Genomic DNA, 72,089 nt, shown 5'->3' on the forward strand with positions numbered 1-72,089 from the left:
GAGGTGTTCATCAGGAAAAGAATATAAAATGGGCTCAGAATCACCATCACTATCATCAGTTAACCTAGACAGGTGGTCAGCCACTACATTTTGAACTCCTTTTTTATCTTTTATCTCCAAGGTGAATTCTTGTAGGAGGAGAATCCATCGGATCAACTTCTGCTTAGCATCCTTCTTCACGAGAAGGTACCTAAGTGTTGCATGATTAGTGTAGATAATGGTTTTTAAACCTATTAAATATGGACGAAATTTGTCTAAAGCATAGACAATGGTTGAGAATTCCTTTTCAGTGGTCGTATAATTTTGTTGAGCCTCATTAGAGTTTTACTTGCATAGTAAATAAATATAGGTCCCTTATCATGTTTTTGACCTAGAATAGCGCCAACAGCGTAGTCGCTGGCGTCACACATGAGCGCAAATGGTTTTGACCAATCAGGAGGTTGGATTATAGGTGTAGTTATTAAGGCGGCTTTCAACTTTTCGAAAGCCTGCATGCATTCCGAGTTAAACTCAAAGGGTACATCTTTTATAAGAAGATTAGTTAAAGGTTTAGCAATTTTTGAGAAATCTTAGATGAATCTTCTATAAAATCCAGCATGGCCTAGAAAGGCTCGTATGTCAAGGATGTTTCGTGGAATAGGTAGAGTAGAAATTTTGTCTATTTTAGCTTTATCTACTTATATACCATTTTTAGACACAATATGACCTAACACTATTCCCTTTTTAACCATGAAGTGACACTTCTCCCAATTAAGGACCAAATTCTTTTTCTAACAACGCACCAATACTTTGGATAGGTTGGATAAGCAATCGTCGAAATAATCTCCATAGAGGAAAAAATCATCCATAAACACTTCTATGAATCTCTCCACTATATCACTGAAAATGTGTAGCATGCAACGTTGAAATATGGCAGGTGCATTGCAGAGACCGAAGGGCATACGTGCATAGGCATATGTTCCAAAAAGGCAAGTGAAGGTAGTCTTTTCTTGATCTGATTCATCAATTAAAATATGAAAGTACCCTGAATACCCATCCAAGAAATAATAATAAGCATGCCCTGCTAAACATTCAAGCATTTGATCTACAAATAGCAGGGGAAAATGATCTTTCCTGGTGACGGCATTTAGCTTCCGATAATAATTACAAATCCTCCACATTATAGGAACACGTGCTGGTATTAACTCTCCTTCCTTGTTACGGACCATAGTAATCCCAAATTTCTTTGGCACCACATGAATAGGGATAACCCATTCACTTTCAGATATGGGGTAAATGATTCCAGCATCCAGTAGTCTCAGGATCTCTACCCTTACTACCTCTTTCATAGCTGGATTTAACCAACGTTGTGACTCTCTAGAGGTCTTGGCATTCTCTTCCAGGTGAATCCGGTGGGTGCAAATCTTTGGATCAATTCCCTTTATATCATCAAGAGACCAACCAATGGCAAAACAGTGTTTTCGAATCACTCTAATCAAGCTCTCCTCTTTCTCTTTTGACAACTGGGATGAAATGATGATGGGATGTGTACCATATGTATTAAGATAGATATATTTTAGGTCAGGAGGGGGAGGCTTAAGAGCAGGAGTAGGTGTTGTGGGTAACAATGTCTCTACAGGATCCTATTTTTCTATTGAAAACACATGGGCTGGTGATGTCTCTTTCTATTCAAATAACTCATCATCTGAAGTGCATAAGGGAACTGATTCCAAAGCTACCGAGGTATCTTCTTTATATTGATCCATGTCGAACTCTGAATCTCTTAAGGATAAAAACTTATGCACCTCATTTTCTGGGAAAGTCTGGTCACAGTACTCTTGCACTACATTGTCTATCACACTAACTTCATGTCTTCATCATCTAACTCTTCTTCCATCTGCTGTTGCATCATCTTGAAAACATTGACTTCTACTAAGAGGTTTCCGAAAGACATGGTCATAAATCCATTATAGCAGTTTATGAGGGCATTGGTAGTTGCCAAGAATGGGCACCCTAGAATGATGGGTATGACATCATGAGCAATTTCGGTGTCAAGGATGACAAAATCAATAAGGTAGAAATTTGGCAGTTGCCAGGATCTTTGTATTTTACGATTTCGTTGGTCTCTGTGAGGGATGGAAATTATTCTGTAAGGAATGCATCTTTTAGAATGTTAGTTTTTCTTTTGTTGGTGCACATATCCTTAAGAAATTTGGCATGCTTGGGTAAATGTTTGATGGTATCGAGAAATAGCAGATTTATGGTTAGGCTTTTGAATGTTTCTCTAATTTCATCAAAATTTTCATCCTCCTTGGGTGTCATTAGGCGAGCTGGAAAAAGTACCTTAGGTTTGTATTGTCTAACTGGGTTAAGTGGAGGCATTGATGGTTTAAGGACTGGAACATTACTAGGGATATGTGGAGGTATTTGGTTTGCAATTTCCGGTTCTGGTGCTGGAATGGTTACCTCTACAGGTGTAGGATCTTCTAGTAAGACTACTTTGTTATCAACAATTTTGCCAAATCGTAACGTTGTGACTGCCTTAATCTCTTGGGTTTGAAGGTTTTGAACTTTTTGGCCTGGTAATGAACTTTTATGGGTTTTATCTTGGGCTAACAAGTTCAGAGATTGCTGCATGGATGCTAGGATTTGGGTTTGTTGTTGCATGACATATAGCATTATTTTGGTGGACTTATCTGTTTGGACACTAGTTGATGGTGCAACGGGGACTAGGTCTATTTGGTTGTTAATAGGTGGGTTTTGATAGTTCTGGTTAAACTGGAATGGAACCAATGCTTTATTCTGATTGTTATAGGTACCTTGTCCTTGTCCTTGTCTTAAGGTATTTGTTGGTTTGTTGAAACCTGGTGGTGTTTGGTTTTGTGGAATGTTAGTCCATGTGAAGTTTGGATGTTGTATCCATGGTGCATTGGGTACATTGAAAGCACATACTTTTTCTCGCTGTGATGATAGGTTTGTGATCAAGGGACAGGTGGTATCTATATGATTAAAGCCTAGACAGAAATTACATGGTAAGGTATTTACGTTCATGACAGAATGAAGGGTTTGGTCTTTTTGTTTGGTTGTGAGGGCATCTATCTTTCTTGTGAGGGTTTCAATTAGGGTTTTGATTTCTAGATCTGATTCCACCTAAAAAATACCACTAGCCTTGGTTGTACTGGGTTGGGATGTTTTGGAATTGTTTATGTCGCCCCAATGGGTATTCTTTTCATCTTGGTTTTCAAGAAAGGTTAAAGCTTCGGTTGCACCTCTATCCAAGAAATTACCATTACTCATGATGTCAAGGGCTACTTTGTGTTATGGGAGAAGGCCTTTGAAGAAACATTAGACAGGAGTGGATTTTTCTAGTTTATGGTGAAGACATGAATATAGTAGTCAGAGAATCTATCTCATGCTTCGGAAAATGTCTCACTTGGACTCTGTCTGAAGAACTGTATTTTGCTTCTTATCTTTTCTGTTTTCTTCGGCGGAAAGTACTTCTTCATGAAGGAGAACACAACATTTTCTCATGTATCGAAAGAGTCGGCCTTCTGTGAGAGAAGCCAAGCGTGACTCTTGCCAGCTATAGTGAAAGGAAACACTCGTAGCTTAACCTGATTGTCGGTTACGCCTGGATAATGAAAGGTATTACATACTTCATGTATCTGACATAGATGCTCGTACGGTAACTCGTGTTCTAACCCATGGAAGATGGGTAGAAGATTGAACATGTTCGGTGGAATCCCAAAATTACTTGTAAGCGGTGTGAGTCGTATACAAGATGGAGGTCCATCTTGCAACGGTGTGTAAAAGTTAGAGAGAGGCTCTTCAGCTTGCATTACTTCGTCAGCTATCTTAAGAGATGGAGGACTAGAAACAAGAGCTTGTCTAGATCGACGAACTCTTCTACGTGAGTAGGTTTTATTCTTACTAATACTAGAAGTGCCTGAACGCAGTATCATACACTTTTAGCAAGACCCCAAAACTATCCTAACATGCACAAATGGTGCAATGTATGCTTAAGCAATCAAAATTCGTTTTTGCAGGTATGGAGTTTTGAAAACTTTGCTTTTGGTATATAGTTTACTATGCCCTATTCAGAGGAATAGTTAGGCGAGTAACTAGGATGGCTCTACTACATGTCTTAGAAGAGTAGGCAATCACATCACCAAGTGGTGTGCTACCAAGAATCTCACTCACGATGAATCTGGGGGAGGGGAGTGAGGAAGGTAGTTGGTCCACCGGAATTTGGTAACTGATTACTCTAAATCCTTGTGGCTATATTTTTGTCCTTTTCTGGAGGAACGTGACTACTTGGGCTCTAGTTGATTGATTTTAATTAAATTTTTTGGTCTAGGGATTTCAAGAATCAAGCAATGTCCAATTTACCTACATTGGGTAATATGGCTCGGGTTCAGCCTTATGTGCGAATATAAATTCCAGTGCGAAAAGTCAATTTCAAACAATCACGCAAGCATGCTTGAACACACAAATATCCTCTTACTTGGGCTTCGAGGAGGTTTAGAAGTTAACTCTCAAGCCGTGCTAGATCTGAGAATCAGGCCCAACCTTTCAAGCTTTACCCTGTTTTAAGGTACAAATAAAGACCTACTTAAAAAACCAACAAGTTGGGTTTTTGACAATTTATACAACTTTGCCTTCAAGGGCTCAAACTTAAAACTAAACTAAGATTATACTAATCTAATTAACTAGTTTTAGATTAATCTCCTAGATTAACTAAAGTCAATTAGACTTAGAGTGTTGATTACCAAGTTGATTCAAAGTGTGTGAGTTATGATCCACAACTTGTCTAACACACTTGAACTTCTCAAGACAATTAAAACTCTAATCCCTTGGTAAGTATTAAACTTAAACCAAGTTTAACTCAAGTTCATCATAAGCAATCAATCAAAAACCAAGTTTTTTTTTTTTTTTTTTCATTTTTCTTTTTATCACTAACTATTACAAACATGTTCCACTGTTTTCTCCTACTCTATTACAAAATCCGGGCTCGAAGTACAACTGTGTGTCACAAATGAACTGGACCTCGAAAAAAGCGCACTCACTTGTGTTGAGGTGACCCAGCGGTCGCCCGCAGGCGCCGGTGGACGGTGGTCGTCTTATGCTTGTTTGATCAGCTCCTCTCCACCTTTGTTGTCCCGCAACCTATTTTGCAAAAAAGTATCTCAGTACAGAGAAACAATAAAAAAAATGACGAAAAAAAAAATAGAAATGGAGAGGTGAAAATGATGTTCCCTTATTAGATTCTAAACCAATCACTCTCACTCCTTCAATCCATGACGGCGGCGTCATTTGAAGTTTTAGTAGTCGTGGAAGTATACTTCAAAAGAGTTTAGAAGTTGAGGTTCATCCTAAATTGTTTGGAGTTTGAGTGAGGGAGATAGAAGAAGAAAGGTAGACTCTTGAATATCAGAATAGTTATAATCTAATGAACTTGAAAGCTTTGATTGTTGATTAAAATAACTTGAAAACATGAAATGAAGATTGATTAAAACATTGAAATGAAACAAGCAAACAAGATGAAGATTGAAACAAAGAACAAATAAGAAGTTTGATTGAAATAAAGGAAATGAAATAACAAGTTGATTGAAATAAAGGAAATGAAATAACAAGAAATTAAAAACATGAATTGAAAAACAAGACAAGAAAATAAACAAACCAAATGGTTTGGATCCTAAGACAATGGATGAGTTCTCTCTCCTTTGCTTTTTGATTATATATCCCTACTTTTGCCATTTACAGATTTGCCCTCATCCATTCTAAATGAGACACCTCACCCCTTTCACTTTTGTTTTTGTTTTTACTTTATGGGTGTCTTCTTGACCAAGGTAGGTTTAGGGATAAGTCTTCATAATTTGAATAAGGGCCTCCATCTTTGGTCTTCTGATTTGAGTCCTTTGACTGTTGGTTTTGACCGGTTGACTTTGACTTTTTCAACACTTTCCTACATCAGCAATTGGGCTTCATAATAAGCGTGATTAAGGCTCATTTTGGTGCTAAGATATAACTTTTATGATAAGTAGTCTAAAATACTCCTTAACCTGAAAAAGACAGTAAAAGCTATGAGTTGTCTTTTCGTTAAGCGTAAAAGGGACTGTAATGCGACAATATACGGGTAATAAAACACACATTAAGGAGCTGATCAATTGACTACTAAGAATTTGATATGGACTGACGAAGTTAATAACTACTTAAGCACTTAAGCCATTAATTGATCGATACTATCTGTTTTACACTCTTACAATATGTCTATATATTTACATATTCTAGTTTTAGTCCACAAGTCTACAACAATTCAACAAAATGTTAACTTCATATAATGTTATAAGTCTATAACCCTACTATCATGTGGAGAAAACTATAAAAGATTAATATTGAAAATAAAAAATTACATTTTTTTAAAAAAAAAAGAAATTTTATTAATAATGATAACGAGTCTTACAAATAATTAGGACAAACGTGCAACAAGTTGCGCCGCAAGTCTATTCTGAATTTGTTTTTTGTTTTTTTTTGTGGAGGTATGACAATATGTTTAAGAATTGAGAGTGAAAGAAAAGAGAGAGAGAAAGCTTACGAGTTTGTTATGGGTGATTAGAATTATACAAACTTATCGGTTGGGCTTTAAAAGATTAACATTGAAAATAAAAAAAATTACATTTAAAAAAAAAGTTGAAATTTTATTGATAATGATAATGAGTCTTAAAAATAATTAGGACAAGCGTGCAACAAGCTACGCCGCAAGTCCACTATGAATTTGTTTTTTGTTTTTTTTGTTGAGGTATGACGGTCTATTTAAGAATTGAGAGTGAAATAAAGGAGAGAGAGAACTTACGGATTTGTTATGGGTGATTAGAATTATACAAACTTACCGGTTGGGCTTTGTACCTTCGGCTATTTGTTTGTCTCATAAACCCATCAAATATTCAAAGACACATTTGTCCCTATTTAATGGTTTTGGACTCAAAATAAATGATAAATGATAATTTTGTAATGGCAAAAAGAGAAATAAAAAAAAAATGTTAGCTTATTGGAATGTTTTTTATTAGTTTTTTTTTTTCATATTATTTTTTTTATGTTGATTATAATCTCACTATAGTTGTAAAAATTTTGGGGATGCGGTAGTGGAAGTTGCAAAAAAAATTGGGGGGTGCGAGTCTTTTTTGAAGATTTTTCTAGGTAATTAGTTATGTGGTAGTGGAGCTTTTCTAATCTCAGGGGGTGGCAATTGCCCCCACACGCACCCCCCCCTATATCCATCTATAGATATTAAGTGGCGCCATCTTTATGATTTCGAGAATAAAGCGGCTGATTTAATGACAAAGAAGGGAAAGATTGAAGGGAATAGTTGGAAAACTTAAAGAAGGACTTTTCAATGAGTAATTTGAATTTGACATGAAATAAATCATTATGTGGATTATCATTCTCTCTAGTTTCTTTTCATTCATTCTCATATTAAATTTTATTGTCTTAGTTAAATTAGATTAAAGTTGAATCCGCAGTATAGTTATATAATAGAAATTCTTCAAATAATTATTACTCTCACCTTGTTCCTCTTGATTTAATTAGTTGAATTATATTTAGTCTTGGTAGTTTAAAAATGAAACGAATCCATACTTTTGTTATATTACCAATATCATATTGAGAGTAGAAATATTTATGTATTTATTATATTAGGTATTAGTCTTCATACATTAATATTTAGTTTAATAAATTTGTGTTTATCATGTAAGTACCCATGGAACTTGACGAGGCGATATCCACTGGGTCGGTCTTGCACATAGTATATGTCACGCATGCCAAATGGAATAGGAAATTGAGTTTTTTATGTGGTTATGTGGTGACTATAGGTCTCAGCTTGTTCTAATTGACGTTCTAAAGAAGTGAGACCCCACTCAGAATTTTCATTGTCTTGGGCGTGCTGAGCAACAAAACACTAAACATTTCCCTGACATTAAATCCTTACTTGGCACCCAAGAAAACATTAAACATTTCCTTGACATTAAGTCCTTACTTGGCACCCAAGAAAACATATATATATATATATATATATATATATATATATATATATATATATATATATATATATATATATAGAATGCAATGCAATTATGCAAAGAGTGAGGGCACTGGATACTTAAATACGTGATATTTGCATAATAGAGAAGTTGCACACCCCCAAACTTTATCTTAATTTGCTCAACAAAGGAGTTGATTCTTTCGATCTTGTTTTCTTGTAAAAATCACCATGACTTTTTTCTCTCGCTTATTCAGTTGTTTTGCTGTTTCTAAAGAATCAAGCGAGAGTCAATCAAAGGGAATCCAACCTGCTGACTTAGTTAAGTCGAAGAAGCCAGAGACTAAAGCTCCAATTCCAGTGTCCTATTTCCCCATTGGATCATCAATTTCACGCCTGTAGTTTACCTCTCTGACGCAATTCAGATGGTCTTGGAGTATGAAAGCGTTAAACCAGGGGGGGGGCTACATCAGAAACTGTGAATATGTTTTAAAGTAATTATAGAAATCAGTCAAGGCTTGCCAAACAAAAAGGCACAGTGGATGAAGATAATTAAAAAATGAGAATATTTTCGCCCTGCTGGAGTGGACATGCAAATAGGAGTGAAACTTTCTCCTCGGGAGTTTACTAAAACGAAGGGTACGGTTGTGGTACATGCTCCGCTCTTAAATTACATTCCTGGTTTCATTACAATCTACAATATCCGTAGTCTTGCAATGACATTCAGCAAAGTTTTGAATGATGGAAATTTTGGTGATGGAACAAGTTATTTGTGGCTCTGGCCCTAGGACCACCTTACTTTCATAATTATCCGAGGACCAAAGTTTCACTCCCATAATCCCATTCGAATGTAAAGGAACTACCAATTTGTGCTCCAATAAGTCCTTGACTTCTATACATTGTTTTATTTTCTGTTAAGTTACTGCTTTTTCATCAAGTAATTATTTAAATTGTTAAATATAAAAAATCTGAGTTTAAATAAAGTCTGACTTCTATTAGTTGGTCTACATATTTGAGCACAGGTGGCAGCATAGCACTATACAGTATATGTAGTTCTCTACATTACACAAGTTTATACCAGTAACAATAATCTATCCATTTCTCTGCTGAATGAGACGTAATTAATTAATAACTTTAAGATCACGGTTTCAAAATGACACTTGAATATAACAGAACAATGGATGACGAAACTACCTTCAGAACTAAATGGATCATACATGGAGGGTAAAATTAATGAAACGATGGATATGAAATGAAGTGCAATGCAATTAGAAAGGGTAACAATTGGGCTGGACTTTTTTTTTTTGGTAAAGATTGGGCTGGACTTGTATTGAGTTCTTACCAGAGTACGCAGTTTGGCTGATTAGGCCGAATTGATCTTTACAAACTCAACACCTGTAAAATTACATAGGGTCGACACTATTAGAATGTGTGGACCAAAAAGATGAATAGTCCCACATAGAACAAAAATATAGTTCATCATGGATTGATAAAGTGGGAAGCTCACTAACTAGTACTGAAGTTTTTTCCGATAAAACTCCACACCCATGGCCAAGTTGTAGCCCAAGCCCAATAGATGGTTAAGTGGGGGACAATATTGGTACTAGTTTTGGAGGCCTAAGCCTGGAGGGTGACTCACGTGGAGTTGCTTAACGAAGCGTGCCCGTTGGCTCCAGGGTGACTCACGTGAAGTTGCTTAACGAAGCGTGCCCGTTGGCATTGGATCTTGGACTAGTCCCACACATGGAACAATAATAGAGTTCACTAACTAGTACCCAAGCCCAATGGGTGGTTAAGTGAGGGATAATATCGGTACTAGTTATCCCATCATATTTGTAACTCAGGTAAAGTTGCTTAACAAAGTGTGCCCGTTGGCATTGATCTTGACGATTTTTCAATGGATTATTTATCTTTTTCTGATTCATCTTCTTTTTCTTCATTGAGCTCGAGCTCTTCAAATGATAACACTACAATAAAACTCGTAAAAAATTAGTGGTTATTGCTCTACCTTTGGTTAGACATCGTCTGGATTTATTGCGTCAGCAAGAAGCAGAGTCTTCTTATAAACCACATGGTGGTTCGAAGAAAGAAAGAAAATGCAAGAATTGTCAGTATGAGGCAACACTGGCTCGTGTAAATGCTAACTACTTCAGCACAAATTCTATATTCACTGACCACGACTTTCGGCCGATTTCGTATGGGGGGTGAGTCATTGTTTACTCGTATTTTCAATCATCTTAACCATAATGTACCATATTTTCAACAAAAAGTTAATAATGCGGGTAAGTTTGGGATTCACCCAAAAATCAAAGTAATTGTTGTTATATGAATGATTGCTTATGGGTCTCCAGCTGATCTAGCAGATGACATGTTACATGTTGATGAGCCAACTGTTCATGAATGCATGCGCTATTTCTATGATGGAATTATTAGAATTTTTGGAGGTGAATACTTGCGCAAACCAAATGCTGCAGATATTCAGCGTTTGCTTGAAGAGTCTGAAGAATGCAGATGGCCTGGAATACTATGAAGCATTGATTGGATACACTGGCAATGGAAGAATTGCCCATCCACGTGGCAAGGGTCTCACACTAGCCATGTGCATAAACTAACAGTGATTCTGGAGGTGGTTGCTTCCCGTGACACGTGGATTTGGCATGTTTTTTATGGAATGGCAGGTTCTCACAATGATCTTAATGTGCTTGACCCCTCACCAATATTTGATGATATAGTCAATGATGAAGCTATTCCTTGTAACTACACTGTGAATGGGCATCATTATGATATGGGCTATTACTTGGCTGACGGTATATATTCTAATTATGCCACCTTGATTCAAACGATTTCTAAGCCGATTGTTGCATAGGACAAATATTTTGCAAAGAAGCAAGAAGCTGCTAGAAAAGACATAGAGCGGGGCATTTGGTATATTGCAGTCGCGTTGGGCTATTTTAGCGATTCCGTGCAGGTTATGACATTTTGAGACCATGGCTACTGTTATGAGGGCTTGCATCATTCTACACAATATGATTGTGGAAGATGAACGCGAAACGGATATCTCATAGTATATTCCTGATTATGAAATGCCAAGTAGAGAAGGTGCATCTGAAGATGAATGTCACTTTGTTCTATCTCATTGGGCATCTGGCGTCGAGAGGGTTCATTCAAAAGTTGTTCATGATAGATTGAAGAATGACTTGGTCGAGTATTTGTGGAGTAGGCGTGGGCGGAGTGGTCAGCGTTGATTTCTATTTCTATTTGGACTTCATTTAGACTTTGTGTTTATTTATCGTTTCAATTTCTATGTATTTGTATTCCAAGTTTATTTCTATGTATTTGTAGTTTTATGAAAGGATTTGTGTATATGAGAATTTTGAAAATACAAAGTAGACTCTGCCGATTTTTTTTTAGAATGATAAAAAGTATCAACTTTAAATTAAAGTAACTCAAATTAAAAAAAAAATATTCAATTAAAGTACAATCTAATTAAAATCAAAATCAAACTCAAATTAAAGTACGTCATAAATTAAAAGACATAAGTAGGAAGTAAATCATTTAGACTATGCACTACTTTGACTTCTACCAGTGATATTGGCAGTATTCTTCATTTTTTGTAAAATTTCTGTCTTTTTGAGTTGCCAACAAATTTCGCGCTCATCTTCGGGTAATCCTTCTAATTTCATTCATAGTATTTTGGCATCATTTTCATCTTCTCGAACTCGGAGCGCATCTTTCTTCAATTGAAGTTTTTCTTTTTGGATTTGAAGCTTCCAATCCATCGCATTTGTCTTCAATTGAAGTTTTTCGGATTTCATCTCATCTTTCTTCAATTGTCTTTGAGCTTCCAATCTTTGGTGGTTTAGAAAGTTCCACAAGAAAATCATCAAGTTTCTTAGCAGATTACTCCACTTTAGAATCACCTTCTTCTTTCTCTTTTTGCCTTCTTCTATTTTCTTCTTTCTTTCCAATAGGCCTATTCTCAAGCCCATCAACTTGGTGTGGATCATAATCCATTGGTTGAGTTGTCGCAGTTGATATTGGAACTGATGAACCTCTTTCCCCACTGTTGACTTCGACTTTTTGGTGGGTCGCAATTCATTTCTCAACTGTAACCTCTTCTATTTGGGTGAGTCTTTCACCATATTATAACATTGCATCTACTTCCAAACCCCATTATGCATCCCATATGCATTTATTGCTTCCTCAACCTACCAATTAAGAAAAAACTAAATTAGAATTGAAAAATATATTTGTGAATCAAAATAACAAATAAAAAGTAAACACTTACAATCATATTGTCATTATAGCCACTTGGAGGAGATGCTTGAATCTTAGAAAAAATAGCATGAAACTTGTTGATATTAGCTTGAATGAGAGTCCAACGGTATTTCATGCCCGTGAAGTTGCGTTCGGTCACTCTTCCTAGATTTGTATGAAATGCATTTAGAATCCTACTCCAAAATTCGTTTGACTTTTGCTCATTTTCTACTACACCATCTTGACTAACTTGTAGCTAACTATTGATGAGAACAACATCTTCTTCTTGTATCCATGAAACCCCTCTAAATTTTGTTTTTGGCTTTTCACTAGTAATTGTGGTTTAGAGTGGAGAATAGAAGTGAGTGTAAAACCTATTGTGTGAGTGCTTCAATTTATAGTGAAAGAAAAATATAGCCGTTTTTTGCCCGTTTTTTCATTTAGAGCACGCGGTGTTGTAAACAACGCGCGGTTTTCGCAATACCGCGTCATTGAAGCCCACAGTCTAGCCCAAACCCATGTGGTTTTTGCAAAATCGCGCCATACAAGCCCACTGTATAGCACAAGCCCATGCAGTGTTCGAAAAACCGCTCGGTTTTTTCAAAACCGGGAGAGAAATTTGATACAACACCAAACTAAACACTAAATTTTAACCGATTTGGTGTTTTAATCAATATGTGTCTATCCTAAAGATGAAATTTGGTGTTTCACCTAAAGATGCTCTTATATAAACTTCATGTCATGATAACATGGTAATATCTTATCTTCGTGGGGTTAATCAACTGAACGACTTTTGTCGATGACTTCATTATTTCTAGTTGAAATGTACATGGCAAGTTTACTTGGCACCCAAGAAAACAGTCAAACACTAGTTCAAAATGGTCAATAAAAAACAGGACGCCAATCACCATTTGATAGCCAGGAAAAGAGAAACCCGTGAACGTTGATTGTCATTGTCAAGGGGTTGCTGGTCAAGAAGCGCGGGCTTTATTTTTAATACATTAACTCTTTACTTAGCACCCAAGAAAACGCTAAACATTTCCATATATATATATATATAAAGAATGCACTGCAAAGAGTGAGGACACTGCTTGATCTTTGCTTAATAAAGAAGTTACACAAACCCCATTTTTTCTTGAACTTTCTTGCTTGCTAAAAATTACCATGACTTTTTTCTCTAGCTTCCTCAGTTGTTTTGGTGTTTCTGAAGAAGTCTCATCAAGAGAAAAGGGTGGAATCCAGCCGAGTCAATCAAAGGGAATCCAACCATCTGACTTACTTAAATCGAAGAAGCCGAAGACTGAAGCCGCAATTGTAGTGTCCCATTTCCCTGTTGGACCATCAACTTCACGCCTGTAGTTTAGCTCTTTGAGAGCAAAACAGATGATTATGAAGTTGACGGAGCAGCTCGTACACTGGAAGAGGGCAGATCAAAATAAAATAAGAAAAAGTCAATCTCAGGAGAATTTTAGAAATCCCAAGTCATAAATCAGCCAAAAGTTTGACAGATACAAAGGCGGTCGAGGATTCTGGGCATGCTTGTTTTCACGGCAAATAGGAGTAACACGTTGTTCCTTGAGGTTGTACTAAATGAATAGTGGTCCAATGGTATGGTTGTCTTGATATGTACTTCCATCTAAAATCTTACCATCCTAGTCGCAGCATCCAAAATCTGTCTCGACATGTTTTTGAGTCAAATGGTTGCAGCAAGGATGATAGAGATTTTTAGGTTACCCCGAAAAAAAGATGACAGATTTTGGTGATAATATTCACCTATGAAGATATTCAAGGCCCTTGGCCCACATTATTTTCAGTATAATCCAAGGAGGAAAGTGTTGCTCCCACTCGCGTGTGTTTAAGAATAGCCTCTATTTCCAAAGCGCCAAGGAGCTGCAAATCCATTGACGCTACAATAATTTTTCAAGCATTGTTTTCTTTACTTTGTTAAGTTTATGACAAATAAAGAAACCGAGTTTAAAAAAAAGTTAATTTTTGTTAGTAAAAAGAGTAGAGATTAAAGATACATCTGGGCACAGTGCTCAGTCTGAACCACCTGAGAAGTCCAAATAATTATTGGTTACAGATAACCAATGAAAACTTTTCTATATTACAAGTTTACAACATATTTTCCTTTTTTGCTATATGAGAAAAATATATCCATAATGCGATGCAATAAATAACTTTGGTGTGAGTCTTACAGAAAAAGCCTGTGTTTATCCTCTAAACTTCGGGTCCAGATGCAAATAAACAAACAAGGCCTTGACAAACTTGTGCTGAGAGTTGGTGTGCTTGAAGAATCTCTCCATCCAAGTTCCAGACACCCTCATCGCCAGAAGAGGTAAAAGCAAAAGCCGGTGTCTGGAGACAAAAGAAGAATGGAAGAAGTTATTTAATACCAATTAGAAAGTAAAAGAGACAACAACACAAAGTTGTTAAAACATACTTTATGGTGTTCCACAAACTTGAGATTCAAGGGGTTACCGCCCTTCTTTGCGAGCTGTGTCAGATGCCTGTTTCAGAAAGACATTCAATGTAGTTGAATATGGATATCAAGCCAACTTCAGAACTAAATTGATCAAACTCATGAAGAGTAAAATGAAATGAAATGAAGGTCAACGCAGCAAATTTTATTTGTTGGTTCCTAGAAAAAGATGGGTATCTCGTGTATTTGAGGGTATGCTGGAAAGGTGCGTAGCCAAAAGGGGTGAAGGATGTTGTCTGTTGGTTCCCACAAAGAGACTGATACGGCGAGGGTGTGTCCTTTTGAGGGTATTCTGAAAAGGTGCCTAGCGGAAAGAGGTGAAGGTTGTGGCAGTTCAGATTCTGTAGGAGACCAAGGTTCTCAAGTGACGACAAATCTCTACCACCGAGGCTTTTGAGAAAAAACCTCAACCCTCCTGAAAAGAGGTTAAGCGGGTGCAGTATCAGCCATACCAGTGGATAGTCACAGTGACTACCATCATGCATATAAAAATATCAGAATCAAAACATTACTACACTCGGTTTCCTTGTGGGCCTACAGACGGGTGCCATCATCACCAAGCCTAGAGTGATTCACAACATCAGATTACCAATGTTGTGCAATGAGACTTATCTAGACGTAATTTGATGCCAAAAGAAAAGAAGAGCCGAGAGTCAAGACATAAATTTCTTTTAATTACCATAAATAAAATGAGCGAGGGCAATCTTTTATTAGTATGAGATGAAGGAAACCGTCCGAAAGGTGTGCATCGGCCACCAAACCATCAGGAGCTCTTCCATTACGACAGGAAATAATAGCCGCACCAACACTGAGATAGTTCCCTTTAGATCGCAACCATCTCGAGTCATGAAGATTTGTATAGCGTGTTGCACTGGAACCATTTGTAGGTAATTTACATTTATTAGCAGACTCGGTACAAATGCTACAGTTGACGCGACAAATTACTCTGTCAGATTTCTTCGCACTCCACAATGATCGGGCCCTCCCACTATCCTGGAGATCATTATTGGAGACTGGATAATCTGTTTCCTTTTGAACTTCTAGAAAGGCTATCTCTGCTTCGTATGACCTGAATAAAGAACATAGAATCACATCTCATCCAATTCCAGCAAAAGAAACTTTAGTGGTCAACCTGTAACCATAATATGCAATAAATACGGGTCAAAAAATGATTACAAGTTACAAGTCAAGAACTAAAACTATATAATTAAAAATAATATAGAAAATTGTTCTGGACGAAATAAAAAAGAAGGCCAAGTCTCCAAATTTTGACGTTTCAAAATATGTAAAAGTTTCTTTACAAAAGACGGTTTGACCAAAGCTTGAACTCAATATTTGCAAAAACCAAGAGAATTGTGTGTTAGGGAATGAAAATGTGAATATAATGCAGAAACCTCTAAGAAGTTTCCGGTGCTTAAATGTATTAATCTTAATTAGGATTCATGATTATCAAGAAGTTACAAGTCAATTAAGTTTTTCAGGTAACTTGGTGAGTGGACTTTTTCTGATCAACTATGCATTGTTCCACTAAAATACCCTTACGAAGATACCTGTGTTTCAAAAACACCTTTGTTCCAGCATAATCATATCGTTTGGGACCCATCCAGCGGATACTTTCACTCTCTTTGATGACATCTCCATAAAATCCATATCTGTTAGTATAAAATATGAGAACAAATCAAACTATCAGAAATTACGATTATAAGAAAAACATTATGCAAAAATCATACAACAAAACAGTTTGATGCTATCCAGAACTAAAAGAAGACATGTAAGGGTGGTTTAATTTATTCCAGCCATTCCCCTATTATTGGCCTTTTTAAGAGGACTTAAAGTTACTTTATTAAGTTCGTGTGCTTTTCTTTTTAATCAATAAAAAGTATTCTATTAAATATTAATACAACTATGAAAATTACATCAAAACCTAAAAAAATTAGCCAGAGCCCATTTCCAGGAATCACACCCCCCCCCCGACCCCCGACACATATGTCCCTAATACATTAAAGAATAGAAGACAAGAAACAAATGCTGAAAAAGAGACAAAAGCTCAAGAACTATCTCCAATCCTCCACCAGATTCACGAAGGCCACCTTCCTCAAAGCCCTTAACCCCCCTACTTCTCTCACCCATCTGGACTCACCATCTTATACTCCACCATCATTCATAATGGAACCCAACCTCTCCCTCCCCTCCTTCCAAATGCTCCATGTCAAGATTGTTCAACACAGTTCTGCTCCATATTAAGCTGGTATGCTTATATATTACTTCCGGATAAAGGCTGCCGCTTTGGAGAATGGCTCCTAATACAATTCGTTTTGGACCTTATAGAGAAACAAATCGAAGAACTTCTTCAAGGGAAGAAAATTTGCACACCCTGTCTGTAATATGTGTAGATGGTGCCAAACTGTCCCACCAACTAAGCAACTTCTTGGCACTATTGCAGACCCACTTTGCTAGCTCAGCCACTCTTCGCGCCAAAAGTGCCAAAGCAAAACTAGTATGTGCAAGCTCAGCTGGCATTTTAGCCAAATCACCACAAGTGGGGTTCCTAAGTGTAAGGTTTGGAGCCTTGGAGGCCAAGAGCTCATTTCTTCTTGGCCCCCAAAACACAATCGAGCCAGAAGCTTTCCTCTTGGAAAAGCTATCATTGACGACCTTATCATACAAATTATGATAAGAGGAGAATCTTGTGCCAGAGGCTATTAGGTTGATGGATTCTTGGTGCATCTCTCTGGTTGCCACACACTGCTAGAGCACCACACCAGCATTTTATAAAAGCATACCTTTGGGGAAACCCTAAGGAGATATTATCTTTCTACAGCTCACAAAGTTTTCTCTATCCTCTTGTCTACAGCTCACCCTTCCCTTTCCAAGCTTTTTCCTTAGCTTCTTGTCCACTTTCATTGTGATTCGAGCAACATCTACACGGAAGCCCTAATCAAATCCTTATCCATAATACAAAACATGTCCTTCTAAGGTTGGATGACAGAAATTTGAGAGAAATAAAAACCAAAGACATAAATTGGTTGTAATTGTAATGGAAGTTCAATCCAACACCAGCCATAATGTATTTCTATGGAATTTAAACCAACTAGGATGTGGTTTGAATGACATACAGATCTAAAGACATTGGCTCGCATACCACATCACCATAATAGAAGCTTTATCTTCTCCTTTACATCAAACCATAACAAGACCAGTTGAGTTAATGGACTCAACCATCATAACCTTAAATCCTCACTAAATCCTGCAATCCGGTTATCAAACTTCAAAGTGTAACGAGCTCTCCTTCCAACTAACCTTGGCTGGAGAACAACATAAGATCCAACTGAGGGAGCTGTAAAGAATAACTGCCGTTCAAAAAATGTAAAGAATAACTTGAAACAGCCCCAAACTTGTAGATCTAGGAAAACATTAACCCAAAGTTGCAAAAAGCTTAGAGCTTTCTCAACTTTTTCAATGAAAAACTCACTAAAAGACCCTAGAAGGATCTAACACGCTCATTTCCTGACCACTGGTCGCCGGGAGATCGATGCTGGTGGTCGGGATCTCTCTCTGGAGATATCTCTTTCCATAGAGTTAGGAATATGATCCTATTGGAATTTGGATGTACTAGACAATGGACTTAAAATCAATTCCTTCACCAAGGCTTCTCTAACATTTAATGGTGCATCCCAATATTTATAGAACGAGCATAATAAAATATACCAAACAATCATGTGCAAACAATTGACAAGAAGGTGGTCAATACTTTCCTCCACCCCTTTGCTAAGTGAACAAAAGTTTTGGTACATTCGTAGCTTCGATCAAGATAAACAACCGTTATCCTCCCCAAGTAAGCAAGCCAACAAAAGAATGTGATTTTGAACAGGATAGAGTTCTTCCAAATCCTTTAATGTGAAAAATTAAAGATAATCTTAAGTAGCGTCAAGATTTTGCAAGGTAAACTGATCAAGACCAATTAAAAGGATTTCACAGTAAATCACCATTTTTCTCCCAAATCCACTTCCTTCACCCCACTCCCTCAATCTATTAAAAAGATAAGCTATTTCCTTATGGTAAATGGATTCTAAGCAAGGCTCGAAGCTCTCCATTTCCTAATCATTGAGGCCTCTTCTAACTTCTTAGTGACGCATCCCCTCCCATCTCTCGTGCATTACTCTCCAAATAATATATCAAGGATTTCTTATTGCACGCCAAGTTATGGATGTCACTAAATTGCTCTCTAAGTGAGGCTTCCTCCACTAAAATCCTCCCAAAAGAAACAGTCTCGCTGGTTCCGAGTAGATAAGTCGTGCATTTTTTTACCTTCTCCCAGCCACTAGCAATACTCCTCCAAGGAAGTCCTCCCAAAGGGATTTCTTGGTTTCTTCAATGACAACTTACTTGATGCAAAACATAAATTGATAAATCGAATAGTTAGGAGTACCTAATCAAAACTCAATATTCTTAAGAGGTTTCTTAGGTCAGATCCATCAATTGGAAGGTCCAATCCTGGCACACAGAATGTCTACTACTAACCTCAACACAGCTCATTTGGGCTACAAACCCAAGTTTTCTCTTTCTAAAGAGCCATAGAAAAGAACATGAGGAATTACCCAGCAAAGGAAGCCGCGTAGCGTACATAAGGAGCATCCATTGAGGATGTTGTGGCTTTCCATCTAACAACTTGAGCTATATCGAGAGAGACTCGTCTTCCAAGAACAATGTGCAAAGCAGACGTTATAGGATCTCGAGTTCCAGTAGTACTGCAAAAGTAGTCAAACGGTGTTGCATATGAACATCAGACAGAAATGTAAAGAGATTGAGCTAATAAATACCTACTGCAAAAGAAGCTACACAATCTGGCACATGAACATAAAGAGAATCTGTTAAAATGATCATTACCTACAAATTATAAGGTCCTACTATTGTTTCTGTTTCAAACTGCAATGCCTATATGATAGGAAAGTTTTATCTGAGCTCCACTCATTGAATAGTACAGAAACTGAAATCGTTTTACACAGTTTACTCCGCACTAGCTAAAATATCAATGGCATAGTAATCCTAGAAACCTCGTTCCGGGAAATTCCTTTAGTGGCTTACATTAAACCATTTATAAAACACATAACAATATTGGTACAGAAAGAATTTATAATGAGATTATTATTGTATAGTTAATACAGCATAGTTGATACAGCATAGTAGTCAGAAGATATGTTGGGAGTCACTACCACAGACCTGGGTTCAAAATCTACTAGCACCATAAGAAATGTAACCTATCTAAAAAGTATAGTGGTCAAGAGATTTCTGACGCATACAGACTAGTCGTGGAACTGTGTCATATTATAAAAAATGCAACCAACAATAGTCAGTTTAGGTGCAATTTAAACTTTGGAAACTATCGAAACTATCTCCTTTTAATAGCATGTTTGGTAGATAACTGCAACAATATTTAGGGCTCAACGTCAACATATCAAAGACAAATACATTGAAAATTTTATGCAAAAAGTGGGAATATACCAAACAACGATTGCATCAGTTGAACCTGCAGGAATGATTCCGAGTCTAAATCGTTCATTTGGGAAGGAAAACTTTACACTTTGATCTGCATTAATAGTCAAGAACAGAGGTGTTTAGTTAAAATTTGCGACTGAAAAAAGATATTCTCTACCATCAAAATCAATGAAGAAAAAGGAAAACACATAACAATCTCTGTAGCAATATATTTTATGCATACAGCCATACACACACACAAGAGAGAGAGAGAGAGAGAGAGAGAGAGAGAGAGTCTTTTCATCTTCTCTGATCAAGAGCTAAGCACAAACTAACCTGTGTTACATGACTCAACTCCATTACCTGTCATTTAAAGCAAAACGAGCAATGTATTAAGCTCCACATGTTCTATATGACATTGAATCTATAACAAGGAATAGTGGAGACGCAACTATCCTCATACATACTGATGGTCGAGAAGCTTGATCTAATATGTGCTGAACAATGGAGGAGAGGATCTTGGTCTTCATTATGATTAGAGGTCTCAGGTTCCATTTCATTTGGATCACAAAAAGAGATGTTTCCAGCAGTAACTACAGAATGCATAACTTCTGCAGGAGCTGGGGGGTACGGGACTTTATGCCTCGAACTGAGTAGACCATTAAGAATTTCATTGAAAAAGCCATCACCACCCTATAAACACAGTAAAGCCATTCTAAGGAACTTGTGACCATACAAACCAATCAAAAACTTAGCAGACTCAGAATAGAGAACAAAATAAATAAAAATAAACCATAATACTAACTCCATCCTCATTCAGAAAATTACACCTTTTCATACTATTTCGGGACCGATGCGGGGATAGGTGGACTTAAACAAACAATTCACTTCATATATAGAATATAACCTAGTCCAGTTTTCCTTTCCGCTTTTTTTTTTTTTTTTTTTTTTTTCTTTTTCTTGTTCTTTTTTTTATTCTTTTTTATTGTAAGAATCCAAACAGTATTTAAGCCAAGGGCCAAACTCACTATTTTATCTCATGTATTATTAAGTCAGGAAGAAGATACTTGAACAAAATAAACAATGCGAGATGTGGAACAGACGAATATTCATATCAATTCAGTTAAAAATGTAATGTCAATCTTCTATGTGCACAAACATATAGAAGATACTAGAGGGTTTGGGTCAGGGGAGTGGAAAAGGTTTTAAATTTTTAATAGAGGTAGATCCCTAGATAAAATGTATTTATCGATATGACCAACTCACACATCAACTAAGACATTAGAAAGAAACTAAAATCTTAAACCCCATATCCCCATACACCAATTAAACTAGATTACAATTACATCAAATCACCCCTGATCCCCATCCACCGCCCCCACCCAAGGTACAACAGTAGCAGAAGCTTCCCTGAAAATGAAATCCAGAATCACATGACCTGATTAAGTTGTCACATGCCTCTGTATTCATTCCCAAGCCCAGCACCCTCATATCCACAGGAACTTTTCTTGTTCAGTACTCAGAAGCTTATTGCTTTTTGGAATAAAGAAATAAGCTTCTTACACTTTTTTTTTTCTTTTTCAGACAAGTCTTCCTACAATTACCACTGTAGAGAACATAGATAAAATGTTCAATTATGAATTGGGACAAATTGTAACAATGTAATGTAACCATTTTGTAGCCTATATAAAGGCATATTCGGGCTAGTATAATGGATAACATGTTATATTCCCCTTTTGCGATTCTACAAGTCTTTCACAGTTTAGTCTCTAAGATTTCACCCCATTCATGCTAATACTCGGCTTTTCTCAGTTGGTTTTCGTACGTAGGTTTTGGCCTCTCTAAATTAACATATGGAGCTCATATGACATATCATATGGGTCTAAAAAAGCCCATGGTCAATACATATACGTATGGGTACTCTTAAGACTATTTTCAAGCTCAAAGTAAATCTTTTAGACTCTAAAAAGCTCCTATAACCCAATAGAATAAACTAGCACATAATATTACATTTAACACATATATTGATATTACAAAATCAAGAAGATTCAAAATTTCCAACATATTAAAATCAATAATGAACAAGATCCATATAAGTAAATTAAATTATGTTGTTACAAAATTTTGGGCTGTTGCAATATAAACACATCAAAAAAATCTAGTCCTCGAGATTCGAGGTGAAAGTAAAGAACAAGAACGAGTACGTGTACATGTAATCTAAAAACTTATTTCATAGACACCACAAGTGAAACACTCGTAGATCAAAGAGTTCATCGTCAAAAGTTTACATACGTGGTATATGCCTCAAAGCCTTACCATATACAAGATTTAAAACCTTTGAGTATTTGTAACAAATATACTTGTGTAACCCACTAGGAGTTGAGGCAACCCTGAACTCCCCTTCTTTAGTTGCCACATACACTATGAGAAATGGGTAAACCGGTTGAAAATGTTCTGATTGAAAATTTCAAAGAAAGATGTATAAAAAGGAACAAGTTCCAACTTCTGATTAATGATCTGTCTCTCAACATCTTCTTCTCTTCACTCTCATCTCTCTTTGATGTATCTTTGTCGCGGAAGCAAGAACAATAGATACACAATGTATAAAGATAACCAAAACTAGGGTCTAATGAATAAAAACGAATTCTTTTAATTCAATAATAATAATCAAGTCTGAAAATCTTAAGGTTTACATCTGCTTATATAGAGAACTAGTTAACAAATCCTAATCATAATAGAACTTGGGAAACTAAAATAGAAGCTAGTCTAATTCTAATTAACTAAGGATTTAAAATAGAAGTAGAATAAAAGATAAACTCTAGCTGTAGCATTATGCATGTGCTGTGCACATGATAATCTATTGCGTCCTCGCATCAATCCCCCCAGCTTGAGAAGAGCTCGTCCTCGAGATTAAGTCCTTGTATTTCTGGTAGAAAGTAGGATCCATGAGTTGAAATGTAGCATCAGAAATCCATGAATTTTCTGAGAATGGACGGTCACACCACTTCACCAAATAACGATCATAAGTACCCTGGCGAGTCGTAGTAGTAGAAACATCAATGACAGTTTCAATCCGATCTGTAGCAGTAGCACGAACAACACTATGATCTACAGGTAGGGGAATAGGTGGAATACTATTGCCAACAAAAGGAGTGAGATCCGCTACATTATGAGTGCGAGAAATACGCATCTCGAGAGGGAGGTCCAATTCATAAGCATTTTCTCCATGACGGGCGATAATGGGAAATGGCCCAAATCGTCGCATCATTAACTTGTGAGATGAAGGCCGACATTCTTTTCTCAAATAAACCATCACCAAATCACCAACCTCGAAAGTCACTAAGCGGCCAGTGTTTATGCATTAGTCTTGTACATGGCATAAGATTTCTCCAAACGCTTCTTGACATCCTCATGAATAAGGTGAATCCGGGAAGCAAATTCCTCTGCAGATGCACAAACGGGAACAGTCGATGGAATAAGAGCAAGATCAAGAACGAAGAGGAGTTATTCCGGTTACAATCATGAAAGGAGAAAGGCACGTAGAACGGTTGATGAGTTATTATAAGCAAACTCGCTTGTGTTAGAACAAACTCCCAAGATTTGGGATTATCATCAATCAAACACCTCAATAGGTCACCCAAACTACGATTTACAACCTCGGTTTGCCCATCGATCGTGGGGTGGAAAGTCAGAGAAAATTGGAGCTTACTCTTAAAAAGCTTCCATAATGTTTTCCAAAAATAGCTAGTAAATTTGACATCTCCGTCGAAGTGATAGTCGAGGTAAACCATGCAAACGAACAATCTCATGGAAGTATAAATGAAGCAACCCGGCAAAGATCGTAAATGACGAAAGTGGGAATGAAATGAGCCATCTTTGAGAAACGATCCACAACCACAAAAATAGAATCCTTTCCGCGTGTAGAGCGTGGTAAACCCAACACAAAAATCCATGGAGACATCAACCCAAGGTTTGTCGGAATCGGAAGTGGAGTATACAAACCAAAGCATTAGTGTGCTTACCTTTTGTCCGCATACATAACATCGCCAATAAACCGGTTAATATCTCTACGATAGTAGGCCAAAAAGTACTTCTCCCGATAGAGGCAATGGTCTTTATGATCCCAAAGTGACCACTTTCAACCCGCCAAAGATGCATTTCAATCATAATCGATCACGGAGGGAAGAAACGGGAATACAAAGTCATGAACCCGAAATATGAAACCATCATGGAGAAAAATTCACCAGATACACCATGATGTACCAAATAGTCGGCATAAATAGGACCAAAATAGGCATCCTGAGCATATAAGTCGCGTAACTCATCAAAACCAAACAAAGAGGTACGGAGAGTAACCAAGAGATGCGAACGACGACTCAAAGCATCGAACTTCGATTATCCTTTCCAAATTGAACCGTAAGTGGAAAGTATATTTCTGCAAGAAAGAGTTCCACTTGATATGTCGAGTACTGACATCCTTCTGAGTATTAAGATAACGAAGAGCTTCATGGTCAGACTTTATGAGGAATTCACGATGAATAAGATAATGATGCCAATGTCGCATTGGACAAGCGCATAGTACTCCAAGTCATATGTAGAATAATTCAATTTAGCACCGATAAGTTTCTCACTATAGAAAGCAACCGGCTTGCCATTTTGGCTCAAAACAAAGACCAATGCCGTGCCTTACAAGCATCACATGTTACCTCAAAGAGTTGAGTGAAATCCGCAAAACTAGAACAGAGCGCGAGTCATCTTCTTCAGAATCAAGTCAAATGCCTCATTAGCTTCAGGAGTCCATTTGAAAGCTTTCTCACACGTCAAAATAGTTAAAGGAGCCATAATACTGCTGAAATTATGAATGAACCTTCTATAGAAAGAAGCTAAACCATGAAAACTACGAACATGAGTCACTGTAGAAGGAACAGGCCACTCAATAATAGCCTGGACTTTGGAATCATCAACACGAATACCATCGGCAGAAACCACGAAACCCAAAAATACCACAGAGTCAACCATGAAAGAACATTTCTTGAGTTGTAAATAAAGTTTCTCGACGCATAAAACACCCAAAAAGAATCTCAATATGCTTGATATGTTCGGACTTCGGAAGAATCATAAATCAAAATATCATCAAAGTAGACAACACAAAATTTATTCGGATAAGGCTTCAAAACCCGAGTCATAAGACGCGTGAAGAAGGTAGAAGGAGCATTAGAAAGACCAAAGGGCATGACCAACCACTAATATAAACCGTCTTTTGTTTTAAAGGCGGTTTTCCATTCATCTCCAAAGCGGATACGAATGTGATGAAATCCGGATCGCAAATCAAGCTTGGAAAACACCTTAGCACCATGCAATGAATCAAGCATATCCTCAAGGCGGAATGGGAAAACGATATTTCACGCGGTGATTTTGTTAATAGCCCCGCTATCAACACACATTCTCCAACTCCCATCTTTCTTAGGAGTAAGTAAAGGCGGCACGCAAGCCGGGACATACATACTCTCTCTAACAAATCCCTTAACTAATAACTTCGAGAACTTGCCTCCTCAGACTTCGGTGTTCGAGAAAGAGCCATCGCGATAATGTGGTAAGTTAGGGGGGAGCTCGAGGAATAAGATCAATAGCATGTTGGATATCTCGTAAAGGGGCAATCCTCCATTAGTAGGCTCAGTACAAACATCAGAATATGAATCTAGCATTGGTTGTAACACAGGTGGTATAGTAGTAGGGTTTGCAAGAAATGACGTAGTAAGAGCAAGAAACATACCACAATGACGTCCGTCTGCTAGAAAACCTGGTTTCACTGGTGGGCGTGGCTGAGAAGGTGGGCGAAATGGAGTCAGTGGTGCCAAAACAATTTTCTCGCCACTAGAAGTGAAAGTATAAGTGTTCTCCGCCCCATTATGAATAACAAGGAGATCATAATCGCCCGGGGCGACCAAGTAACAAGTGGCATCGTCCATGGGTGCAAATGAACACCAAACATCATCCTTGTATTTAGGACCAATGGAGAACTAAAACTAGACAACGGCGAGTAACCTTGATCGTGGCACCATCCCCAGAACCAAGAAATAGTGTAAGGTTCGGGGATGTGGCTCATCCTCGAAGTTTCGGCTTGTCCACCATATCTTTAGAAACAATATTATCAACGGAACCGGCTGTCGATGATAACATTACATAACATGTCATTCGAAGTCAAATGAATACGGAAAGATATTATGACGAAGCCATGACGTAGGATTATGCTTAACAACCGGAGTAATTAAAGAACGACGAACAATCAATTGGGGACAACCCGAGAATCTGCATAAGTTAAAAGTCATCAATCTCGGTGACGTCTTCTTCCTGGATGGTTGAGACTTTCTTCATCCCGTGTTAAACCCACGTGCTTGCGTTTAGGGCGATCCACTGAACATGTCCAATTTCCTTACACTCATAGCATGTGATTGGACCCACTCGGTAGGAGGAGGTTTTGGATAATGAAGTAACATGGGTAGAAGTGGCACTAGCGATGGTGGAGGGATGAAAGGCGCATCTTGACTTTGAGAGCATATTTAATAGCATCGGACATATCATAAACATCTTTGAAAGCTAATGCCTCGAAGTGGTTTACGCGAACCCATTCAAATAACGCCCAATTTTTTGATCGACGGATTCGGACAAATCACTCGTGTGCCTGACAAAAGAAACTCCTCAAGATACCCACCACACTTTGAAGCGTTGTTTCAAGTTTTGGAAGCATGAATAAAATCCTTTCATAGTCATGAGGAATAAATTCTTTTTTCAACTCTCGCACATCTTATCCCATGTAGTAATCTTATTGTAACCCAATTTAGCACGAGTCAATTGAAGTTCATCCCACCAAACAAGTGCATAGCCGTTAATTTAGTCGCGACTAATTTAACACACTTAGGATCCTCAAAAATTTTATAATCAAAAACTTTTCAATCTTATTTAACCCGGTTGACAAAAGCATCGGTCGCAATTTTCCATTAAATTCGTGCACGCCTAATTTAATATCACCCATCGATTCTTCTAAAAATCGCGATAAAAACGATTAATATCAAAATTACCCGTATTATGGTGCACATTTTGTTGATGCCCACGCCTTTGATTAGCTATTGTGGTTATTATACCTTGGTGGAGAAAGGACTAGATGGAGAATCTGGGCGGTCCCGGAGGATCAAAAGTCGGTGCTAACCGACGGGGCGTCGGCGGGGCAAAGGGGGTGGCGAATCAACCGGGTCGGGGAATGGGGTGCACCACAGTCGGTGATAATAGTTCTTCGCGGGCGGGCCTAGTATTATGTTGAATTTGGAATATAATTTGTAGCCCCGAAAGTATCATGAGGTCTTCCATGGGCTGCCACATTAAAGCCCAAGGAGCGATGGTTTGCCCACCCGAATTGAATTAGGCAAATAGGATCGTCTCTTTGGCCGATCGAAATTCTCTTTGGAGAAGATGACCGAGTAACAGAGGCATTAATATGCCTTTGACCCACGACGAGGCCCCGACAGATTTCGACGATAGCTTATGTGATTTGCATCGAGATCCGCATCATAATAAATTTCGGGAGCAAAATCTTTATCTTTGAAAAGTTTGATCAACATGGGAACTCGAATTGTGTGATTCGTCTGCGATCTTGACTCGGAAAGGCCAAATCGGACGAGGAAATCGACCCGATCGATTGGGATTCAAAATCGGACCACTTCCATCAACAATAGTCGTCCCAATCGGCGAATTGAGAAGATGGTGATTTAGTGCTTGAAGCTACAAAGCGATTCTTTATCGCTTTCAATGGAAGATGGATGTGGAGAAGTTTTCATGCGAAGGTGCATGATCTGCAAGGCCGATTCGATTGAGTATTTTGGGCTGCAACAACTAACTCAACTTCAACCCGAGTGGTGGGAATCTTGGGGTCATCGTCCACCCACTGGCCCATGGCCCACAACGCCAATGGTGTGTTTGGGTTGAAAATCAGGTACGAGCTTCATCAAAATCTCTTTTATGTCGCGCAAATCAGTCGAATTTGCTTGCAATTCTTTCTCAACACGAACCAATCTTGTATTCACTGCTGGTGGTCGTCCGCGTCCTCTTCGTTGAGTGGCCATGACGAGCAAACTGGGAAAAAACCTAAAAATCTGATACCAATTTGATGTATCTTTGTTGCGGAAGCAAGAACAATAAATACACAATGTATAAAGATACCCAAAACTAGGGTCTAATGAATAAAAACGAATTCTTTTAATTCAATAATAATAATCAAGTCCTAAAAATCTTAAGGTTTACATCTGCTATATAGAGAACTAGTTAACAAATCCTAATCATAATAGAACTTGGGAAACTAAAATAGAAGCTAGTCTAATTCTAATTAACTAAGGATTTAAAATAGAAGTAGAATAAAAGATAAACTCTAGCTGTAGCATTATGCATGTGCTGTGCACATGATAATCTATTGCGTCCTCGCATCACTTTTTCTCCATTTTTATGTTTATCAAACGTACCACATTACCACCATTGGTCCACAACCTACAACAAGGGAATACTTAATTTTAGTTTTGGGAGTTGATTTTTCTATATATATAGGATTAGGTAATCTAGACTCTGAAATTAGAATTAGAGCAAGGAAGAAAACTTCTAAACTTTAATCATCTTGATTTGCACGTTTTTTAGAGTGAATAAAAAGAAGTCACTAACAAATTGAAGTTATAGCAAATCGGGGGTGGGGCAATATTTTAGTGTCATAAATTGTTCTGGTTAATGTTTTTCTTTTTCATTTTTTAGGATCAGTAGTGTCTTTAGAAATTGGAAATTCCATTTAAGAGACTGTTACTTCAATTTGTCTTCCTAGAACAGAACGTGTAGAAATCTATTTTTTAAAAGATCTTGACATTTTTGCTTTTGTTTACTAATCTACTTCAATTGTCTTTGCCATTTCAGTAATAGAGAAAGTGTGAGCGATGGAGTAATGGTGAGCTCTTAATAAAAGGGTGAAGACTGAAGAGGAATTGAGGAAGAAGACGCCTCAATTTTCTTGAATGTGTGGATTGCTAAAGAGAGAAAAGTTGAAAGAGAAGAGTAAAAGTGTAACCATTTATTACTTTTTGTCATTTTGTGATTTATTTGAAAAAGGTTACCATTCTTTTGTGACTTACGTGTCATTTGAAGGAAGGGAGCTGAGGGATCAATAATCCACCGGAAGGTGGCGGAAGTCGGACCCTATTCATAAGCATATACACCTCAAAAGGATAGCACTTAACTTATTTCTTCTTCCACTTTTTTTTTTTCAACAAAGTCTATATATTTCATTTCGGCTTGAAGGGGACAAATTGTAAGGGTGTAAGGATAGGAATTTTATCTTAAGGATTTCATTATTGTAGTCCATTAAAGGCATCCTATTGGTATGAATAACAAGTTATATTCTCCTCTTGTGATTCTACAAGTTTTTCACAATGTAGTCTCTAGAATTTCATCTTAGTCATGTAAATGCCTAGCTTTCCGCTTTCCGCTTTCCGCCTTTCTTTATATTCAATATGAGTTCATCACTCCAAATCAAATTTTACTTGTTGAGATTAATAATCCTTCATCCGGTGTCTAAAGCCTTGCATTGGAATATATATATATATATATATATATATATATATATATATATATATATATATATATATATATATAGGGGAGGATAGAGCCACTCCGTTATAGCCACTCCATCGACTTACAAACTGAATTAAGACCTGATTTTTTGTGGATATGGTGTTCTCACAACATATAGCATGCCTACAAAATTTCATCATATTTGGATATGTTTAACCTTACGAAAACTAGTGTTCAATTTTGAACATTTATCTAACGGTCCAGAATTTTCAGATTTCATAATAATATTTGATTAGGTTAAACATATTTGAATGAGAAATTTTATGGGCATATTAGTCATGGTGGGGAGATCATATCTACAAAATATCAGCCCTTAATTCAATTGGTAGGATGAGATATGGCTTTGTATATTTTGGGAGTGGCTCTATCTCTCCCCATATATATATATATATATATATATATATATAAGTCATGGGGCTGCTATTTCGTTTTAAGTTGGATGCCCAAATTTAATATGGTATCAGAGTAGTCTATTTTGGTCCTTTCCACTCATTTGCCAACTTGTTTTAAGTTGGTTGCCTAAATTTGATAACCAAATCAGATGATTTGTAATAAACAATCAAGACAGAGCATAATAGTATCCTTGCAACAATAGAGTTTAAGCTACATCTCATCTACTCATTGGAAAAGAAAGATTGGGACCATAGCCTAATAGCAAAAGTAGGTCTTCGTAGCTATTGAATAAGTGGAGTGACTTTGCTTCATTTATATAAGTTATTGATGTATTTGTTAATGGCAGTTATTATAATGGATAAAAATCAATAACATTTAATGGAAGAAACACCAAAAGCTAGGGTTTAAACCTTCGGCATAAAGAAAAAACAACTACTAAATCTAATTGGATTCCGGATACAAAACCACCCAAAATCTTATTCCTAATTGAATTAGGAAACCATAAATAATAGAAAGTCCCATATAGCTTATTACTAAATTCTAAGAATACTAATTAAACAATTAATAAATTATCTTCCATGCTCATGCATCAGTTAAGATATATTTTAGTTTAGAATCAAAAGAGGATGAAAATCTGGAGAAGAATATACAGCCCTAATTACTTTCTTGATTAGTTTCGACCTTTTTGTCACACTCTGTATAGGGGGGGGGGGTTGGTTTATTACATCCTGAAAAAACTCGGATGTGGGGGAAGGGAGATGGGATGCCCTACAACCCCCACTGGACCATCTGCAAGTGCAAGCTAACATTGACGGCAAGGGAAATGTCACATAAACAAAATGAGCTCTAACAAGAACTATTGTAAGTTTTCTTATACTAAGAAACTTGAAGCACAAATAGCAGTGAACCAACTTACCAACGAAGCAATTACAACACAGTATTTATTTTACATTGCCCATGACCTCAGCTATTTATTTATCCAAGTAGACCTTTCAACTCCAAAGCACGGATACCTCTTAAATTCCAACATGTCCGATGTGGTAACGTGTGTGTCCCATGTGCTAGGGTAGTTTGGACACGGACTCAACGCAGTTTGTAAACAGCATGGACACGGACATGACTTCTATAGTTATTTGAGACATCTTTGTGACTCTTTTTATTGTTCCTACGTTTATGAATCTTGATGTGAGTTAAAATTTGTTACCTCAATATAAAACAACTTTTAAAATATTATTTAATATTTGTGTCCTTGCAGTGTCCGCGCCCTACTTTTTTAGGATATGCTTATGTCGCGGCGTCCGTGTCGGTGTCAGTGTCCGCGCTTCATAGTCTTTCAACAATTCTATACTTACCCATTGTCTTTTATGTGAGGGACCCACTACATTTTGTTGACTGAATAAGCGGATAACCTTCATATATTTCATACTTTACTTACTATTACTAACATCAAATCAGTTTGTCTATTACAGTCTCTCCTCAAATTCCTCATAACTAGCTCTTCTTCAATCACCAGGTGCTAGGAGGGGATACCAAGTTCATGTCCCAGACTGATTGGAAAAAGCATATCAGTTTGTTATCCAATGCTTATCTTTCTCCTGTTGTCTTATCAACATCCATGTGATCACAACTTGGTCGTGTAAAGGATTTTGTTCAATATTAATTGTCTAATTTGGAATTTTCATCAGTTTAAACACTAAAAGATGTGTTCTCATAATCAAGTCAAATCTGCCACACTAAGAACATATAAATTCAAATAAAAAAATAAACTTAAAAGTTTCTTAATGCTACAGATGATGTTTCTGTTAAACTAACTTAGTAAGAATATTAGTCTGTTCAAGCAACCAAAACAGTGTATTAAAACACAACTACTTACAACAGCGACAACACCATCATAAGAATTGAGTTCCGAATCTGTAATGGCTGCCATCACATCAAAAGCATGACCCGCTCTTTGTGTCAAAGTCACCTGATCATGGAGTTACTGATAAATATTAAAATGATAAGATGTAATTCAAATAATCATAAGTAAGATTTATCTTTCCCTTATTTGTTGAAGTAATTTGGGTAAAATCTAAAACTTCCCATACGTCAACATACAAGGGCTCGCTTCTGTGTGTGCATGTGTGTGTGAGTGAGTGAGTGAGTGAGGGAGGGAGGGAGAGAGAGAGAGAGAGAGTATATGTGAGTCCTTTATGCTTTGGGACTCACGTCCTCTTGGTTGCTTTCATCACACCTAAGTTTCTTATATAGACATCCCTCACTGGTCATAATGTAAATTTCACATGACCCAAAAAAACCTTGGGGACCCCATTAATGTGTTTGTTCCATCAAATTGGATGTCTAAGATGATTTGATAACGAGAATTGAGGACCTCTATTTAGAATTAGGTGTGAATTTGGAACAGAAGACATCAACGTAAATTAATGTATCAGTGCAGATTTATGGTAGAAACATTTAATATAATTTGAATCAGAATTCAAAGAATGAATACTGCCCAAAATGTGGGATACAAAATCAGATGTCTGATTTGCTACTATGTGATAAAACTTTGAATATAATTTGAATTGGAACTCAAAGAATGAATACTGCCCAAAAAATGGATACAAAATCAGATGTCTGATTTGCTACTATGTGACCTGATATCTATCATATCTATTAAAGGTATTGAAGATCTCGAGGATTTGAAACCCTCAGAGGCGGTTCAGATTTCATCCCACGGTGGGCAAAGGATGGCTGAGCTTTAATATCCTGCACGCCTGTCTCGCGCCAGTTAGGCTTTTGGATAGGCAAAGGATGGCCGAACAATGATATTGGTATAGAATATCTGAAGGATGTCAAAATGAAATTTGGATTTGCAAACTCGTATGTCATATTTGTATGCCTTCCTTTCCTGGAGGATTATGTAAATGGTAAGTTACATTGACACAGACACATGTGTCCGTATTGGACACAGATACGGAGTGTCTGACATGGCAAAATATAAAAAAATGAGGAATATCACACACAATGTGTGTGTATGACATGGACACGTATCCAACACGGATTATTTTTAGCCCCTCAAAGTCTCATTTGTCCCCATTTGTCCCCATTGATCATATGTTATACCAGTTCCAAGTGACCCATCGTAATTCAAGGACCCACCACAAAAAACCAAAAAAAAAACCCGTAGCATGCATAGAATTGACTGGTTCAGTATAGAAAAAAGCAATTTCTTTGAACCATGGACTCACAACAATGAGCAGAAGGTCCTGGACCATAAGAACACAGATCTGAAATGATCTCAAAACCCACACAATCAGCTGATCCAAAAACAGAGCAAGTTCAATGGAAATTGATCCATTGACTACTTTAAAGAGAATCACAGGACATACCAGCTCACCCATGAATTCCTTCGAGTAGGTAGAAAAGATTTATAAATAACTATCGTTACTAAGGTATATCCTATTTGCCAAAAAACAAGGAACAAAATGAATATGGACCAAAAATATATTCCTTAAACTCACCTTTGTTTTCACTTTAGCACAAGAAAATATAGGAGCCACACTTTCCCAAATCCGACATCCATTTCCTTTTCCACTGAGGGGATGGACAAAGACCTAAGCAATGAAGAATATAGGTTTTACTAAAAGTTAAGCTAGTAGTAGCTAGAAAACCTAATGTAATATGAACTGACGATTACCAAAATGTTTTTAGGCCTCCTGAAATCCTTACTTATCAAAGCATCCACTTGATCTACCCATGCCTGGCATGTCTGCAAATCCTTGTGGCCAAAGGTGTATGTTGCCAGGACACAGAGAGAAGGTTGTTTCTTGGACTTTTGGTAACCATGCACAGTAAAGCGATACATCTGCATCACCAGAACACATATTCTCAGAAAATTATTAAAAAGTCAAAAAGAGCATCCCTGAGAAGGAGAAAGGGTCATAACCTCGGAATCACGGCCCAAAAGACAACCACCTCCATTTGGAAGAACGGAGTCATGAATCAAACCCCAGTTGATGAACTCAACAGCATAAGCATCGGAAATGTTTATTTCAGTTTCATTTTTTGAGGTAAGCTTTATGCCAATACAAGAAGATGCAATCAGCTCCTGCTCAAACAGAACAACAGATATATATTGAAAATAAAGCTGTCTGGGGTAACACCAACAGTGAAAGAAGTAGAAAGAACTGCACCTACATGTGAATAAACTCAAACTGAATTTACATATGCTCAGATGTGGATGAAATATGCACCAAGTGTGCAAGAGAACGAACTGGATCTTTGGCAGAGAAAGCTTTTTAATGGCCATTGTTCATGAATCCATGTTTCCATAGAACATGTAAGTGAAACTTCAAATAATCATTTTACTCTCTCTATATTGATCATTTTAACACTTTTGACCACGGCGTGAATGCCGTTCCTCAACTAAGAGGCAACTCTCAGTGATTCTATTCATTCATGTTCTTTGACCTTAAGAATCAGCGTCATTTCTTTTTTAACTCGATAACAATTTTTTTTTTCTTTTTTACATATTAAAGTAGAAGAATTACAAGAAATCGATCTCATAGCAAGGAGCTAATTGACCTACAAGAGATACCCTCATTCCCTATTACAACCCACTTTATGACACAAACACATCCCGGTTACCTAAGTTACATTGACACGGACATGTGTGTCCATATCCAACATGGATAAGAAGTGTCTGACAGGGCGAAATATAAAGAATTAAGGTATATCACATACACTATGTGTCCATGTGTGTTTGTGTCGGACACGTGGATACTTGTCTGACGGGTTATTTTTGAAATATGGTGTCCATGTAACATAGCCAATTACACCTAAAGTCTTGATTGGACACCCCTTGAAGTAAGGATTAGCACATGCCCAATCGTAAAGCTCCTCTTTGATCCCCTCCACCACCTTCACAAAATCCTTCTCTACTTGCTCAAACACAATTGCTTTCCTCTCATTCCATAAATTCCATGCAATAGCTCTTGGATGATGTTCCGCCATCTATGATGCCTTGCTAGAAATCATTCTTTTAAGTTTATAAGTGGCCTCCAGGGTTTATAAAAAGAAGAAAAGAATAACTCCCAAATACAAGTGGAGAAGGTACATGTGGGAAGAAGATGTTCCACAGTCTCCTCACTTTCTTTACAAAGTGAGCAAATATTGTAAAAATCCATACCTTTTCTATTCAAGATATCAATAGTTTTGATTCTTCCCAAGAATGGATGCCAACAAAAGAATGCCATTTTAAAAGGAATAAAGTTCATCCATATTTTCTTGTGAGGAACATTATGAATTATTTCTTCAACTTCTAGATGGCACAAAGCATACGCCTTGGCCAACTCTTCACAGAAAGACCATACCGAGAACTCCTCTTTGTTGTCCCACACCCATTCTCTCCTATCCACCTCCCCAAATTTCTCATCCTCTTGATAGATGGTGTCCAAGACAGACACTTATCACTCCACTTCCCAATCATTTAGGCCACTCCTTAAGACACATTCCACTCTACTCTTTTCTCCCTTCTCTCCAAGTAATCTGATATTCTTGCTTTTTTGTTATTCGCCAACAGATACATATTGGTAAATTGCTCTCTCAATGATGATTCCCCCACCCAAATATCCTCCCAAAAGGAAATAGACTCGCCGGCACCGGGTGAGAATGCATCTTCTTTTACAAAATCATTTTTACAACTGCCCATACAAAGAGTAATACAATAGGAATTTCAATGCTTTATTCATGAGCAAAATATGTTTGCAACCCAATTAAACTAAATAGCAAATCACGCGCGTAATTCTGTTAATTCAAACAACAAGGTACTCCGTACTCTCCCACCTACACAAACTCAAAATAAAACACATAACCGTGAAACCTACGTTCTAGATCTAGTCCTTGATTAGACTCTGTAACAGACAACAGGAAATGCCTACTTCCAACCCACCTTTCAAGCAGACAGTATATAATAATCTTACACTAGTACGATTTTACTAAAGTTGTGATTGTATGAGAATATGATTTAATCCTAATTCTGAGTTTACAATGGGTCTTCTATCAAAATTTACATCTTCTTATATTGACTTTGATAGTTAGAGCACCTATAAAAATCTATAACCAAATCCTCTAACCATTTACCTCACCAAAATTTTACCAACCCATTACATAAATCACAACTATAATAAAAATGACCATTCTCTGCATTGTAAACAAAGCATTAATAAAATAAAATAAAAAAAAAACAAACAAACAAACAAAAACTGGAAAAGCTTACTTTATCAACAGCTTTAACTAATTTCCAACAAAGTTTATCTGAATTGAGAGTGAGAACAACTTCTCCCACATGATCCAAGAAAACATTTTCACTCATCCCCTCCATTTCTCCACCTCTTTGCAATACTGGGTGAGATTCATTTTCTGCAGCCTCATTTATCTCCATTTTTGCTCAAAATTCCAATAAAATGTGAATTTAAAGTCTGAATTTCGTCCAAAAAAAGAAAGAATGGATACAATTTATGTTCTTTTGATGATTTAGTAAATACCCATGTTGAGAAAATTCTTTGAATCTGATTGATCACCCAAATTTTCAGTTTCCAGGTGTGTCAAAAAAAAAAAAACTATGAACATTTATATGTTTCTGTTTGGGTGAATGGGTTTGTTGATTAGCCCATGGGCCATGGCCCACTCAACCCAAAAGTCACTTCATTGTCTTTTATGCACCACTCCGTAGAGCAACTAGCATGATTTTTTTTTTTCCGGATAGAAACATGTCATATATATATGATACATCATTAAAGCATTAAAGGTACAGTACAACAATCTAAAAGAAAGCTAGGCATAGAGCTCACATTCTGGTTATAGGAAGCCCACTTTGCAAGGTCGTGAGCTTCACCATTAAACTGCCTATTAATTCAGTGAAATTGGCAAAAAACTAAAGGCTTACATAATCCCTGGATCATACATCTAATAAGTTATAATTTCCAGTTCATAGAGTTCTTATCACTCGAGTTTTGTAATCCCATAATTGCAACAAGTAGCATGATTGCAGCAATGAGATCACTTCCATAGTTCCACACTTTGGTGCTGCTTCTCATACTAGAGATTTTGAAACGATAAATGTTGATTGTATCTATGGGGTTCCTTTGGATGAATGCAAGAAACAAATTTGTTTTAAATGAGATTAGTAATTCATTAAAGGACAGAGACATGGGCCAAAACATTTGGAATAATCAACAGATTATACTATAATAATAATATAATCAGTACAAAGAATCATCCCCAAATTAGAGTTTTAGTGATTGGCAAAAAAAAAAACTAGCTTGGAGTCCCAAAATTGGAATCATTAAATGGTGGAGTGCGATAGCTTGGAGTCCCAAAATTGGAACCACTAAATGGTGGAGTGCGAGACAGAGTTGTTTCATGGCTAATATCAAAGTGAATTCCATTTATTTGTTGAAGTTTGGTATATCAACGATTCTACTCAAACCAAATAAGAACTTTTTCAATTTTTTAATACATTGTTTGCGCTTTCCACTGCATATTTTCATTAAAATAACGTGTTTGCTCATAATTTTCCTTTGTCTTTAGCAAAAAAAAACTGCTGTTCCTTTGTCGTTTTTTTTATTATTATTTCAAAATATTATTATATTGTGTTGTTTTCAACATTCTCTATACCAAAGTTTTTAAATCATATTTAATAGTAGTTTTTTATGCAGAGGGTGAAACTCTGCTTTTAGAAGTGTATCATCGGGGTAAGTTTGTTATTGAAGCTTTAGAGGTCTACAATGGGTACACAATGAAGAAAAAGGATATTTTATCCTACAAAATGGGGTTGTCATAAAGCTACTATGTTAACCCAGATAGATTTAGTTATTTTGAGTTGAAGTCCTTTGTTACCGATGATTATTGTAAGGTTCAGACATGAGCCAAATGCAGTATAGTGACCGTTTCTATGATTTGAGGGTTGGTATTAAAGTAATACTTGATGACACTCAGACAGAGATGATTACAGTTGCTAAGGCAGATGGGAAGGTATTACGTTGGTGTACGTAAAACGTGACTCTGTAAATGATATAGTTGTTGAGGATGAAGGTTCACAACTGCATGATGTAAGTGTTGAAAGTGACAGTCCAAGTTTGGACCATTTGTCTAGTGATGATGAGGAGCTTATAGAAGTTAGGAGAAAAGTTCAAAGCATGAGGAAAAAAAATAAAAAAAAAAAAAAAAAAAAAAAAGATGGTGATGATGATGGGGATGTTGTTGAGACTACAAGGGCAATTGAAGTGGAGGAAGTTAATGAGTTAGGAGAAGAAAATAATATAGGTCAGGAAGTTAATGAGTTGAGATGTGACTCTGAGTATGAAGACTCAAGTGAACGTGATAGCCCTGTTTTTAGTGATGAAGAAGGTGTACATTTGGTGAGGGTTCCAAGCTAGTATCCCATATTTAACCTTAAACTTGATGTATTTAAGCAAAAACCTATACTTGGAATGAGGTTTTCAAATATGGAGGAGCTAAAAAAGTGTCTAAGGAACTATGCAGTATGTAATGGCTATCCCATTAAGTTTGTTACCAACATATCAAGAAAGTTGGACTCAAAATGTGAATACAAATGTCCATTTAAGTGTTATGCAACTTATCTGCAGAATGAGGTGTCTGTCCAAATAAAATCATTTAAGTCTCAACATGGTTAACATGGTTATGTGAGGGATTTCAATGTCAAGCTAGGTTGGTAATGCAAAATGGTTGGCTAACTACTATTATGACAGAATTATGGAGTACTCAAAATGGAGTATGAAAGCTTTTAAGAAGGATATTAAACATACTTTTAAGATGATTGTGAATATAGAGCAAGGAAGAAAGCAATAGGTGATGTGAATGAAGTGATGAAACTGGTGTATGCTAAATTATGGAAATATGCAGTTGAAATTAGGAGGTTAAACCTGGGATCTACAGTAAAGATTGACCAAGATAATGGAGTCTTTCTTAGAGGATGCAAAAAAGTGATAGGTCTTGACGGGTGTTTTCTGAAAGGGTTAACTATTAACTGCAGTGGGAAGGGATGAGAACAACCAAATGTTCCCAATAGCTTAGGTTGTGACGTGGTTGAAGGTGAAAATAAGAAGAGTTGGATGTGGTTCAATTCCTAGATCTTTTGATAGTTGACCTTGGGATTATTGATGGAAATGGGCTCATAATGCTGAACATAGGATGTGTGCAAGACACATCTATGCAAACTTTAGAAAGAGATATGCCGCGGGTACATTTTTATTTGTTAATTTTCATTTTCATTTTATTTTTTTTGTAATCATACTTATGCAATTTTGTTCTCATTTGTTGTATGTATGTATGTGTATAGGTTCATAACTGAAAGGTTTGTTCTGTAAAACTAGCAAAAGCTCTACTTTTCAAGAATTTCACCTTGTGATGAAAGAGATTGAAGACATTCTTCCTGAGGCAGCTAATTATCTACAAACTAATCAAAACCCTATGTGGTGGTCTAGGGCATTCTTTGGGTTTTGGGCTTGTTGTGAAGCTGTAGAGAAAAATATGCGTGAGTGTTGACAATGGTGAAAGCAAGGGGAAGCTAATTATTGCCATGCTAGATGATATTAGACTTCAAATGATGGTTCAAATGCAGAAGAAGAAGGAGATCTACAGTAAGTGGACTAACTCTTTAACCCCTTATACTACGAAAAAGCTAGAAGAAAACAAGGATGAGTCAAGATTTGGGGAGACATGTGTGTGGTAAGTATGAGTTTGAGATGAGAAAAGGGTTGGCTGATGCTCACACAGTGAATTTGAAAGACAAAAGTTATAGTTGTCGGATGTGGCAGCTCAGTGGCATCTCTTGTGCCCATGTTATATCGTCTATCTATTTGTGTCATGATTCCCCTGACAAGTATGTAAACCATTGGTATACATTAGAGGAGTACAATAAGGCATATCTGACTTATATTAAGCAAATGGGGGGTGAGACTATGTGGCCACTAGCCGAAGGTAATGTGATTTTGCCTCCAAAAAATAGAAGGATGTCTGGTAGGCAAAAAAAAGTTAAGAAGGAGAAAAGGAGAGGGTCCAAACACTAGCTTTAAAGTGAGTAAAGTGGGGACAATAATAAGGTGTGGGAGTTGTAAAGAAATTGGGCATAATTGAATACATGTAAGCATCCAGTGCCAGAACTAGTCCCGACAAGTGATGTAGATGGTAATGGTGAAATCTCTACTCAGCCAGTAATGATAACCAAGTGTGGGATATGTAGACGTACAACCAGGACATAATAGGAAAACTTGTATGATGTCAGAACCAGTTCCAACAGATAAGGTAAGGTTATACTTAGAAATTCATTTTCATACTTATATCATAATGTGTTTTATGTCTCACTTGTGTTGTAACGCCCGTATTTTTAAATACGTATTTTTATATTTATTAATTAATTAAATTATTTATTTTCAAAATTCGTCGGACCGGACTCAGGATACGTGGGCCTGGTTTTTGGGCCCGAGTCTGTGTTGGGCTTGGGTTTCGGACCCAAGTATATAAACACATTTTTCTATAAAATAGGTTCCTGGAGAATAAAATATTAAAAATGGAGGCAGAGAGAGAAGCTGGATTTCTGGAGGGTGGAGCGCGACGAATCGGGCTAGGAGGATTCGCCGAGCTGTTCATACAGGTGAGTAGCTATTTTGCTATTTCACCGGATTATAGTTTTCCGTGTACCGGTGTATACTGTTAAAAGTTTCTGTTTATGTTTTCGGTTCATTTTTATGTTATTGTCGTTCGTACTGTGGTTGTTAAAAATATATTGGTTAAACTGTATCTTTGAAACACTGTTGAACTCTGAACTTAAACTGTCGAAAGCTCGACAGAGCGTTAATGGCGGCTTAAGTGAAATCAATAAATCGTTATGTTTTTATTGTTTTTTTTTGTAAACTGGACTAGTGGTTGTGATTTGGAACTGTATTTGGTTGATTGAATGAGGTTAGGTGGCTGTGGTGGAGTGTTGGACCGATGAGGGTCGAGTCGGGGCAAGCGCTTGAAGCTTGGAATGGTTAATGGCCCGGTTTGGCTGTTTTGGGTTTGTTTGGTTGTGTTTTGAACCGTGTTTTTGTATGGTGGGTTGATGGGATAAGGTTTGGTGGTAGTGGGGATGGTTGGGGGTTTGTCGATTGAGCTCGGAGAGAAGCCATTAATGGCGGTCGCGATTTTAGATCTAGATTTGGAAGTGTTTTTTTTACCGAAATTGGGGGTTGCTTGGTGAATTAAAGTTGGTGGGTTTTCGATTTGTGGCATAACCGATTTGATGAAGTGAGGAGTGGTGGCAGATTGTGGTGGTCGGTTTTGGTGGTGGAGTTCTTTGGAGGAAGAAGATGACACCGCTCATCTTTGTTGGGCCTTTGTTAGTTTAGTTCTATGGGCCAAAACTAAGTTTCTAATATTTTGTTTTGGGCCCGATTTCATTAAGTTATTTGGGCCAAAAGCTAACTAGTTCCTTTGGGCGGTTTGGATCCAGTTGTGGGCGATCCGTTTTGATTTTGGCCTAAACACTAGTTAGTTATTGGGCCGGATTAATCTTTTGTTTCGGACCAGTTTAGGTTAAATTGTTCGGGCTAAAACTAATTGCTTTTCTTTGGACCCGTTTCTAATATTGTTTGGGGCCAGTCCGTTGGACTTAAAATAGATCAACTTGGGTCTTTAAAATGTTTAGACTTTCGGGTTCTAAGGTTTGGGCTTGGCCAGTTGGGTCCGGACCATTACCTTAGTCACGAGCCCATGAGCCATACACCTTTGACCTTAGCCATGAACCATGGCTATGACCCTGAACCTGTCGAACACGGAAACGACAGTTTGACTTTGACTAGGACAGTTTGACTTTGACCATGATAGTTTGACTTTGACCAGGACAGTTTGACTTTGACCATGATAGTTTGACTTTGATCAGGACATGTTGACTTTGACCATGATAGTTTGACTTTGACCTTTGACCATGACATGTTGACTTTGACCGTTGACCGTTGACTATGAAATGTTGACTTTTCCTGTTTTTCACATATTTGATTATATGGATATATATAGTAATAAAATATTGTCGAATATTGTATAACTTGGTTGGTCATTATCTAATTTAGATTTGACGTGAGTAGTGTGTCAAGCATTTATATATTGGGCTTTGATTGTGGACTGTGGACTGTTTAATTGTGCTACGTTTTATGTTGTATATTATATGGACAACTATAGTAATAAAATACTGTGGAAGCTAATATATATTTGGTTGTCATTATCTAAGAAAGATTTGACATTGATGTTGTGTATTTTTGACACGTGACGATATTGAGATGTTAGGAGACATTATATTCCTAATACGCTATAAAAATATATGCGATACGTTGAAGCATTATGACATGATATCATATGTTGGGATATACATATTAATGTAATATTTTTGGAGGAATTTATATAAACGCTCAATTATTATATATGTGAGATGCTACTATGAGGTAGCATAGTATTGGTGAATATTTGCCCACGGGAGTGTGGTGTAGTGCAATAATATATTGGCACATGAAAGAATGAAAGCGGTTATGAGATATAACTGAGATATTTTCTATATATTGTGGCTTAGTGCAATAAGGTATTTGACCTGCACGTGATATAGTAGAATTATTATGAGTCATTAATGTATGACACCTGAATAAATTACGTAACGAAAATCCTAGAACCTGACTACCACAACTCATGTGATTGGCCCTTCTGGCATTTCAGTTAATCTGAATGGCCTTCGGTGCGTCTCTTCCGGGCGTTTCAAGAAAGTTGAATGGCCCTCCGGCGAGTTTAATAGTGGCTTGATTATTCCGTTCGCAAAATAGAACGATGATGCGCAATATTTTATGCCGAATAGTGGTAGTGCTTACATAGATTTGGCTTCCGTGTGAGGATTTACTTGGTGTGCGGCATCCCGCTCAGGGTAGTTACGCACGGAGTGGCTCATTATGTAAGGGAGGCATGTGGATGTACATGTTCGGCGTTGGGTAGCGATTGTGGTAGCCAGGGAGACTAGGTAAGACATAGATACGACGTGAATTTTAGGGACACACAAAGAAAGTCTAAACTAATATAATTATGGTAATATGTTGGTAAATGATATATCTCTAGATAGATGATTGTATATGTTTGGCTGGTTAGTAGTTTAGTTAAAACCTAAAACCTCGTGGAGGAACTAAATGCCTTTTATTATGTGTATGGTATGTTGTATTAGTTGTTGGAAGTTAAAGGCCTCGATTGGAGGAACTACCGCCTAGATTATTGTACTTAAGGATGTTGTTTTAGTTGTTGAAAGTTATGGCCTTCTCGGTGGAGGAACTAACTGCATTATGGATTATGTATATATTTGTATAAGTATATGTTGTTTTAGAGCTATTCACACCAAAGATTTTTATAATGTCAACCCGATTTGCATGTTTGCTTATCGGGTATGTTGATCATTAAATGAACATAGTTGATAAGTCTTGACAGGTTTAGTGATGAAGAAGATTGGTTGCTGCTTGTGGGTTGCGTTAGCATTGCATCTCAGGATAAGTTTTGTTTTCCCTTGAGGTGATATAGATTTTCAGTTGAGATAAGGTTATTTGCATTTTCATTTGTAAATTGTTTTTGGTAATGAAGATGACTGTTGTTTAAGTGAAATTTTTTATTGGTTTTAATTATCCGCATATTTTAAAACTGTTTATGGGTTTTTGGGAGTGGAGAGTGCGTCACACCTCGAAATCGAAGAGTCGGGGACAAATAATGTTTTTCCGAATTCTGTCGAAATTCGGGGTGTGACATGTGTTTTCTTGTTTACAAAGATACAAGAAGATCGAAACAAAGAATGGCAGAAGGGATTTGTGTGTTGACTGACTCTAAAACTGGGAACACTTTCATGGTGAGTTACAAACATGTGTGGTTTAAATGTGTTTTTGATTAATTATTGTCTTATACTAAAAATGTGACGTTTAAATAGATGTCTGGACAAGGACCACCAGTCAACATTGATGATCTCCCACATATTGTGGACACTAACAATACTCAAGTAAGTCAAGCTTCAACTGCCACAACAACTTCAACAATGAAAAGGAGTAGAGATCAAGCTAATTTGAAGAATACTGCAACAAGGAGAAATGGACCTCAAGTTGCGCCAAGTGTGCCAAGAAAGACATACTTTAAGTGTGCCAAGTAATACAAACTCTGCTACAACAAGGATAACACCATCGAGGAATACGAGAGCTGCTTCCACAAATGACCATGAAGCAGTAGCACCTACTGTTCCACCAATTAGTGCTCCACCACATGAGTTACCTAATGCCAAACAAAGTAGAGTCAGCGCAAGAACAAAGACTTTAGAGTTGAAAAAAGGCAACAAGTCAGATAACAGAGCCAGTTTGGAAGTGAACTATTGTTTTTAATGTATATTTTGCATTGTTTTTGGATCGATTATTGTATGTATTGGCTCATTGGCTCTATTGTCTCTATTTTGGACTGCTCTTGTAATAGTGATCCTTTTTCTACATTCTTAGAGTTGTTGCAGAGGTTCATAAATGAATAGGTAGATATATGGGTCTGTTGACTGTCAGATTATTTGAGCTCTTTCTCATATAATAGAGATCTCTTATTTGTTCTTCTGCTATTTGAATGTTTCTTTATGGTTTTGTCTTTTTCTATATATCAATGTTATTCATTTTCAGATCCTTGATATGGTTTGGACAAAAAATATGTATATATTTTGATATGGTTTTCAGTTTTGGTTATAGATATTGTTTTCAATGTTGAACTGCAACGCATTCGTGTGTCTTTTTAGGTTTTGCTTGTAGTTTAATCTAGTACTGTATTTGCACCCGCCAGCTATATCCAACCTTGATATATGTTGGAGTATGCCACTGTTGGCGACATATGTTTGAAATGATTCTGTTCGGCACTACAGAGGTGAAAAAATGCAAATGAGAAATATGACACTGTTGGCGACATACTTGCACCATGTCAGCATGCCTTTTATTTTGAGAAGAAAAAAATTGAAAATTAATACGAATTAGGAAACAATGTGTGAGAAATTTGACGGAATAGATAATTAGTTCCTACATTGCAAAAATCATACCCCAAACTGTCAGGAAAAAAAGTTTGGTCTCCATATTGCCAAAAAGTGTAAAGTTTGATACCCTATTGTCGAATTATCGTTAACTAGAAGCAACTTCAAGTAAAAGTATTTGAAATCATTTGGGTATTTATTTTTTGTCATTTAAAAGTAGTATAGTCAATAGTTAGTTTGGATGATAAAAATAAGTATTGAAAGAAGTCAGTGGCTAGTGGAGAGGTGGGGTTAGTTATTTTGCTTTCCTAAAAATAGAGATATGAGAATCACAAGTGGATGGTGGAGATTTTGTAAGAAAAGAAAGAGAGAAAATAGTGGGATCCTATTTAGAGCATCTCTAGGTGGTAGTATCACCTCCCAAATTCTCCAAATTTGCTTCCAAAACTTGGAATTTCGTGAAAATCCAACTCTAGGTGGAAGCAAATTCGGTCGCATTACGTATCTAGCCGCATCCTTGGAAGCAAATTTGGGATTTTTGATGTGGATGCAGAGCGACAGTGGTAATGTCGCATGTCAATGCAAATGTCGCTTCAATTTTTTTTTTGACTTTCACCAACACTCCACGCCATTACTAATGTCGTGCGCCATTACCATTGTCGCGTGCTCCAACTGAAAAAAACGGGCCGGAATTCTACATCTATATATCTACACTCATTTCCTTATTCATTTTACATACACTCAACTCAAATATTCTTATCAAACAACTCAACCATTTCACACACAACACTCTCAATGTCACAACCAAAACAAGGCAGGGGTCTAAGTTAGACAAATGAAGAAAATATTGCTATTACTAGAGCGTGGATTGAGATTGGAGAAGATCCTATAATAGGAAATAATCAATCGGGACAAGTTTATTGGGAACAAATTATGGCTAGGATGAATGAAATTCAAGGTTTTAACCACAATCGTAAGTGAAAGGGAGTCTCACAACGTTGGGCGATTCTTTTACCGTTCTTCAACAAATATCATGTTATACTAAGAAAGCTTGAAGAACAACCTCCATGCAGGTGGGGACGCGAAGACATTGTAAGATTCGTTTATACTTCGTTTAATTTATACTTTATTTTCTTTTATATTTTTATTATATACTATGATAAGAAAGAATTAACAATAATAGTGTGAGCAATAGATTATGAAGAGGGAGAAACAGTAATTATCAAGATATGAAACTCTCTAAATCATGTGATAAAGAGGAGAGTAGTCGTGTTCGTACTACTCTAATCTTACACTACTTGGATGCAAGTCTAGATTAGAATAATGCTTTACTAGTGAGAGTCAAAACAGTAGATTTAAGGGTGAAAAACAGTGTTTAATAAGATGATAAAAGATATAGAAGGGGTTTTGTCACAGCCCGAATTTCTAGACAATTACAAAGTAAATATTTGAAATATAAATATGCCAAACATCACTATGTTCAATTGTCAAAAACCCAGGCTATGACGGGGTGGATACAACACATACAAAAACCTTAAAATCCATATTATAAAAGAATCAACTTAAATTAAATAATCCCAAGAATTATCCACCATCACTTTATTAATAAGCTATCTTCCGTCCAAAACAAAACATCAAACAAACTCTAAGAATAAAAGTCCTCACTACCATATTCTCATGTCATGCTGAATATGTAAACTACGTTATTACATTCTTCCAATAAGAATCGGACCTAATAAAATAACTAACGGACTGCTCTAGGCAAGAATCCAAATCACACGCTGTGGTTCCACTGCCTTCCACCTATGTTCCCAAGAACACACCCACGTTGCCAAAACAAAGCAAACATGGGTCAGCAAAATGGAATTTGCTGGTATGAGTAGACTAACAATATAAAAATCATTTCCAGACTTTAATTCTCTAACAAACACGCACTTTATATGTACCCATATCTTAATCATTCTCAGCTTGGAAGATAGATAGTTCCGTCATTTCAACCGACATAGTTTCTTCCCAAGCAAGACTTCCGTTCTATTAACTCATTATAATAACTCATTTTAATAACTAAGTAATTTAATTAAATCTTACCGATATCCACTTCTGTATAAGGGTAGGACCGCGTCCCTGCACAAAATATTATTAAGTCCTACCCTCCTACAAACGGAAGTTAGAAATTCTAAATAAACATATGTACATATCCTATCAGTATTCAAATGTAAGTCCAAACACACCCGTACAATCAAATCAATTTCTCTTATTAATTAATCGATTACTTTTCTTATACACCCATTCTTTAGTACCTACTCCACAATTTGCACTCCACACATTTGCCAAATCACACATTCATGTGTGCCTCTCTTCTACCGAATACCACAATATTATAGCCATCTCTGGGCTTTCATACACATATCTCACAGCCTCTTTGGGCATAAAACTCAGGTCATTCATGACACATTCAATGAATACCTTTGGTCATTCCCGCCACATTCAAGAAATACCTATCATATCACTAACGGGCCATTCATAGCACATTCAATGAATGCCCTAGGTCATTCCCTCCACATTCAAAGAATACCCAACCCTACATTTCCGTACACTCAAGGAATACAACTAACCCGTAAGGCGAATACCTTAGTTCCTCTCTAGGGTAGTCCAAACAATTTGGTCATTCATGCACATTCAATGAATACCCAGGTCATTCATGTCACAGTCAATGAATACCCCTTTATAACGCTAACGGGCCATTTATTACACATTCAATAAATTCCCACCTAGCATATGACATCATCAGTCATAAAATCTCATTTTCAAAATTTGAGGCGTGGAGAGTTCTAAAAGGGTGCGGTAAAATTTGTTTACGCATTATTGCACTTTATTGCATATATTATTTCAGAGAACAGAGGAGTATCTTGTTTCATGTATTATAGTATACACGTTATTAATTATATTGATGTCTAAGTGTCATAGCGTCGTATATCATAAAGGACTGAAATATCACATAGTAGTTATTATACGTACACACGTATATATAGAAAGGTCTTAGCCTAAAGCCAAGCACGCTAATAACCATAGACCTATCCTAATAAACCAGTTCATAATCCGAGTTAAAAGTCAAGCTTGGTAAACTAGTCAAAGTCAACTCTGGTCAACAGTCAAAGTCAACCTGCCAAGAACAACAGTCAACCAGTCCTAAACTCATCTAACCCATAAACCCAAAGACTAAGGCCCAAAGTCTAAAAATTAAATCCAAAAGTGAAATCTCAACATAAAACACTCAAGCCCACATACTGAGTTCGGCCCAAGCCCAACAAAGAGAAATGAACAGGATCACCTCTATCTTTTCTTCTTCCTCTCCTACGCACCTCCACTACCGATCAACCACCACAAATTTCACCCACCAGCCCTCCAAACCTAACCAAAATTAATCACAACCAAAACCCCTACAACTTTAACAAAAGCACAAACTTCAATTCCTGAAATCAAAATTCTTCATCCAAACTAGATCTGGATCTCGACCTCCATTAATGCCCCCGTTTGAGCTTCAACAGCCCCACCCAATCTAGCGTTCAACCCTCCGACTACAACCAACATCAAACCAAGAAATACAAAATCATAACACAAGAGTTCAAACAAAAATCCGGACAGGCGATGCCATTAACAACCTTCTTCAAAGCTTCGACAACCCCATTCTTCAATACCCACACACACCCAACTACCTCCAACCATTTGTTCAACCTAAAACAAACTATATTATGACCACCTGCAATATCAATTAACAGTCCTAACTATTCTTTGGCTCACGCCGCCATTAACGCACATAACAGAGTTTCCGCAGTAGTCCAGCAAAACAATATACCAACAGTGAACCATTTTTAACAATTCGATGAGACCACAGATTATTATAGAATAACTACAGAATGATAAGTAGAAAAACATACTGCGCGGAAAATGTTTTGGATAGTAAATCTATCTCTGTATAGAGTATAGACGTGAAATAGAAAAAACTGTATAAATGTTAAATAGAAAAAACTAAACTACTCACCCGTGATTAGCTTCGACTATCAACTATCTATCAGAAAAACCTTCCTTTTCCTCTCTCAGTAAAACTTTTTTTTTTCTCTATATAAAACTCTCTGTGTTTTTTAAAAACTCCGTGTGAACTCATTTTTTAATTTAAAACCCCCTGAAAAACAAGGATGAAGGTTTATCTTTTTACCTACGGGGTTTCCTATCCTTACTAATATCTATCCTATTTTTGTTTTATCTATTATTATTATTATTATTGTACTACGAAAAATAAAAGAAATAAACGGGGTGTTATAGGTTTAATCTGCCATGCGATTCGATTGACTATTAGTTAGTATCAAATCGCTTGTTTTAATCCCTAGTGAACACAAAGTCCTCTCGAATCAAGGCTTCACTAGCATGAGAGTTTAGCTCCACCACAAATCTCTTTGGTGGTGGCTTTAAACTCTAGTTCTCCATTATGAACTCTATCTCTAGACACTCACAACGAAGAACTTGAAGTTCTTTTATGCAAAACAATAAAACTAATGGTTAATCATCCTCACATGGCTTCATAAATCTCATTTAATGAAGGTTTAGCCTTGTGTCATCGGAATCATACTAATTAAAGATTAAATAGAAGACATAATTGAAAAGACAATAATTAATTGAAGAACTAAAGTTTTTATTGATGAGAATTAATGGTAGCTACAAACAAAAATTATTCTGACCTTAAAGAAAGTAAACCTAATTAAAACTAAACTAAACTAATAATTGGAGAGGAAGGAGAGAAAGTGTTTAGCCTTAACCCTCTTTATATATGAGAGGGTTAAGATTATAGTTTCGTGCATGGGTCAAAAGGGGGGACTTTGGGCCTTTAATGTGAGCCCAAAGTCCATTAGATTAAGTCTAAAGAGGCCACAACTGCTGAAAATTACTTCCGTACCCTTTTTATCTACTATCACAATTTTGATTGGGGCAAGACTAGATTTATTGGAAAGCTTATTCCGAGCCGGTCGTTTTGAAATAAAGCAGGCCCAATTCTGAGGCCTGAGTCTAAAGATACGGCTTGTTGAAGTTCTGTTGAATTTTCTGTTCTTTTTCTATCCGGATTGACTGACTTTCCAGCTTTGACTGGGCTTGGAAAAAGTTTTACTTCATGAATCTTGGGCTTTAAACGTAGAACTTCCTCAACAATCATCTTGACTCATTTTCCATGCAAAAGTGGTGCCTTTAGCGACTTAATCAGCTTCAAGTCCTAAAATGCACAAAAACACGTAAACAATACTAACTCTCATTTATTATAAACATAATTGGCCTACGTAGAATACTATTAAGGGGTTTAAACTACACTTTTGAGTGCTTATCACACCACCCCCAAATAGCATTTTATTTGTCCTCAAGCAAAAATGAGAAATAAAAACATATGAGTAGCCAAAAATATGGTCCTAACTAATCTCGTTTCGCAGAATGCGATTGCATTGACCATATGCAATAATGCCTTAAACCACTAGGAATTTTCTAGTGGATGAGTTATAGCCTCGTGAGAGTTTTCCAGAGAAGGTACTCACAAATTTTATTTATACTACAACGACTAAGAGATAAAAATAAAATTTCCTAATTAATCTTAGATATCTATACATCTCTATAACAATATAATAAGAACAATGCTTTTGAAACCTAAGCTAATACATACATAATAATCAAATTATCTAAAGATACACATGCATGCTATGAACTATGTTATGAAATGCAATGGCATGTCCGTTTATGAAACTTTTGGAATAACGTCCTTAAGTAGGTCATCACAATTTGTTAAGACAAAAATACTCTGATTTTTCCACTCAAGTTTCGCTCACTCCAGTGTGCAGTGGGCACACGTTTCCTCACAATCTCAATGACGTCTAAAGGAGCCGAGGTCGATCAATCAATTCTACCACTTACTATCACACCAAATAAATCCTAATTGAGCTAGATGTCTTTATTAGGTGATATGGAGCTAAGGTGATGATTTAAGAAGAAACATAATAGATATTCAAATAAACAAGTCTGAGATAATAGGGTTTTCAATTATGTAACTAGAGAAAACCTTGTTCTTACTTTACTTCTACACTTAGTTTCCATCCTTAGCCTTTTTATTTTGGCTTTTTGACTCATTTTATTCTATTTTATGGAAGTCTGAATCTAGACCATATCTTATGAGAGGTAAGTTTCCTTGTTTGATCATAATGTCCCATCGTGTATGGGAAGATTATATCTAAAAGGTAACTCTTAAGATATGTCATCATGATTCCTTCCTTATTATCAGAGATCGCCATCTTCAGTTTCCTTATGTTTAGGAGTTGTCATACTTAAAGGCGGTCAGCCACGTGCCTAGCAAATGTCCACTAAACACTCGTGCTAAGCACGAGATCACTTATTCACAGAATTGATCCAATGGTCCTCGTCTCATTCTGGACATATATAGTCTTAGGTTATTTCCCATACACGTGTCATCTGTTCAATGACGGGAAATCTCCCTTACAACGTGTATATATGAATAATCATATAAACAATTAAATACTAACTACTTACTAAAGAAAATGCAATTAACAAATAATTAAACTAAAATAATGAACTTAAAACAAGTATGGAAATTAAATAGTTATTACAAAACAAAAATAAATGTAAATCGAATGCATCACAACAAATCAAAAAGAAAGAATCTATCCCTAAGAAGAAGATGGTCTAGAACCATCAGAAGGACGATGATGACGATGCTCACATCTAGAGTTAGAAGAAGATGGCGAACCTCTGGGCTGGGGCAATCCTCTCAAGACCTTGGCCTAAAAAGTTGCCTACACCTCTTCCATATTCTTTATAGTATTAAGTATGTCAACGTGGTTGTTAGCTATGGTTTGAATGTTCTGCTCTAAGTGGTGGTGATGATGTTGAATGGAACCCTGGCAATTCTGTATTGATTCACAGAGTGTAGATAGGGTTCGCTGATGATCATAAAGTATACGATCCATAACATTCTCAGCAAAATCAGAAGAAGAAGAAACACGATAAGAAGAAGTAGTGAGAAACGTGCAAAATTAGAAGAAGCACGATCCATAACATTCTCAGCAAAACAAACAAGATATTCATCCTCCTCCTCATCCTGATCTATACCATCAGCTCTCTCTTCAGGCAGTGTCCAATGCCTTCGAACACAGTCACTATACGCCTTTGCGTTTGAGTGAAGCTTAATATGAGTCCTAGGTGACTCAGGCATGCAACCCCAAGATAACATAATCTTAGTAACTAAAATAGGTAGGGGTGCAGTGGTCAGGCCTACAGCCATAAGCTTTTCATGCAAAAAAACAATGAGGCAAAAACCATACCTCCTATTCTTTAAAACCCAAAGGACGTGCAGGAATGAAAAGCTGATGTCACTCGGTTTTGAGGTGCTACAAAGGTTCTTGCCTAGCTACTGTGTCGCAGCCAGCTGGTTAATCCTAAGCGACTGTTGCCTAACATAGTGAGAACGATCGTTGTAATGACCCTTAAGCAGCGTCTCTAGCATCAACTGTTGCACTCCATAAAACTGGGATCTTTGTAAGGTTAGGGTGACCTGTTTTGCGGGTATCCCAATGATGGTAGCGAGCAAATCATGAGTCACATCCATGTGAACTCCGTCCAAATCAACAAACATTCTCCCTGAAGGAAGTATCCTCTTATTTTGATAAAATCACAACACCAAATCCTCATGGTAGTACTCCTCAGTAGAGTACCACATTCTATCCCACCCTCTAGCATGCATCTCAGTACTGTAAAATGGCTAGAATATCTTCGCATTAAATGCAAATTCCAACATGATTTTTGCTAGTCGGGCCATTGTATGGTTGAAGTTTGAATACGGGTAGGGGTTTAAGTAGGGGATGATGGGGGAAAGGTGCTGTAAAAATTTGGAGAAGGTTTGTTTCGATGAAGGCGCGCGGTGTGCTTGGATTTAGTTTTGTATAGGCGCCGGTCACACTGGGGTCGATTTAGGTCATATCTAATTTTGTTTGGAAAGATGAAGTGAATGGGCTGGTGCGCGAGGTTAAATGAGATGGTCGGTGGGGTATAAATATCATGAGTTGGGTGGAAAATTGAATTTTGGCCCAAGCCAAAATCTTTTCTAAAATACCCATCATGAACTGCTGTCTCGTAAAACTTAAACTAAGATACCCGATTTGTTAGCAGTCTGATTTTTGCGAATGAGCTATGAAAATGATCATGATGAAGAATACTATCTAATGATCTAGGAAAAACTCAAATCTAACCATGGGTGACATATGAAATGGTGGAAGAATGCCTCAAAATGCGTAAATGGCATAAGTTATGAGGGCGAAGGAAAATCTAGAAGACTAGATTGTGTCACACGAATCTATATGACTAAAAGATAGCATAAACAAAGATAGGAAATTGAGACAACAAGGTGGGGTGATTACCCACCTGCAAACAAAATTTTGGAATAGAATGATTTTTTTTTTGTTGTGGTGAAAAAGAAGGTCTTTTAAAGTCAGTTGCCTTAGACTTTCTAATATATCTAATATTTATGGGTTTTATAGATTCTAATTTCTATGAAAATGCTTTTTGAAAAATACAAGAATAAAACAAATAAAAATGTAAATCACTCCATAGAGAAACACTACTTAAAAGAAATGAGAAAAAAATGCAAGAAAAGAATGCGTGAATTACATGAACGTGGACTAAGAATCCAGCACTTACAACCACACACTCCGAAAGGAGGGTCTGGTTGCCTTAATAAAGTACTCCCAAAATATAGAAAATAGATAGGAAGTACACCAAACATAGAGGGTCAGTCCTCATAAATAGGGTCTTGTAGAAGGGTTTCTTCTATAGCAGGCGAATGTACATAATTTGTGGAAATGTTTTAAGCGTTGGCCATTTACTTGAAAGGTACTGTTGTCCTTAGGATTTACCAAATTAATTACCCCTTGAGGGGTGACATCAGTAATAAGAAAAGGTTCGAACCAACGTGTTTTTAATTTACTAGAAAAAATATGCAAACGTGAGTTATATAGCAAAACTTTTTAACCAAGATCAAACTATTTATGCAAAATATGTCTATCATGAATACGTTTTATGTTAGCTTTATAATCTTTCGCTAAATCGTAAGAATCGCTACGAATTTATTCAAGCTCATTTAATTGTAATTTGTGCTTTACACCAACAACGTTAATGTTGAAATTTAAACTTTTAATAGCCCACAGGGCACGGTGATAATATAAGAATTATCTATGTTAAAAACAATAACTTGAAGAAGGAGAAACAGTAGATTATCAAGATATAAAACTCTTTAAATCATGTGATAAATAGGTGAGTAGTCATGCTCGTACCACTCTACTCGTACATTACTTGGATGCAAGTCTAGATTAGAAATACGTTTTACTAGTGAGAGTCAAAATAGTAGATATGAGGTGAAAACAGTGAATTTAAATGATAAGAGAAGATATTAGAAGGGGTTTAATCCGCCACGCGATTCGATTGACTATTAGTTAGTATCAAATCACATGTGTTAATCCCTAGTGTACACTAAGTCCTCTCGGAATAAGGCTTCATGATCAGCTCCCAAATGTGTATTTTATTACCCATATATTGTTGCATTACAATCCCTCTTACGCTTAATGAAAAGACAACTCATAGCTTTTACTGTTTTTTTTAGGTTAAGAAGTATTTTAGACCACTTATCATAAAAGATGCGTCTTAGCACCAAAAAGAGCCTTAATCACGCTTATTATGAAGATCAGTAGCTGCTGTGGAAAAGTGTTGAAAAAGTCAAATTCAACCGGTCAAAGTCAAAGGTCAAAGGACTCAAATAAGAAAACCAAAGATGGAGGCCCTTATTTCAAATTATGAAGACTTATCCCTAAGCAAAAGCAAAAGTGAAAGGGGTGAGGTGTCTAGTTTGTAATGGAGAAGGGCAAATCTATAAATGGAAAAAGTAGGATAAATAAAAAACAAGGGAGAGAGAACTCATCTATTGTCTTAGGATCCAAACCATTTGGTTTGTTTATTTTCTTGACTTGTTTTTCAATTCATGTTTTTAATTTCTTCTTGTTTTATTTTATTTCAATCAAACTTGTTACTTGTTCTTTGTTTTAATCTTCAATTTTGTTTGTTGCTTTTATTTCAATATTTTAATCAATCTTCCTTTCATGTTTTCAAGTCATTTTAAATAAACAACCAAAGCTTTCAAGTTCATTAGCTTAGAACCATTCTAATACTATAAGAGTCTACCTTTATTCTTCATATCTCCTTCATTCAAACTCTAAACAATTTAGGATGAACCTCAACTTTTAATCTAACTCTTTTGAAGTATATTCACTACAAAATCTAAGGCTTCAAATGGCGCTGCCATCATGGATTGAAGGAGTGAGAGTGATTGGTTGAGAATTTAAGAAGGGAGCATCATTCTCACATCTCCATTTCTAATTTTTTTTTTAAATTTTTTGTCATTTTATTTTTATTGTTTCTCTGTACTGGAAAAGAGTTGAAGACAAACATAAAAAACCGACGGCCGTTCATCGGTGATCGGCGGGCGACTGCACAAGCGTGGCGAGGGCGACCGCCACCTCAGCAGAAGTATGTGCAATTTTTTTGAAGTCCAGTTCATTTATGAAGAGTAGTTGTTGTATCCCATTTTAACCAGAACTACAAAAATCCACTAAAGAGACCTAGTTCCACCACCCACTAGTGTCCAATCAGCTAAAACCTTCCATTATGTCTTGCACAGTAAACCACCTAACATACTTAACTAAAGCCACAGTCTGACTGGATGAGTTCAATAAAGAGCCGACATGAAAGTTGCCTAAGATCAACTGTTTTGTTTTCAAAAAGTAGTATTAAGAATCACAGCTTTTGAGTACGAGTATCTTAAAATATCTCTCCATAATTTTCAAAACTAGAGGATATAAAAATTAAGATTATACGCCCTGGAGTAACCAAAATGATACCGGATCAACGTATAATTTTATCTTCTTGCCAAAACCTCTATATGGTTAGAGATACCTTTAGATTGAGAAAAACAATTAATTTAAAAAAAAAAAAAAAAAACCACACACACACATTTCATATGTGTCTGTATAGATAGTTGTTTATATTTCTAACTTGTTAGTGTAATCATAATCATGCATGCATGTTAGATTTTCCATTTTTCCATACTTGCATTTCATGTTTTCAAAAATACAAAAACCCGAAAAGATTTTATGGAAGAATAGATATCCTTAGTATAATAAAGCATGTATTTCTCGTTCTATATCAAACAACCCACGCCCCCAAACTTATTTGGGGGTGGCGTATTTTCATCATTAAGAACAAAATACAGGTGTATCGCCGTATTTGCTCATGTTTATATAGTAATCTCTTTCCTTATCCCTTCATACTTTGAGGACAAAACACAGTTTTTTCATAGAGTTGGTATAGTAACATTTTGCAAAAGCTATGCATTTTCTATATAGTATATATAATAGTATATTTCTTCCTTTCTAAATTTTTTTTTGAAAAAGACCAAAAATATTTTTCTGTTTAGTATTAAAAAATCTTGTTTCCTTTTCTATGATGAATAAAAAGTTTAGAAGTCTCATTCTAGCAATAGAGTAAGAATTTGTTCTTCGTACTTAGACTAATATACGTACAATAGTTTATGCATCTTTTCATGAATGACATGCATCAGCATTTGTTTGTATATAGCAGTGAGTTTTCGAAGCCAAGGTTAGAATAATTAAGTTTCATATCCTGTGAGAATCTAGCCAAAAGCCTCATCTGTATGATTATTGAGTGATGACACAAAGGATGTTTAGATAGAAAGACCACACATCCACTTGCTTGATCGATCACCACGCCATATCCTATGAGAGAATTTAGGCCTTTTTTGGATCGATATAGCCAAATAAATGTTAAAAACCCAAAAAGTTAGTTTTCATCTAGTTACCCCTCTTGAGCCTTCACCATTTCTAAAAGCCTTTTTATTCTTCACCAATAATTCCTAACCCATCACAACACATAATAAAAAGTTTACCTAGCTGATAAGTTGAGAACCAGATAGTTATCAGAAAAAAGAGAAGAGAAAACCTTGTACAAAAATAGAATAGTTATTTGTTTCAAAAAGAAAAAGAAAAGATGGAGAAGAAAAGAAAAGAAAGACCCATCCAAAACCAAAACTCCAAAAATCCAAAGGAGTAAAAAAAATCGAATCTCCCAAAAGTTCAAAATCAAAAGGAGAAGATGTTAAAAACAAAAAGAATCAAAAGCAAAGTTAGACTCTCAAAATTTAAAATCATAAGGAGTCACAAAGAAAAAGGGCTAAAAGAATGTATCATAATTCGGAAGCAAAAGAACAAAACGAGGTAATTCTCTGGTTACAAGTATCTTGAACACCCAGTTTCTCAACTTCTCAAATTTTGTTTTCCCTTCCTTTTTCTTTCTAAACCATCACCCTAGCCCCGTAACTCATAATAAAAGACCTCTAGCTCGATTAAGAATAGGATGATGTGATAGTAAGTGGCAAGCATGATCAATTGACCCCAATTTCATTGGACGTCATTTGAGTATGCGAGGAATATAAGTGCCTGCTGCACTTGAGAGAATGAACCTTGAGTAAAGTTATTAGAGAGTTGTGATTGCAACACACCCATGTGAGAACTCACCTTAAGGAAGCTCTCCAAAAGCCTCAGAAACAACTCTGCTTTTGCATTTTATTGCTCATGTTTGTACAATTATGTTTAGATGCTTAAATTATTGAACATATGTTAGCCTAAGTTCAAAGGAGCTTGTCCTTATTCATAGCAAATGAGATGTATGAACTTTTGAGAATAAATAAAGAAACAAGATTCTTTATACTAAATAGAAGAAGTTTGTGAGTACCTTCACTGGAAAACTCTCACGAGGCTTAAAGCTCATCCTCTAGGGAATTCCTAGTGGTTTAAAGCCTTGTTGCATATGGTCAATGCAATCACACTCTGCGAAACGAGATTAGTATAACGTACAATAAATCACTCATTTGTGATATTAGTTTTTTCTCTCATCCTTGCTTGAGGACAAGCAAGATGCTATTTGGGGTGGTGATCAGCTCTCAAATGTGCATTTTATTACCCTTATATTGCTGTATTATCGTCCCTCTTACGTTTAACGAAAAGACAACTTATAGCTTTTACTGCCTTTTTCAGGTTAAGGAGTATTTCAGACCACTTATCATAAAAACTACGTCTTAACACAAAAAAAAGCCTTAATCATGCTTATTATGAAGACTAGTAGCTACTATGGAAAAGTGCTGAAAAAGTCAAAGTCAACCAGTCATAGTCAACGATCAAAGTCAACAGTCAAAGTCCTCAAATCAGAAGGCCAAAGATGGAGGCCCTTATTTCAAATTATGAAGACTTCTCCCTAAACCTACCTTGGTCAAGAAGGTACCAAAAAGCAAAAGCAAAAGTAAAAGTGAAAGGGGTGAGGTGTCTAGTTTGTAATGGAGAAGGGTAAATCTGTAAATGGTAAAAGTAGAGGTATATAAACAAAAAACAAGGGAGAGAGAACTTATCCATTGTCTTAGGATCCAAGCCAATTGATTTGTTTATTTTCTTGTTTTGTTTTTCAATTCATGTTTTTAATTTCTTGATGTTTTATTTTATTTTATTTCAATCAACTTGTTATTTCAATCAAACTTGTTACTTGTTCTTTGTTTTAATCTTCAATTTTGTTTGTTGCTTTCATTTCAATGTTTTAATCAATCTTCCTTTCATGTTTTCAAGTCATTTTAATCAAACAATCAAATCTTTCGACTTCATTAGCTTAGAACCATTCTAATACTATAAGAGTCTACATTTCTTCTTCATATCTCCTTCACTCAAACTCTAAACAATTTAGGATGAACCTCACTACAATATTAAATCTTCAAATGGTGCTATGCCCTAAACTTAGTTGGGGGTGACATATTTTCATCATGAAGAACAGAATACAGGTGTATTGCCGTTTTTGCTCATGTTTCTATGGTAATCTCTTTTCTTATCTCTTCATACTTTGAGGACAAAGCATAGTTCTATCATAGAGTTGGTATAGTAATATTTTGCAAAAACTAGACATTTTATATATAGTAGATATAGTAGTATATTTCTTTCTTTCCAAATTTTTTTTTTGAAAAAGACCAAAAATATTTTTCCGTTTAGTATTAAAAAGTCTTGTTTCTTTTTTCTATGATGAATAAAAAGTTTAGAAGTCTCATTATAGCAATAGAGTAAGGACCTATTCTTAGTACTAGGACTAATATATGTACAATAGTTTCTTCATCTTTTCATGAATGGCATACATAAGCATTTGTTTGTATATAGTAGTGAGTTTCTGAAGCCAAGGTTAAAATAATTAAGTTCCATATCCTATGAGAATCTAGCCAAAAGCTTTATCTGAATGATTATTGAGTGATGACACAAAGAATGTTTAGATAGAAAGACCACACGTCCACTTGCTTGATCACCACGCCATATCCTATGAGGGAATTTAGGCCCTTTTTGGATCGATATAGCCAAATAAATGTTAAAAACCCAAAAAGATAGTTTTCATCTAGTAACCCTTCTTTAGTCTTCACCCTTTCTAAAAGCTTCATAACCCATCACAACACACAATAAAAAGCTTACCCAGCTGATGAGTTGAGAACTGGATGGTTATCAGAAAAAGAGAAGAGAAGACCTTGTACAAAAATAGAACATTTATTTGCTTCAAAAAGAAAAATAAAAGAAAAATATGAAAAGAAAAGAAAGACCCATCCAAAACCAAAACTCCAACAATCCAAAGGAGTTAAACAAATCGAATCTCCTAAAAGTTCAAAATAAAAAAGAGACGATATCAAAAACAAAAAGAATCAAAAACAAAGTTAGAACTCTCAAAAGTCAAAATCATATGGAGTCACAAAGCCAAAGGGCAAAAAGAATGTATCACAATTCGAAACAAAAGAACAAAATAAGGTTCTTCTCTGGTTACAAGTATCTTGAAGACCCAGTTTCTCATCTTATCAGATTTTGTTTTTCCCTTCCTTTTTCTTTCTAAACCATCACCCTAGCCCAGTAACTCCTAAAAAAGACCTCTAGCTCGATTAGGAATAAGATGGTGTGATAGTAAGTGACAAGCGTGATCAATCGACCTCGGTTTCTTTAGACATTATTTGAGTATGTGAGGAATATAAGTGCCCGCTGCACTTGAGAGAATGAACCTTGAGTGAAGCTATTAGAGAGTTGTGATTGCAACACACCCCTCTGAGAACCCACCTTAACAAAGCTCTCCAAAAGCCTCGGAAACAACTCTGCTTTTGCATTTCATTGCTCATGTTTTGTACAATTATCTTTAGATACTTAAATTACTGAACATATGTTAGTCTAAGTTCAAATGAGCTAGTCCTTATTCACCGCTAATGAGATGTATGAACTTCTAATAATAAATAAGGAAACAAGACCCTTTATACTAAATAGAAGAAGTTTGTGACTACCTTCACTGGAAAACTCTCACGAAGCTTAAAACTTATCCACTAGGGAATTCCTAGTGGGTTAAGGCTTGTTGCATATGGTCAATGCAATCGCACTCTGGGAAATGAGATTAGTGTAACATATAATAAATCACTCATTTGTGATCTTAGTTTTTTTCTTTCATCCTTGCTTGAGGACAAGCAAGATGCTATTTAGAGGTGGTGATCAGCTCCCAAATGTGCATTTTATTACCCGTATATTGTTGCATCACAGCCCCTCTTACGCTTAACGAAAATATAACTCATAGCTTTTACTACCTTTTTTAGGTTAAGGAGTATTTCAAACCACTTATCATAAAAGCTGCGTCTTAGCACCAAAAGGAGTCTAAATCACGCTTATTATGAAGACCAGTAGATGCTGTAAAAAAGTGCTGAAAAAGTCAAAGTCAACCGGTCAAAGTCAACAGTCAAAGGATTCAAATTAGAAAACCAAAGATGGAGGTTCTTATTTCAAATTATAAAGACTTATCCCTAAACCTACCTTGGTCAAGAAGGCACCAAAAAGCAAAAGCAAAAGTGAAAGGGGTGAGGTGTCTAGTTTGTAATTGAGAAGGTTAAATCTGTAAATGGCAAAAGTAGGGGTATATAAACAAAAATCAAGGGAGCTAGAGAGAACTCATCCATTGTTTTAGGATCCAAACCATTTGGTTTGTTTATTTTCTTGTCTTGTTTTTCAATTCATGTTTTTAATTTCTTGGGTTTTTATTTTATTTAAATCAACTTGTTATTTCATTTTCTTTATTTCAATCAAACTTATTACTTGTTCTTTGTTTTAATCTTCAATCTTGTTTGTTGATTTTATTTTAATGTTTTAATCAATCTTCCTTTCATGTTTTCAAGTCATTTTAATCAAAAAATCAAAGCTTCCAAGTTCATTAGCTTAGAACCATTCTAATACTATAAGACTACGTCTACCTTTATTCTTCATATCTCCCTCACTCAAACTCTAAACAATTTAGGATGAACCTCAACTCTTAATCTAACTCTTTTGAAGTATACTCACTACAAAATCTGAAGCTTCACTTCACTAGCTAGCATGAGAGTTTAGAGCCACCACCGTTATGAGCTCTATCTCTAGACACTCATAACGAAGACATTGATGTCGTTCTTGATGCAAAACAATAATACTAATAGCTACTCATCCTCACATGGCTTCATAAACCTCTTCTAATGGAGATTTAGCATTGTCTCATAGGAACCATTACACTAAAGCAATAAAATAAAGACATAATAAAGAAAAGACAATAATTGAATTGAATACTAAAGTTTTTTATTAATGGGAATTAATGGTGGTTACAAACTAAATTATTCTAACCCTAAACTAAACTAAAACTACTGAGGGTTTGCTAGAAGAAAAGGCTCAAGTTTAGCCTTAACCCTCTTTATATAGCAGAGGGTTAGGGTTACATTTTCATGCATGGGCCAAAAAAGGGGACTTTGGGCCTCTAATATGAGCCCAAAGTCCATTATGTTAAGTTTAAAGAGGCCACAGCTGTTAGAAATTACTTTCGTACCCTTTTCGTCCACTTTTACATATTTGTTTGGGGCAAGGCCGGGTCCATTGGAAAGCTGATTCTGCGCTGGTTGTTTTGACATAGTGTAGGCCAAAGATACGACCTATTGAAGTTCTGTTGACTTTTGTGTTCTTTTTCTACCCGGATTGACTTTGACTGGGCTTGAAAAAGGTTTTTCTCTATGATTCTTGGGCTTTAAATATAGAACTTCCTTAGCAATCATCTTGACTCGTTTTCCATATAAAAGTGGTGTTTTTAGTCACCTAATCAACTTCAAATCCTGAAATACACAAAAACACGTAAACAGTACTAACTTTTATTTATTATAAACATAATTGGCCTAAGTAGAATACTATTATGGGGTTTAAACAATACTTTTTGGGTGCTTATCATACCACCCCCAAATAACATTTTGATTGTCCTCAAGCAACGATAAAAAATAAAAACAGATAAGTGGCCAAAAATGTGGTCATAACTAATCTCATTTCGCGGAGTACGATTGCATTGACCATATGCAATAAGGCCTTAAACCACTAGGAATTCCCTAGTGGATGAGTTATAGTCTCGTGATAGTTTTCTAGAGAAGGTACTCACCAACTTCATTTATACTACAACGACTAAGAGATAAAAATAAAATTTACTAATTAATCTCAGATATCTATACATCTCTATAACAATATAATAAGAACAATACTTTTAAAACCTAAGCTAATACATGCATAATAGTCAAATCATCTAAAGATACACATGTATGCTATGAACTATGTTACGAAATGCAATGGCAGGTCCGTTTCTGAAACTTTTGGAATAGTACCTTAAGTACGTCCTCATAATTTGTCAAGAAAAAAATACTCTGATTTTTCCACTCAAGTTTTGCTTACTTCAGTGTGCAAAGGAGCCGAGGTCGATCAATCACATCTACCACTTACTATCACACCAAATTAATCCTAATTGAGCTAGAGGTCTTTATTAGGTGATACAGAGCTGAGGTGATGGTTTAAGAAGAAACGGAATGGATATTCAAATAAACAAGTTTGAGATAATAGGGTCTTCAATTACATGTAACTAGATAAAACCTTGTTCTTACTTTGCTTCTACTCTTAGTTTTCATCCTTAGCTTTTTTATTTTTGGCATTTTGACTCATTTTATTCTATTTTTGGAGTTTTTGTTTTGTTTTATTTCTATTTTTCTTTTTCTTTTCTTTGGATGGAAACCTTTTTTCTTGTTCTTTTCTAAAGCAACTAACTAATTTTTGGTTTTCCACAACTCTTTCTCTTTATTTTATTTACTCATCCTATTTCTCAGACTCATTTAAGATGGGTAGGCTTATTTGTATTTTTATTGGTTTAAAAGATGGGTAAAGGATTTATGGTTGTTAAAAGGCTAATGAAAAAGGCCCAGTGGGGCAACTAGTGGATAATTACTTATAGGTATGAATTTTTAGCTATATCGATCCAAAGAGGGCCTAAATTCTCGCTTATGATATGATATAGTGATCAAGCAAGTGGATGTGTGATTTTGCTACTTAGATTATATGTTTCCTTCGTGTTATCACTCAACTACTCACTCATATGAGGCTTTTAGGCTAGAATCTCACAGGATATATAAAATTAAGTAGTATAACCTAGGTCTTAGAAAAATACTGCCAAATACACTTATACATGATCATGCAAGATGTAAATAAAAAGATGCAATGACTATTACCTAAATATTAACCTAAGTTTCTAAGAACTACACTTAATTCTATCTATTGCTACTTGAGATTTCTAGACTAATATCATCATGGAAAAGGAAATAATACCATTATCCTAAGTGTATAGTATAAACTATTTTTATGCTTTTTCTATTTTTATACGACAATTAATATGTAATATATAACCTAATATGTGCTTCAACATTTACAACGTGTTTCTATACTACCCCCAAACATAATCATACTTTGTCCCCAAAGTATGGAATGAAAATAAAAGATAGAGAGTACCATAGAAACGTGCTTGGAAATGGGAGCTCTTGTAAAATAAAGTTAAATGATACAAATATAAAGCAATAAATTGTAGACGTAACTCGTATATGAGTTCCATCCATTATGGAGATAACAGGAAATAAAAAGTCGCTTGGGACATAAGTGGACACTAACAAGAAATTATAAATATTACCATATATAGTTGAGGTAATCAGGCAATATTATCCTCTCCTTGCTCCTCACTTGTGAAATGAGGCTCCTTTAAGTCTTGACTATCTATGACTACTTTCAATGCCTTCATTCTATTTTCATCTACCCTAGCCAACCTATTTAGTGCAATTTGGTTGGATGGGGTATATGGGGCTATTAGGTGAGGTTGGAGGCGCCAGCTAGGCCAAACCATAGCATGTAAAGAATAGACTATATCATTAGTTGTGTGCATTGTATTAACCTTAACCCAATTGGTGAAACGTATACAAAATTTTGGGAAAAAGAAGGTCATTATTCGTGTGACTGTGACTGGCATAGGAAGGTTATAATGCCTTACAGTCTGTGCTCTTGCAAGACCAGCCACTATGGTTTTGGATATATCATAATACCAACGCCCTTCTGGTAAAGCAAAGAAGGTGTTGCATGCGTGGGAATCCACAGATTTGAAGTGCCAATCTCATAGGACATTAAGTTTAAGGAAAAGCATAGCAAGGCCCGTATTAAGGGCCATGCTTCCTAAGGATACATTACGTTGGCCTTGGTGTGCTACTTGGAATATACCCGCACCATAGGTTTCGTGGATGTCTACTAAGTCATAATGGTTGTCATTATCATCAATATAATCAATCTGGGTATGTTTGGCAGGGGTTGAAATTTCTAATGCACATGCAATTAAGTATTTAGTCAGTAAACAAGGTTTATCATCTAACGTCACCATTAGTCCATCTTCTCTATGGGAGCGTGTATAGAATTCAACATGCTCATAAAAATACGTAGTAAGTGCAGGAGAATAAATTTGATCAGGTCTTACCAGTAGGGTTTCCCAATGGTGCTCCATAATCATATCATCAAAGTATGCACCGTACTTATCATTGGGAAATAGGTCCTCAAAAGACTGTTTCGGTATAATTTTTGGAGTAGACATAGCAAAAAAGTAATAAACTTAAGTACTGGAAGTGTTAGAAGAAAAACCTGGAAATCCGAGCCTGGAAGGTTGCGGTGAGGGCGCACGCGCGCGTTTGAGATATCCCTTTGGAGGGCGCGGTGCGCAAGTAAGAATGCTGATACCAAATATTATATGAGCGTAGTGCGCGATAAGTTTGTTCTTGTGTAAGGCACGTGCACGCTCTGAGATGTAGCGATGTGTTTAGGGTTTTTAGTTATGAAACTACATGCTTAGAGATTGTTTTTATAGTGTTTGGTTGCAAGTCTAAGGCCGGATGGTTGCTAAATAAAAAGATGTGAAAAAAACATATTTTTAGAATAGTTTCCTACACATGAATTCTATTTCAGTTTTTGGAATTTCTATATATGATTAACCTTTAAAATTCTGCGAAACTTTGAAATTCTTCAAAATATTAGGTACTTAATTACATTGTGTATCCCAATTAAATTAAACAAGGTCCAAGGGTTCATATATTTTGGCCCAAAACTTATAAAAAATGTGATTAAGGCATGCAATTTCATATGTGCACATATATTAAAATATACCACCCCCAAACAATTTGAGAGGGGGGGTTCATGACATTGATCAATTAAATTACTTAAACATGCTGAATATCAACAGAAAAACTATAGGGTAAAGAATATGTGATTAATCATGCATTAAATTTAACAATACGTGCATAGATAAATAATCACATAAACAAAATATATTAACTACTTAACTACAGAATGCAATAAACAAATAATTAAACTAAAGTTACTGAAATTGAAATAAATACGGAAATTAAATAGTTATTACAAAACAAAAATAAATCTAAATCAAATGCATCACAACAAATCAAAAAGAAATAATCTATCCTTGAGAAGAAGATGGTCCAGAACCATCAGAAGGATGACGACACTCACGTCTAGAGTCAGAAGAAGAAGGTGAACTTCTTGGTTGGGGCAAACATCTCAAGATCTCGGTCTGAAAAGCTGCCTACACCCCTTCCATATTCTCTATAGTATTAAGCATCTCGGTGTGGTTATCAACTATGGTTCAAATGTTCTTCTCTAAGCTACGGTGATCATGTTGAATGGAACCTTGGCGCTTTTGTATCAATTCACAGAGCGTAGATAAGGTTCGCTGATGATCATAAAGCGTACGCATCTTGCTATGGAGTAGTGAAAAGCGTGCAAAATCAGAAAAATCACGATCCATAGCATTCTCAGCAAAACAAACAGGATATTCATCCTCTTCCTCATCCTGATCTATACCATCAACTCTCTTTTCAGGCAGTGTCCAATGCCTTTGAACACAGTCACTATACGCATTTGCATTTGAATGAAGCTTAATATAATCCTAGGTGACTCAAGCACGCAACCCCAAGATAATGTAATCTTAGTAACTAAAATAGGTAGGGGTGCAGTGGTCAGGCTTACAGCCATAAGCTTTTCACGCAGAAAATCAATGAGGCAAAAACCATACCTCCTGTTCTGCAAATCCCAAAGGACGTGCAGGAATGACAATCTGATGCCACTCGGTTTTGAGGTGCTACAGAGGTTCTTGCCTAGCCATTGCCTCATAGCTAGCTGGTTAATCCTAAGCGACTGTTGCTTGGCACAGTGAGAACGATCATTGTAACGACCGTCAAACAGTGTCTCTAGCATCAACTAATGCACTCTATCAAACTGGGATGTCTGTAAGGTCAAGGTGACCTATTTTGCAGGTATCCTAGTGATGGTAGCGAGCAAATCATGAGTCACATCCATGTGAACTCCATCCAAATCCTTAAACATCCTCCCTGAAGGAAGAATCATCTTATTCTGATAAAACTTCAACACCAAATCCTCATGGTAGTACTCCTCGGTAGAGTACCACATTCTATCCCACCCTTTAGCACGCATCTCCGTACCGTAAAATGGCTAGAATATCTTCACATTAAATGCGAATTCTGGCATGATTTTTGCTGGTCGGGCCATTGTATGGTTGAAATTTGAATACGGGTAGGGGTTTAAGTAGGGGATGATGGTGGGAAGGTGTTGTAAAAAATTGGTGAATGTCTGTTTCGATGGAGGCGCGGTGCACGCTTGGACTTAGCTTTGGATAGGCGCGGGTCGTGCTGGGATCGATTTAGGTTAGATTGATTTTCGTTGGGGAAGATGATGAAGTTAGGCCGGTGTTAGATTTTAAATGGGATGGTTGGTGGGGTGTAAATATCATGGATTGGGTGGAAAAATGAATTTTGGCCCAAGCCCAAATCTTTTCTAAAATACCCATCCTATCTTGCTGCCTCGTAAACTTAAAACTAAAATTTCTAATTCGTTAGCAGTCCGATTTTTACGAATGAGCTATGAAAATAATCAACATGAAGAATTCTATCTAATGATCTAGGATAAACTCAAATCTAACTATAGGTGACATATGAAATGGTGGAAGAATGCCTCGAAATGCGTAAATGGCATAAGTTATGCGGGGAAGAAAAATCTAGAAGACTAGATTGTGCATAAACAAAGATAGGAAATTGAGAGAATAAGGTAGGGTGATTACCCACCCTCAAACAAAATTTTGGAATACGATGATTTTTTTTTATTGTGGTGAAAATGTAGGTCTTTTAAAGTCAGATACCCTAGACTTTCTAATTTATCTAATATTTATGGGTTTTATAGTTTTATATTTTTTTTAATTGAAAAGGATTTTTTGAAAATCAAAGAATAAAGCAAATAAATATGTAAATCACTCCATAGAGAAACACTACACAAAAGAAACGAGAAAAAGTGCAAGAAAGGAATATGTGAATTACATTCATGAACGTGGACTAAGGATTCGGCACTTACACCCACACACTCCGAAAGGAGGGTCCAGTTACCTTAATGGAGTACTCCCAAAATATAGAAAATGGATAGGAAGTACACCAAGCATAGAGGGTCAGTCCTCATAAATAGGGTCTCTGAGAAGGGTTTCTTCTACAATAGGCAAATGTAATTCAATTTGTGGAAATGTTTTAAGCGTTGGCCATTTACTTGGAAGGTACTGCTGTCCTTAGGATTTACCAAGGTGATTACCCCTTGAGGAGTGATATCAGTAACCAGAAAAGGTTCGGACCAACGTGTTTTTAATTTACTAGGAAAAATATGCAAACGTGAGTTATATAGCAAAACTTTTTGACCAAGGTCAAACTCTTTACGCAAAATATGTTTATCACGAATAATTTTCATGTTAGCTTTATAATCCTTCGCTAAATCATATGAATCGCTACGGATTTCTTCAAGCTTATTTAATTGTAATTTGCATTTGACAATAGTGGCGTTAATGTTGAAATTAAGACTTTTAATAGCCCATAAGGCACAGTATTCCAACTCAACAGGCAAGTGACATGGTTTACCAAAAAGAAAGCGGTAAGGGGACATATGATTAGCTCCCAAATGTGCGTTTTATTACCCGTATATTGCTGCATTACAGTCCCTCTTACGTTTAACGAAAAAGCAACTCATAGCTTTTACAGCCTTTTTCAGGTTAAGGAGTATTTCAAACCACTTATTATAAAAGCTACGTCTTAACACCAAAAAGAGCCTTAATCACACTTATTATGAAAACCAGTAGCTGCTATGGAAAAGTGCTGAAAAAGTCAAAGTCAACCGGTCAAAGTCAATAATCAACATCCTCAAATCAGAAGACTAAAGATGGAGGCCCTTATTTCAAATTATGAAGACTTCTCCCTAAACCTACCTTGGTCAAGAAGGTACCAAAAGGCAAAAGCAAAAGCAAAAGCAAAAGTGAAAGGGGTGAGGTGTCTAGCTTGTAATGGAGAAGGGCAAATTTGTAAGTAGCAAAAGTAAGGGTATATAAACAAAAAACAAGGGAGAGAGAACTCATCCATTATCTTAGGATCCAAACCATTTAGTTTGTTTATTTTATTTTTTTATTTTTCAATTCATGTTTTTAATTTCTTGTCGTTTTATTTTATTTTATTTCAATCAACTTGTTACTTGTTCTTTGTTTTAATTTTCAATCTTGTTTGTTGCTTTCATTTCAATGTTTTAATTAATCTTCCTTTCATGTTTTCAAGTCATTTTAATCAAACAATCAAAGCTTTCAATTTCATTAGCTTAGAACCATTCTAATATTATAAGAGTCTACCTTATTTCTTCTTCATATCTCCCTCACTCAAACTCTAAGCAATTTAGGATGAACCTCAACTCTTAATCTAACTCTTTTGAAGTATACTCACTATAATATTAAAGCTTCAAATGGCGCCGCCATCATGAAGTGTGTGTGATTTTTTTGTAGTCTAGTTCATTTGTGACAAGAAGTTGTACTCCAAGCCCAGATTTTATAATAGAGTAGGTGAAAATAGTGGAACTTGTTTATAATAGTTAGTAATAAAAAGAAAAATGAAAAAAAAAAAAAAAAAACCTGGTTTTTGATTGATTTCTTTTGATGAACAGGAGTTAAACTTGGTTTAAGTTTAATACTTACCAAGGGATTAGAGTTTTAATTGCCTTAGGAAGTTTAAGTGTGTGAGGCAAGTTGTGGATATGGCTTACACACTATGGATAAACTTGGTAATCAACACTTTAAGTCCATTTGACTCTTGTTAATCTAGGTGATTATTCTAAAACTAGTTAAGTAGATTAGTATAATCTTAGTTTAGTTTTAAGTTTGAGTCCTTGAAGGCAAAGTTATATAAATTGTCTTAAACCTAACTTGTGGGCTTTTTAAGTGGGGATTTATTGTAACTTAAAATAGTGTAAAACTCTAAAGGTTGGGCCTGATTTATAGATCAAGCGCCAACCGACGTCGTCTTCTTCTTAAGTAGCATATAAGCACGGCTTGAGAGGTGAATTCTAAACCTCCATGAAGCCCAAGTAAGAGGATACTTGTGTGTTCAAGCATGCTTATGTGATTGTTTGAAATTTACTTTTCACACTGCAATTTACATTCGCGCATAAAGCTGAACCCGAGCCATAACAATCATTGGGAAGTCATTGCCTAATGTAGGTAAATTGAAGATTACTTGATTCTTGAAAGCCTTAGACCAAAAATATTAATTAAAATCAATCAACTAGAGCCTAAGTAGTCATGCTCCTCCAGAAAAGGACAAAAATATAGCCACGAGGATTTAGAGTAATCAATTACCAAATTTCGGTGGACCAACTACCTTCCTCACTCCCCTCCCCCAGATTCATCATGAGTGAGATTCTTGGTAGCACACCACTTGGTGAAGTGGCTGCCTACTCTTCTGAGACGTGTAGTAGAGCCATCAAAGTCTCGCGCCCAACTGTTCCTCTGAACAGGGCATAGTAAAATATAAACCAAAAGCAAAGTTTTCAAAACTCCATACTTGCAAAAATGAATTTTGATTTCTTGAGCATACATTGCACCGTTTGTGCATGTTAGGATAGTTTTGGGGTCTTGCTAAAAGTGTATGATATTGCGTTCAAGCACTTCTAATATTAGCAAGAATAAAACTTACTCACGTAGGAGAGTTTGTCGACTTAGACAATCTCCTATTTCTAGTCTTCCATCTCTTAAGATTGCTGATGAAGTAGTGTAAGATGAAGAGCCTCTCTCCAACTTCTACACACCATTGCAAGATGGGCCTCCATCTTGTATACGACTCACACCGCTTATGAGTGATTTTAGGATTCCACCGAACGTGTTCAATCTTCTACCCATATTCCATGGGTTGGAACATGAGTTATCGTACAAGTATTTACGCCAGATACATGAAGTATGTAATACCTTTCATCATTTTGGCATCACCGACGATTAGGTTAAGTTACGAGTGTTTCCTTTCATTCTATCTGGTAAGAGTCACATTTGGCTTCTCTTATAGAAGGCCGACTCTTTCGATACATGGGAAATGGTTGTGTTCTTCTTTATGAAGAAATACTTTCCGCCAAAGAAAACAGAAGAGATAAGAAGCAAGATACAGTTCTTCAGACAGAGTCCGAGTGAGACATTTTCCAAAGCATGGGATAGATTCTCTGACCTACTTCATTCATGTCCTCACCATAAACTATAGAAATCCACTCTTATCCAATGTTTCTTCAAAGACCTTCTCCGATAACACAAAGTAACCCTTGACATCATGAGTACTGGTAATTTTTTAGATAGAGGTGCAACTAAAGCTTTAACCTTTATTGAAAACCAAGTTGAAAAAAGTACCTATTGGGGTGACATAAACAATTCCAGAACAGCTCAACCCAGTAGATCTAAGGCTAGTGGTATTTTTAAGGTGAAATCAGACCTAGAAATCAAAACCCTAATAGAAACCCTCACAACCAAATAAAAAGACCAAAACCCTCATCTTGTCATGAATGTAAACACCTTACCATGCAATTTCTGTCTAAGCTTAAATCATATAGATGCCACTTGTCCCATGATCACAAACCTATCATCACTTAAGCCAAAAGAAGTATGTGCTTTCAATGTATCAAATGCACTGTGGAGACAACGTCTAAACTTCGCATGGACCAACATTCGACAAACCCAAACACCACTAGGTTTCAACAAACCAACAAATACCTTAAGACAAGGACAAGGTACCTATAACAATCAAAACAGAGCATTAGTTCCATCCCAGTTTAACCAGAACTATCAAAACC

At 36.3% G+C, this 72,089-nt stretch overlaps 1 protein-coding gene and 1 long non-coding RNA gene across 5 annotated transcripts; one reads left to right on the forward strand and one right to left on the reverse strand.

The window, feature by feature from the left end:
• Window positions 1-13,351: 13,351 nt before the first annotated feature.
• Window positions 13,352-36,870, reverse strand: ACD5 (Diacylglycerol kinase family protein). Of its 3 annotated transcripts, none has more exons than XM_086566830.1 (14): window positions 36,541-36,870; window positions 34,210-34,371; window positions 33,961-34,128; window positions 33,785-33,877; window positions 32,155-32,247; window positions 20,696-20,921; window positions 20,565-20,591; window positions 20,256-20,340; window positions 19,352-19,501; window positions 16,304-16,405; window positions 15,433-15,822; window positions 14,715-14,781; window positions 14,470-14,629; window positions 13,352-13,686 (listed from the first exon to the last, which is right to left on the reverse strand). In XM_086566830.1, exons 1-13 carry the CDS (start codon window positions 36,703-36,705, stop codon window positions 14,492-14,494), a joined length of 1,866 nt encoding a protein of 621 aa, XP_086422956.1. In that variant the 5' UTR covers window positions 36,706-36,870; the 3' UTR covers window positions 13,352-13,686; window positions 14,470-14,491. The 3 variants fall into 3 exon arrangements, with proteins under 3 accessions (XP_086422956.1, XP_086422957.1, XP_086422958.1); XM_086566831.1 differs by having other exon boundaries at window positions 34,210-34,338; window positions 36,541-36,865; XM_086566832.1 differs by lacking the exon at window positions 32,155-32,247 and having other exon boundaries at window positions 36,541-36,850.
• Window positions 36,871-40,849: 3,979 nt separating this feature from the next.
• Window positions 40,850-44,771, forward strand: LOC147494242 (uncharacterized). Of its 2 annotated transcripts, none has more exons than XR_015199625.1 (3): window positions 40,850-40,938; window positions 43,779-44,187; window positions 44,266-44,771. It is a non-coding gene; the product is annotated as an uncharacterized LOC147494242 (long non-coding RNA). The 2 variants fall into 2 exon arrangements; XR_015199624.1 differs by having other exon boundaries at window positions 40,862-40,938; window positions 43,762-44,187.
• The last annotated feature ends 27,318 nt before the right edge of the window (window positions 44,772-72,089 follow it).

This window comes from Coptis chinensis, chromosome 6, assembly GCF_015680905.1.
Source record: "Coptis chinensis isolate HL-2020 chromosome 6, ASM1568090v1, whole genome shotgun sequence".
In the NCBI taxonomy this organism is placed as follows: domain Eukaryota; kingdom Viridiplantae; phylum Streptophyta; class Magnoliopsida; order Ranunculales; family Ranunculaceae; genus Coptis; species Coptis chinensis.

Coding starts and splice junctions, on each gene's coding strand:
- ACD5 (XM_086566830.1), bottom strand. CDS start 36,705: ATGGAGATAAATGAGGCTGCAGAAAATGAATCTCACCCAGTATTGCAA. Junction 34,372..36,540: donor TAGTTAAAGCTGTTGATAAA/GTAAGCTTTTCC, acceptor CTGTTTGAGCAG/GAGCTGATTGCATCTTCTTG. Junction 33,878..33,960: donor GGAGGCCTAAAAACATTTTG/GTAATCGTCAGT, acceptor TTCATTGCTTAG/GTCTTTGTCCATCCCCTCAG.